At 36.6% G+C, this 72,089-nt stretch overlaps 2 protein-coding genes and 3 long non-coding RNA genes across 5 annotated transcripts; 2 read left to right on the top strand and 3 right to left on the bottom strand.

Moving 5' to 3' along the window:
* On the top strand, positions 7,692-13,572 carry LOC109847514. The gene is made up of 3 exons (XM_020416741.1): positions 7,692-7,703; positions 12,591-12,698; positions 12,806-13,572. The coding sequence occupies exons 1-3, from the start codon at positions 7,692-7,694 to the stop codon at positions 13,493-13,495; spliced, it is 810 nt and encodes a 269-aa protein (XP_020272330.1). The 3' UTR covers positions 13,496-13,572.
* LOC109849448 lies at positions 17,060-18,343 on the bottom strand. The gene is made up of 3 exons (XM_020419278.1): positions 17,453-18,343; positions 17,264-17,350; positions 17,060-17,193 (listed from the first exon to the last, which is right to left on the bottom strand). Exons 1-3 carry the CDS (start codon positions 17,736-17,738, stop codon positions 17,189-17,191), a joined length of 378 nt encoding a protein of 125 aa, XP_020274867.1. The 5' UTR covers positions 17,739-18,343; the 3' UTR covers positions 17,060-17,188.
* LOC109850237 lies at positions 18,642-24,185 on the bottom strand. The gene is made up of 2 exons (XR_002249386.1): positions 23,538-24,185; positions 18,642-18,956 (listed from the first exon to the last, which is right to left on the bottom strand). It is a non-coding gene; the product is annotated as an uncharacterized LOC109850237 (long non-coding RNA).
* LOC109850895 lies at positions 34,980-37,341 on the bottom strand. The gene is made up of 3 exons (XR_002249607.1): positions 37,056-37,341; positions 36,847-36,978; positions 34,980-35,424 (listed from the first exon to the last, which is right to left on the bottom strand). It is a non-coding gene; the product is annotated as an uncharacterized LOC109850895 (long non-coding RNA).
* LOC109850693 lies at positions 68,003-70,313 on the top strand. Its single transcript, XR_002249505.1, has 2 exons — positions 68,003-68,581; positions 68,852-70,313. It is a non-coding gene; the product is annotated as an uncharacterized LOC109850693 (long non-coding RNA).

Below are 72,089 nucleotides of genomic sequence, written 5' to 3'. Positions count from 1 at the left end.
CACAAAAGAGTGTTTTGGGTAGTTCCACCCCTCCCAAACTGTGTTGTACCAGGAAATTTGAGCAGAGCTATTGAACAGGTTATAGATAGAGGAGATTTTAAGCCTACCATTAAAACAGCAGCTATTGATGAAATTTGTGAGATTGCTGACAGATCCAAACTTGATCAACATCTTGTCTCTAGCTCTTAGGAGCTGTCTCCACACCCAGGAGTCCGAAGCTTTGTTTTGTACATGCCATATATCTGATTGGTGTATATAATTTTCGTGAACCCACTTGATCCAAAGCAGATCTTTTTTCATATGGATCATCCAGATGAGCTTAAGTGCAGCAGAATAGTTCCAGTCCCTTGCAGAGAAGAGCCCCAAGCCTCCATGTTTTTTGCTTTTGCAAACATCAGACCAGGAAACCTGATGAATATTGTTGTTCCATAGGAAGGATGAACATAGACTGTCTATTTTTTCAAGTACTTTCATAGGCAGGATAAAATTACTCGTCCAGAATGTTTGAACACCCAAGATGACAGATTTTATTAATTGCAATCTCCCTGCGTATGAGAGAAATCTCCTCTTTTTCCACTGAATAAATTGATCTGAAATCCTGTTGATGAGTGGTGAACAATCAATGAATGATAGCCTTTTAGACATAAGAGGTAACCCCAAATATCTAACTGGTAAAGTTCCCTCAGGAAAATTGAGCAGATTGCAAATCTGGATTTTTAAGCTGTCCTCAACACCACTGACATAAACTGAACATTTTGTAGGGTTGATTTCCATCCCAGATACCCTGCTGAACTTAAGACAGATGTGCAGTTTCATTATAGAATGGATATCAGCTCTTGCAAGGAGGAGAAGATCATCTGCAAAGGATAAGTGAGTAATCCCTAATCGACCACATTTAGGATGAAACTTGAATGATTTATCATTTTTGAGAGTACTCAGCTTCCTAGAGAGGTATTCCATCCCTATAAATGGATGTTGCTGAAGGAGGAGATGTAGGTGAAATGCATGATTTCCTTAATGAAACATTTGTGCAACCAAATATTGGTGAGAACGTAGGGTCATCGAGGCAACCTGTTTTTGATGGTCGAACACCCGAGGCAGAGCGATTTTTTAAGTTACTTGAACAAGCTGATAAGGAGTTGTATCCAGGATGCAAGAAGTATAAAAAATTGGATGCCGTCGTAAAATTATACCAGATCAAGTGTTTGGGAAATGTGACTAACAAGGCTTTTGATATGTTTTTAGAGCTTTTTAAAGATATGTTGCCTGAGGGAAATTGTTTGCCATGATCTATTTCACAAGCTAAAAAGATTATTGATAATTTGGGCCTTACTTATGAGAAGATTGATGCTTGCCCTAACGACTGCATGTTGTTTTGGAAAGAGACAGCAAACTTAACTGTGTGCTCTACATGTGGTGCGTCAAGATATCAAGTGAAAAAAATAACAAGAGTTGGGGATACTTCAACTGGGGATAATTCTAGCAAAAAAGTATCAGCTAAGATTCTTCGGTATTTTCCACTAACACCGAGGTTGAAAAGGTTGTATATGTCAAAACATACTGCAGAATATATGAGATGGCATGCGACCGAATGCCCTAAAGATGGATTTATGAGACACCCGTCAGATTCTCCAGCTTGGAAGCATTTAGATTCGTTGTACCCGAATTTTGCATTTGAAATTCGAAATGTAAGATTGGGTTTGGCAAGCGACGGGTTCAATCCTTTTGCACATATGAGTAGTGATCATAGCACTTGGCCCGTCGTAATTTCTGTTTATAATCTGCCTCCGTGGATGTGCATGAAGCAACCCTTCTTGTTTCTTTCTTTACTTATTCCGGGCCCTAATGCACCTGGAAATGATATTGACGTGTACTTGAAACCCTTAATGGATGAGCTAAAGGAGTTATGGGAGGTTGGTGCCAACACTTATGATGTGTTTTCCAATCAGTCATTCAACATGAAAGCTGCTGTGTTGTGGACAATAAATGACTTTCCTGCATATGCGAATCTTTCGGGATGGAGCACGAAGGGGAAGCTTGCATGTCCTCAGTGTCATCATCAAACAGTATCCAAACGCTTGCCTAATTGTAAAAAGCAATGTTATTTGGGTAATCGTAGATTTTTGCCCATAACGCATAGATTTCGAAATGATGGAGCTTCATTTGATGGCAAATGCGAGAGGGGTCAAGCACCAAAGATGTTGACCGGGGCCCAGTGTATAGCACAAATGTCTAATCTGATCTTTACCTTTGGGAAATCACCAACTTCAGAATCTGAAACTGATGATATTACACGAAAAAAGAAAAGGAAAAGAAATACTTTTGCCGCCTCCAAAGAACCAAGAAATGGTACTAATAATCCATGGAAAAAGAAAAGTATTTTTTTTTTCTTTACCATATTGGGAGCATCTTTTGATACGTCATAATCTAGATGTGATGCACATTGAGAAGAACGTATCAGAAAAAATTTTGTATACATTGTTGGGCACTTCTAAAAGGACAAAGGATGGACTTGAAGCTCGTGCTGACCTAGAACTTCTCAATATAAGGAAAGGTCTCCATCCAATTCGTGTGGGAGCTAGGACATACTTACCTCCTGCAATATTCTCTATGACTAATGAAGAAAAGACACTATTTTGTCTTGTGTTATCGAAGGTGCGAGTTCCTGATGGATACTCATCAAATGTTGCGAGGTCTGTTGATGTGAAGGATCAAAAAATACATGGTTTGAAGAGTCATGATCATCATGTTATAATGCACCAATTACTCCCGCTTGCGATACGAAGGGTTTTGCCTAGACCACTTACTCTTGTTTTGCTTGAGTTAAGTGCAATCTTTAGACGGTTGTGCAGTAAGAAAGAATCTGAAGCATCATTCAAGCATTTGGAATATAGAATTGCATTGACCGTATGTTATTTGGAGAAAATGCTCCCTCCTTCATTCTTTGATATAACGGTTCACTTACTAGTTCATCTCGCCCACGAGGCTGCTATTGCTGAACCAGTCCAATATCGATGGATGTATCCCATTGAAAGGTAAAACACAAAAAAAAATTATTGAACTTTTTGCTTCTAAATTTTACTTGCCTTCTATAACTCAGTTAATGCTTTTTTCCTCTCTAAAGGTATTTACAAACATTGAAACGATATGTTCGAAATAAAAATTATCCGGAAGGAAGCATTTGCATAGGATATCTTGCAGACGAGGCTTTGGCATTTTGCTCCATGTACTTATCAGACATTGAGACTCGTCGTACTCGTCGTGGTCGTAATGCCGATGTTTCTACCCCTCGTGAAGGCTTGTCAATCTTTGCATACTCAGGTCGTTGTGTGGGTAAAGCCACACAAGTAGATCTTGAAAGAAGTGTATGGGAGCAATGTCGCAAATATATTTTGTTCAATTGCACCGAAGTCTATCCATTTCTAGAGTGAGATATTTTATTAGATGTTTAGCTTTTTTTTTGGTATGTCTAGTTCATTAAGTGAATTTTAAGTTCGTACTTATCTGTTATGGTTAACTTTAATAGAAAAATGATGGCGGAGTTGCGCAAAATCCACCGACGAAAAACTGTTCGAGAAGTAGAGAATTTGAGAAATAAGGAATTTCCTACTTGGTTCCAGAACCATGTAAGCTACAACTTCGTAGTTATACAATTATCATTTTTTGTACCACACTTTTTTGTAATATATAATTGACTTTGTTAATTATTGCCTCAGGTGAATGATTTGCATGCAAAAGGCGATTCTTCCGCAACGGAAGATTTACGTCGACTTGCTAATGGTCCTAATATGACTGTGAAGCAATATAAAACATGCATTGTTAATGGTTGCAGATTCCGGATTAAATCAATTGATGACAACCATAAAAATCAAAATTGTGGAGTCTTTGTTTCTGCACAAACTTCAAGTTATTCTAGTGTGAGGGACAACAATCCGATTACCGGTAATGTTGACTACTATGGAGTTTTAAAGCAAGTTATTCTAGTGTGAGGGACAACAATCCGATTACCGGTAATGTTGACTACTATGGAGTTTTAAAGAATATTTACGAATGTGATTATGGTCCGGTAATGTTGACTACTATGGAGTTTTAAAGAATATTTACGAATGTGATTATGGTCTTCCTGGAGAGCCTGAAGGTCATGGATGTAAAGTGGTGTTATTTGATTGTGATTGGGTCAGCAACTCTGGGAAGAAGCTTGATAATTATGGTTTCACCTTAGTGAATTTTAAACACTTGGCACACAACAACGATACATTTATAATAGCTTCACAAGCTGTACAAGTGTTTTATGTTTGTGATCCAAAAGACATGGATTGGAATGTTGCTGTTAAATTAAGCCCGAGGGATTTCTTTGATGTCATGGAGAGTGATGATGGATCATCAAGTATGTCCAACCCATTAAATTCAGATGATTGTTATGCCGTACCAAATCTTGATGATCGGGCACTAGATGATGAAGAATTACAAGTTAGAACTGATATCCGTGGAACCTTTGTTAATAAGCAGTTACCACTACCAGTTGCTAATGATTCTGTAGGTAATGAGGAAGAGCTTGGGGATGATGATGAGGAAAACGAAGATGATGAAAGTGAGGACAGTGAAGAAGAATTGAATTAGTAGATTTTGTGATTGTATTATTAGTAGACTTGATTCTTTTGAAATTGCACTTGTTTCATTTGTTATTCATTGGATTTACTACTCATGCATTTTTTTTGAAAGTGTTTAGTTAATAAATTATTGAAAAACTTGTGAAGTTAGATTTGATAATTGATGTCATACTTTGTGTTTTGGATTTTTAACTATTTAGATGAGTAGAGTTGAGTATTCTGCTTCCAACGAAGAACACAATATAGAAGACAATACAGGAGAATTTGATGGCACTCATGATGATAATGGTACGTGTTTTCTTAAATTTTTCTCCTGAAGAAAACAGCTATGCATCTCTCTTTCAAATGGGATCCGTTTACGTTGCTTAACAAGAAAACACAAATAATTTTTGAACTTTTCTTTGCTAATGCCATTTCTCCCCATGCTATATTTTTTATGCTAGCAAATATCCGTTTGATGTTCCTCATCTTCTAACTTCATGTCATGTGTTATCTGGAAACCAAGTCTTCTTTCTGAGATTAGAATAGAAATGACAGGAGAAGCAGCTGCTACTGCTGCAGACAGCAGCTCAGAGAGCTGTCTGCAGAGCTGCTACTGCTGCAGACAGCAGCTCAGAGAGCTGTGTGAAAGGGAAGCACGCTCAATAAACTACTGTGTATCTCAGTTAATAGCTCCAAAATATCCATGTTCTCTTTATATATAACATATATGCAAGTCTAGGACAGAAAACAGTGGGGGCCAAAACTTTGGGGAAGTTAACCCATTATATACACCAGCCAGTCCTGGTGCAGTTCCATTAAGTAGTCTTATGGCCTGTTGCTCTGTTTTGTTGTAACTTAAATTTATGTATGTACCGAGAGTGTTTTTTGAATACATCTAATGCGTTCCTTCTGTTTTATTAGATGGCGCAGTTCCAAATCTGTTCACTCTGCAATTCTTCTTTTAGTTCTTGATTCATCTCAAAGATCCACTTAGTTTTCTCAGGCATGGCATTTGTATCAATACCTAAAGGCTACTATCTGATTCTCTGTGAAGTGCATGCCTTGTAAAGGTTCCCTTTGTTGACTTTCTAAGGCATGTGCCATTGCAACCGGCTATAGGTGAACAAAAATTGGTTCCTTGTGTGACATTGACGGTTTATTACAGCAAAGTATATGAATCCACTTTTTATCCAAATTATCAATGACATTTGTTCATTGTACTAGTGTGTGTGACTTCGAAATAGCCACATTCCTGCATTATATGTCAAATATGTAAATGTTCGCTTAATGTAGTCGTGTACCTATTAAACTACAGTACATATTTAATCGGAACTGTATCACAATATGATGACTACCACCACATTCATGATGAGGTAGTCAGCTGTTTTGGGATTAAGAATCAGAAATGACAGGATAGCACTGCTACTGCTGCAGACAGCAGCTCAAAAGAGCTGTTGCAGACAGCAGCTCAGAGAGCTGTCTGCAACAAGCAGCAGCTCTCTTTGAACTGCTGGACTGCAGTCGCTCTTTGAACTGCTGCTGGAGTCAGCAGTCTTTGAAATCTGCTGGCAGTCAGGCAGCTCAAAGCAAGCTGGCTGGCTTGGCAGCTGGCCTGCTGCCTGGCCAAAAGAGGGGAAAAGGGCAATTTGGGGACTACTTTTGGCTGCTTTCAAATGGTATAGTTGCAAATTTAAGGTACATCTTTGCTAATGGACAATTGAGCCCTTCAAAATATGTGCGTGAGCCCTCACAAGAATATATGTCGTATGACTCTTATATCACGCCAGTGAATTTATTTCACTGCAATATTGAGCGAAACACGGATGAGCTCAAAGATTTATCTGTATGCATGGTGGATTTTCTCTTGCGGCCCAGCAAAACTAAATGGTTAGAACAGACGAGAAGGCTAAAATATACAAGTCCATTTCTTAAACTTAATTGCTGCAGCAGCTCAAAGATGCTGCTGATGTTAGCAAGCAGGCCAGCAACTAGAGAGCTGTCTAACAGCATGCAGCTCTGAGCTGCTGCTGTGGGGCAGACAGCAGCAGCTCTGAGCTGCTGCTGCAGTCCTCTTGAGGCTGGCTGGCTGCAGTCAGCCAGCTGCAAAGAGCTACTGCTGCTTGCAAAAGGGGGAACAAAAAGGGAAAAGCCCCGGTCATCTGTCAATTAACGTACACCTACGCAATCAAGTCAATTACATAACATTCATATCCATTCTAAATGTATACATGTGTTTGGAAGGTCAATGACATCGTTTTGGATCTCGAACGAGAAATTTGCATAACATTGTCGACATATCAACCATAAATCCGGGTTTTACTATTTATTATCTATTTTATATGTTTATTAACTTTAGTGTATGCCAGGTCAAGCACGGCAAAAGAAAAGAAGCGGAGGTTATGAAATGCCAAAGTTGGGGAAAATCTGGCAAGAGTTATTGCATTCACAGAGGGATGGATTGTGCGTTGACCGCCAAGGATGCCCAGTTATCTAGGTACTTCTTAGGTAGCCTAAGGCAAAAAAATTCAAGTTCTTCCCTCAAGCTATTAGATTGGCGGTTGCATGAATGATACACCTGGATGCATGTGTGGAAAACAATATATGTATGATTTCTTGACACACTTTCAGCTTTAATAGTATGAAACATATAGTATAACACTTGTAAATGTATATAAACTTGTATCGAGTGCAGGATACCATAGACTTAGCGGCCTGAAGATGTCCCAATTAATTCCTAAAATCCGACTTAGTGAATGTGCAAAGATTGTCTGATAGGTGCAGACAACTATAAGGCAAGTTTAAAAGCTAAAGTATTACATACTCCTTATGGTTGGTTTGGGCACAGAACGATTCTTGTGTGGAGACTGATGCGTGTAAGATCGCGACGAATGGCGGGCATGGTTAAACTCATTGGACACTGATCCAAAAAATAATAGTAAGTACTACCCTTGCCCATAAATATACAACTTAATGATTTCAAATTAGGCATATATTTTTGTATTATGTTGTGCGCCTCTCAGTTAGATTTGAAAGAATATTGAAAAGCCGCATAGAGGCAAAAAATGAATCAGCACTGTGCACAAAGACTTCCACGACATCATGGCTGATTATGTAAGTTACCACAGCCCTTTTTTCTTTAGACTGTATGTGTTTCATAGAATTTGTCATGTTATTTTGTGTTTGGGGAGCATTGACATCAGATACTCAACTTATATATATTCCTTTTTAGTAGCAAACTCGATGTGGAAGTCAATAATCACATATCGTATCAATAAACAAAGTTCCTTTCTCTCACTCCCTTGCCTGGGATCCACTTAGTCAGTAATTAGTACCAAAACAAAGAATACACAGATAAAACTAGGCCTATGCCATTATATGAATGTCATTTAATACAAAAGCGTACAGAACATCCATCATAATAATTATGTAATATCTCACCAACATAGTACATAACCATCAGCCACCTGCACCCAGCCATAAAAAATGTGACATTTGTTCCTTGTGGGACCTGCGTAAAGCATTGTAGTGTGATAATAAGAAATTTACACACAATAATGATGCCCAAAAAAAGAGAGTACTCACAATTTTGGCTCTCTCCTGTCCATGCTATGATCATCAATTGCAAGGAATGAAACAGAAAACGAAAGTGCACCATTCAGCAGTGAAAGGGAAGCACGCTCAATAAACTACTGTGTATCTCAGTTAATAGCTCCAAAATATCCATGTTCTCTTTATATATAACATATATGCAAGTCTAGGACAGAAAACAGTGGGGGCCAAAACTTTGGGGAAGTTAACCCATTATATACACCAGCCAGTCCTGGTGCAGTTCCATTAAGTAGTCTTATGGCCTGTTGCTCTGTTTTGTTGTAACTTAAATTTATGTATGTACCGAGAGTGTTTTTTGAATACATCTAATGCGTTCCTTCTGTTTTATTAGATGGCGCAGTTCCAAATCTGTTCACTCTGCAATTCTTCTTTTAGTTCTTGATTCATCTCAAAGATCCACTTAGTTTTCTCAGGCATGGCATTTGTATCAATACCTAAAGGCTACTATCTGATTCTCTGTGAAGTGCATGCCTTGTAAAGGTTCCCTTTGTTGACTTTCTAAGGCATGTGCCATTGCAACCGGCTATAGGTGAACAAAAATTGGTTCCTTGTGTGACATTGACGGTTTATTACAGCAAAGTATATGAATCCACTTTTTATCCAAATTATCAATGACATTTGTTCATTGTACTAGTGTGTGTGACTTCGAAATAGCCACATTCCTGCATTATATGTCAAATATGTAAATGTTCGCTTAATGTAGTCGTGTACCTATTAAACTACAGTACATATTTAATCGGAACTGTATCACAATATGATGACTACCACCACATTCATGATGAGGTAGTCAGCTGTTTTGGGATTAAGAATCAGAAATGACAGGATAGCACTGCTACTGCTGCAGACAGCAGCTCAAAAGAGCTGTTGCAGACAGCAGCTCAGAGAGCTGTCTGCAACAAGCAGCAGCTCTCTTTGAACTGCTGGACTGCAGTCGCTCTTTGAACTGCTGCTGGAGTCAGCAGTCTTTGAAATCTGCTGGCAGTCAGGCAGCTCAAAGCAAGCTGGCTGGCTTGGCAGCTGGCCTGCTGCCTGGCCAAAAGAGGGGAAAAGGGCAATTTGGGGACTACTTTTGGCTGCTTTCAAATGGTATAGTTGCAAATTTAAGGTACATCTTTGCTAATGGACAATTGAGCCCTTCAAAATATGTGCGTGAGCCCTCACAAGAATATATGTCGTATGACTCTTATATCACGCCAGTGAATTTATTTCACTGCAATATTGAGCGAAACACGGATGAGCTCAAAGATTTATCTGTATGCATGGTGGATTTTCTCTTGCGGCCCAGCAAAACTAAATGGTTAGAACAGACGAGAAGGCTAAAATATACAAGTCCATTTCTTAAACTTAATTGCTGCAGCAGCTCAAAGATGCTGCTGATGTTAGCAAGCAGGCCAGCAACTAGAGAGCTGTCTAACAGCATGCAGCTCTGAGCTGCTGCTGTGGGGCAGACAGCAGCAGCTCTGAGCTGCTGCTGCAGTCCTCTTGAGGCTGGCTGGCTGCAGTCAGCCAGCTGCAAAGAGCTACTGCTGCTTGCAAAAGGGGGAACAAAAAGGGAAAAGCCCCGGTCATCTGTCAATTAACGTACACCTACGCAATCAAGTCAATTACATAACATTCATATCCATTCTAAATGTATACATGTGTTTGGAAGGTCAATGACATCGTTTTGGATCTCGAACGAGAAATTTGCATAACATTGTCGACATATCAACCATAAATCCGGGTTTTACTATTTATTATCTATTTTATATGTTTATTAACTTTAGTGTATGCCAGGTCAAGCACGGCAAAAGAAAAGAAGCGGAGGTTATGAAATGCCAAAGTTGGGGAAAATCTGGCAAGAGTTATTGCATTCACAGAGGGATGGATTGTGCGTTGACCGCCAAGGATGCCCAGTTATCTAGGTACTTCTTAGGTAGCCTAAGGCAAAAAAATTCAAGTTCTTCCCTCAAGCTATTAGATTGGCGGTTGCATGAATGATACACCTGGATGCATGTGTGGAAAACAATATATGTATGATTTCTTGACACACTTTCAGCTTTAATAGTATGAAACATATAGTATAACACTTGTAAATGTATATAAACTTGTATCGAGTGCAGGATACCATAGACTTAGCGGCCTGAAGATGTCCCAATTAATTCCTAAAATCCGACTTAGTGAATGTGCAAAGATTGTCTGATAGGTGCAGACAACTATAAGGCAAGTTTAAAAGCTAAAGTATTACATACTCCTTATGGTTGGTTTGGGCACAGAACGATTCTTGTGTGGAGACTGATGCGTGTAAGATCGCGACGAATGGCGGGCATGGTTAAACTCATTGGACACTGATCCAAAAAATAATAGTAAGTACTACCCTTGCCCATAAATATACAACTTAATGATTTCAAATTAGGCATATATTTTTGTATTATGTTGTGCGCCTCTCAGTTAGATTTGAAAGAATATTGAAAAGCCGCATAGAGGCAAAAAATGAATCAGCACTGTGCACAAAGACTTCCACGACATCATGGCTGATTATGTAAGTTACCACAGCCCTTTTTTCTTTAGACTGTATGTGTTTCATAGAATTTGTCATGTTATTTTGTGTTTGGGGAGCATTGACATCAGATACTCAACTTATATATATTCCTTTTTAGTAGCAAACTCGATGTGGAAGTCAATAATCACATATCGTATCAATAAACAAAGTTCCTTTCTCTCACTCCCTTGCCTGGGATCCACTTAGTCAGTAATTAGTACCAAAACAAAGAATACACAGATAAAACTAGGCCTATGCCATTATATGAATGTCATTTAATACAAAAGCGTACAGAACATCCATCATAATAATTATGTAATATCTCACCAACATAGTACATAACCATCAGCCACCTGCACCCAGCCATAAAAAATGTGACATTTGTTCCTTGTGGGACCTGCGTAAAGCATTGTAGTGTGATAATAAGAAATTTACACACAATAATGATGCCCAAAAAAAGAGAGTACTCACAATTTTGGCTCTCTCCTGTCCATGCTATGATCATCAATTGCAAGGAATGAAACAGAAAACGAAAGTGCACCATTCAGCAGAACCTGGAAAACACCGTATCAGTTATTCAATAAGGTACACAAATATACAACTGCTGTGTAAAACTTAAAGCTAAACAAGATCATTATTTGACAGCCTACCTGGTCACCAATTTTGAGAGGAACTATATCTTAGCTAGTTACATGAGGTCTTCCTGTCAACAGCAACTGACAAATTTAAATAATCTATAAATTATAGCATACCATCTATATTTAATTCTCTATTGTTCCTTTAAAAATGGGTGATTGCTTCAGTAGTCGGTGTTCATATTATATTAGTGGCAAATAAATTTTCTATTACTGGACAATAATTAATATGTTTGTTGAGAACTGAGTTTGTATAATGAATCAAACGAAAATTGGGGAATGTATATGTTAATAAATGAATCCATCATGCAGATTGGTATGTTTACATAACTAAACTTGCTTCTAAGCAAATTCTAGTTAATTATATGAATGTTTGATTTGTACTCCGCCACATGTATTTTGGGAGCTTTAAATTTACAATTGAAGGCCAAAGATCTAGAATTTTGATGTATAGCAACGTTATGGCTCCTATATCTCCTATTTATTAAGTTGGGAAAATTATTTGGTTCTTATAGACAACTGCTAAACATGTTTGCTTAAAGACGAAATATAAGGGTTTAAGAGAGTTACGATTTAAGGAAAAAACTTATCAACATCTAATAGAAACAGTTGTGGCGGCACAAACCTCAAGATGTATATTTTGTTTGAATTGCCTTTAAATCAAGAAGGTGAATTGCCTTTTTTGGATGATGTGATTTTGTTTTGATTATGCCTGGAGAACCATCCGGTACATTTTGTTCATGGAACTCATATTATGTTTATTTAAAGACGTGTTTATTCTGACATAGTTGATCTGCTCGGATACATCAAAAAATACGTGCGACTTGTCTGTGTCTAAAGACCCACACAATCACACATATCATTAGCAAAACATTATTCTGCTGCAATATTTCTGCTGGCCCCAGCTTTGTATGGGCATCTATGTCAGACATCCCTATGCCCTAGTTTCTCCCCTAGTTTCTGCATTTTTTGGTATATGTAGATTCTTGATGCATGGATACGAGACAACTACATGCCAATTGAGTCAAGATATTGACTGCTTTGTCCATGAAAGCCGATAACCATACCTCCTTCAATTGGTATTGTAAATGGAGTACCTTCTTCAATCCCATTATTCTATGTAGACCATTTAATGTCCATAACATTACATTTACTGTTGAAGTCTGCTTCTTTGAGATGTTGCTTCTTTAATTAAATAAAATTTATGATTGTTTTTCTGTGTTTTACAAATAGGAGAAAAAACATGGTCGCAAACCCGATCCTATTGAGATATTTTATATAGTGCACAAACGGCGAGATGAAAACAAAAGTTGGATAGATGATGCATCGGAGGAATTGGCGGTGAGTTTGAAATTTAATAATTTGTATTTAGCAAGTAATACATGTAAAAAAATTGTTTTACTTCATATTTTGTCCATTTTGGCTGTTGAAGTGAATTCTTTTTTCAGGTTAAGATCTCACGGGAATTAACGAGTTTGGTTGAAACCCATGGCGAGGAAACATCAGAACTAAGGCAACAAGCTTATGTAGCAGCAAGGGGTTTAGAGACTCGTGGTAGAGTTCGTGGTTATGGAAGAGGGGTGACGCCAGACATGATTCCTTGGGTGGCACAAACTCAGCCAACATCTTCATCACTTCGATCACGTACTGGGCGAGCATATGCTAATTTGCAATCTCAATATTCAGAACTTGAGGAAAAGTATGAGCGACAACAAAAGGAGTTGGATGAGTTGAAACTGATGATCACTTCAAGGAACGCACATCCGCATCAACAATCTTCCTCCCAACAACAGTCTAACTCCCAGCAGGGGTCTTCATCCCAACAACAGTCACATTACGAACAAATTCCGACATCTTGCCCATATCCACCATATCAGCATCGTCGTCCGCAATCTCCTTCCCAACAACACTCGCCTTCCCAGCACGCTCCGACATCGTACACATATCCTCCATATCAGCATCTTCCACCGTATCTGTATACATCATCTTCGCAGTTCTACTACCCCCATCCATACCAGCCACCTTTGTACCACCCAGTGCCACACCCACCTGGAGAGTTTACAGCAATGCTCAATGATTCAGATTTTATGCAGCAGATGATGCCACCAAATGATAGGAATGACAAGGATAAAAGTTAGATATTTTTACATTCATGTTGAAGGTCAATTTTGTTGGTTATTTAAGTTATTGTTAAGTACTATTTGTCACTCTTTTTAAGTAATTTTGGTACATTATTATGTAATCAAATTGGATTGACTTCTTATTAATCAAAATTATTCATGTTTCAATTATTTTATGTTTGTTTTTCAATTTAATTATATGAATTAAAAATTAATTATTTTTTCGGATTTATTAAAAAAATAAAATATTAATATCAAATTTAAGTTATTAGAGGCAATTATATTTGTACCTTAAATTAATACATTTATTTTAATTCTAACTATTTGGGGCAGTTACATCTGCATCTAATAAGTTATTAGAGGCAATTATATTTGTACCTTAAGTAAATATATTTATTATAATTCAAACTATTTGGGGCATTTATATCTGCATCTAATAAGTTATTAGAGGCAATTATATTTGCCTCTAATACTTTTTCAACTAAACCGGCTGACGTGGCGCATTGAGTATTTGGGGCGGAAGTTTGTGCAATATTGCCCCTAATAACTATTAGCAACACCACTTTTAGGTGCGGATACGAGTTTTGCCACTCATGTAATTAGAGGCATATAATTCCATTTATTTGCCTCTAATTGAATTAAAAGTGACGAAAATAATTGCCCCTAACTCTTCTTTTTTTTGTAGTGCACATTCAAACTCTTACAATCTACCCATATTTATAGCTTACAACAATAAATGAGAACCTTTGGATTTTTCTTGGAGAACAATAATTAAATCTCAGCTAGAAAAATATTTCTGGTGCGAACTAATCAGTTGACCAATTGGTTGACCTATAGGTTGACCAATCGGTTGGTCGACCGTTTGGTTTGCAACAGATTTGGTTTTTTGTTAATTTCTTAACCCGATTTCTTGGTGGATCCTTGAGTTTTCTTGAGCCTTCTTTTGTCTTCATATTTGGGCTTCAATTAATAGTAGAAAATTAGGGAAATAAATTTTTTTGGGCTTTTATTCACTAATTCTTTATTAACCTGTAAATTAAGATAAAATATGTTATTAGTGACATTTTTAAATAAAATAGACAATGATGGTATAAAAATATAATATAAATGTGATTATCAGTAGTGTAGATTATTATCTCTCTTTTCTTGCTTTTATAGTTTATATTTATTTTCTTTTTATACTTCATAGTTTAAATTTTAATTTCTTGCATTATAATTTCTAGTATGAGTAGCTAATCTCTTTAGGATTTCTAGGATTAGATGAAACTAGTTTAATGTTCTTTTAGTTTTTGAATTGCTCTTTGTTGTGCTTAAAATGGTCAGTTTAGGATAATCAGCTAGAGAACTACTTGGTAGAAAAAGAATCTGATATGCTATAGTTATCTTAAATGGTTTTATCGTTTATGTTTTCAATTCTATGGTTTTATCTAGTTATTTATTTCTTTTCACGAGTAGTAATATTTCTTGAAAATACTTTCATAGGTTATGCTTATTTTTAGTAATTTAATAGTCTATACTTAATAATTCTAAGTAATATGAGAATAAATAAAAAAAGTAATTCTTAAATCCAAATTAAAATTAACTAGTGGATTCAATCCAAAGATTACTAGTCTTCTCACTTGATTTCCTTCATTTTTTTGTTTGCTTCTTGTTTTGATTTAATTTTCTTTTATTTGTTCATCTATTTCTCTCATTCTTCCCTCTTGTTTTAGCCTTTTTTATTTGTGATAAATCCTCAACCCAGTCAACCTTTATACTATCATTCTTTCCAACGTTTCTATATACTATATATTGATTGTTTGGTACTTGTAATGTTTCATTTTTATTCACATCAACCTCCCCCAAATAATCATTTCATTGCCAAAACCTCCCTCTGGTTACTTATGAGAGCTAAACCCAATCAAATCTAATGAAAATATGTTTACTTCTTGTTATACCACTTTCTCATAAACATTAACATTTAAAATATTACCCACCCGGTTTATACTACGTTTATATTGATAATCCACAACTTGCAACCCATCAAACCCTTCTTATTCAATGGTAAATTCCCCCAAATCCAACCAAAGATGTTCTTTCAACCTTTTAGAGCCCCCAAAAAATTAGAGAAATAAACGGACTTTTCAGTTGGGGGGGGGGGGTGGGGGGGGGGGTGGGGGGGGGGGTAACCGTCCCTAGGGCAATTGGAGTAATTTCACAATTATATTAACGGCTTAACCCAACTGCGTAGTTAGAATTTGTAGACATAACACATTTGAGCAGAGGGATAAATTGACAATGAAATTGATGGTTTGGGGCAATGGTTTTTGCAAACACTGAGATTTGAGGCCGTTTTGACCCTTTAAAGATGATTAAGAGGCTTAAAATCGCAATTTCCCCAAAATGTTTGCGTTTTTTTTGATTGAGAACTAATTAATGATAGCAGTTTACACAGTAGTTAATTTAAAGTACATTGCAAAATTAAAATTGCTTACCCCTCACCCCACCGCCCCACCACCCCCCCACGCCCACCGCAGCACACACACCTCCGGCCGGCGCCATAAGAGCATCTCCAACAGCTTCCTCATTTCCCATTTTTGAAGAATTTAGTTAGGTTTTTGGTCCAACAGATTCCTCATCTCATTCCCCAAAATAGGGATGGAGTAGAAAAAATGGGGAAGCTTCCCCAAATCTGCAGCATTCTCCAAATTTTTGGAGGAAAAAATGGATTCTTCAAAATGGGGAAACTGTTAGAGTTGGTGTAAAAATAATTTGGAGAATATGACTTTTGCTTCTCCATTTTAGAGAAAATTTTAAAGAAGCTTTTGGAGATGCCCTAACATGTGGGTACCCCCGGCAAGGCGCCTAACAGGTGGGTATTGTGGCATAGGGATCAATCAGTATCTACGCCACTCTTGTCCTCAATATATCCTCGGGTATTGCGCTTCGTCTGTCCTACTCTGGTGGGGTCTCTAATACATTGATCTATCCAAGGTACTTTGTTTTGAAAAGGAATAATAATATTATTGTCCCACGAAAATATTCTAGTTTCTTCTAAGTTTTGTTTAGATGTTAACAATGCAAATGCCCAATATCATTCACTAGTCAATAATAACAAGAATGGCTTAGCATATTGTCATTTACAACTTTTTCACAATAATTAAATACACGAATCGCTAATTAGATGAGATGCTAAGTTCTTGAGTAACAAGAAAATACAATGAAGTAAACAAGAGACTGAGATTTGAGATATTCTAGTCCCAAGACTTAAAACTGGTGAAGTAGATAAGATATGCGACTGTTAGTCCCATCGGTGCCCAGCGCCCACATCATTCAAACGTCAGTGATAAAAAGAATGCACTAATTCGCATATTATCACATACAATCTCTTCACAATAAGTACGCACATGCATGAATAACAAATGTTCACTGATCGATCACGCCAGAAGCCAGAAGTTTTTGTGCCTCCTGGTTGTAATTAGATACCCACCACCACCTCTTCTGCTCTTCTTCCTCACCGCTAGAGTCATGCAGCTAGCATTCTTTATGCAGTACTCAGTCACTGCTCTTCTTGCTCTGTTCTTCCGACGGCGGGCCCACATCGTCATCATCAGCCGCCACGCCATCGACCGCTTCTTCTGCCCCAGGACCAAGAGGGACGCTGCTTGCCGTTTGGCCTCAGCCACGATCGCTGGACCTGGCTCTTCTCCTTTCACCAGACTAACCTCCACCTCAACCTGTGTAGTTTTAAATGAAATCAAGATTTGACACCAATTACGTACTAAAAGGGGGTTTAATAAAATTCACCTCTGGTCTCCTGGCTTGACAAAAAGTTTTCATGGCACACAAAGGCGCATAATTTCCTAGGATCTTTCTTCTTCTCAGATAGATCACCTGCAGCAAATTCATACTATTATAAGTAACAACAGACAGTAGCAAATTAAACACAAACTTGAACAAGGATTGACAGACAGAATGATTAAAAAAATATCTCACCATGAGCCTGCGTTGAAGTGGGTTTTATTACAGCAACAACGACAATCGTGTCGTGATTCTGTACAGTATGAGATAGTGTCCATTGGAGCGCAGTTTTGGATTCCCTGCTGGAATTCACAACCACCATGATCCTCCTCCCACCGGTCTCTGATCCAAGGCTCCAACTCTTATCGGAGCCTGACCCGACTGCAGCAGATATTGGTTTCGGATCCATCTTTCTCGGTGACCCAACCCGAAAACAGAGTGGAAACCTGTTCAAGCAGAAGCTTGTGTTGGGCCGGCCCATAATCCCACAAGAAGTTGAACCAGAAAAAGAAAGAGTACAGCTCTTTCAGCTCTCTTATCTATGGCTGGCTCCATATTTCTGTGTATTTATTGACTTCTTCCTTATATTCTGACAAGTAATTTTTGCTAGTAGACGTGGGTTCCATCCTCAACGTGCAGGACATGATCTATGTGCTGTTGCAATCATATTGAATTAATTAAGCCCATTGCCTATAATTTTATCTTAACCACCGTTGTTCTACCTACTTAATCACAATGCATACCACACCCCTTACATCACTACTACAAACAAGGCTAGCCCCAACAGTTAAAACCGCTGGTCCTAACTATGACCCCAATGATTGGCACCATCGGGGCCAAAAAATAAACCGTTAGGGCATAGCGCGTCAGTGCTGGCTCAGACCCAATAATTTAAATATCGGCCCTAATGGTTAAAACCGTGGAGACAAGTAAATAATGAAGTTAATTATTCGAAAAAGAAATGTTAGCCCCAATGTTTATAACCGTTGGGGCCGATTATTTACACCAACGAATACAACCGTTGGTACAAGTCAATTTTCCAAAATAGAAAAATATCAACCCCAACAGTGCTAATCGTTGGGGCTGATGTATGCATCAACCGTTGGGGCTGATGTATACATCAACGGTTGTAACCATTGGTGCAAGTGATCAGCCCCAACAGTTACAACCGTGGGGCCATTTTTTTAGTACACTTTCAGTTTGTTCTTCATACCTATATACATGTCATATTCACATACAAATATATAATCACCATGTTTACAAATTCATATTCCCACGCAATTATATTTCATAAAATTCACAATTTCCACGCAATTGTACAATCAACAACACAAATTTATAATAAAATGAATTCGTAATGTAAACTAAAACACAAGAGTCACGATAACCAAATTGCAATGAATAATGTTTAAACTAATTAGTCCCAAACATAAAGAAGAATATCCAAAATATACATGTTTCTAATATCTAAAAAATATACAACAGTCACTGCTACAAATAGATACCAAAATTCTAGGCAAAATTCTTGCGAATATCCTCCTTGGCGTAGTGTTGGAATAGACTAGGAAGAGGAACCTGTGCTGAAAGGAGAACATTGAACGGTAGAAGTTGAAGCCTGAGCATCCAGAGAAGGATGAGAAGCTAGTGAAGTAGTGGTAGCTGGTGCAATAGAAGGTGGATGAGCGTTCTATGAATCCATCTGTAAAATAGTACGTGCATGAGTGTGTGTATGTGTGCGTGCGTATGCGATAAAGTGTGAATGTATGAGCATGAGAGTGTTTGTATGAATTGGCATCCTACGCAACTCTCGCCAACAAACTTTTTGAAACACTATTTTAATTTAAGATACCAAACAATTAGAGGTACATTAGTAAGAATACTACTCAAAGAGTTAATTGTTCATGCGAACTATACTGAATTATGGCCAGCCATCAAATTGATTATGGTGTATTTATTTCTTTTTATATGTGAGCCTTGTTCACCTATTATGTTAATTTTATTATCAAAGTGTGAATGTATGAGCATGAGATTTATTTGACTCTTTATTCTAAGACATGATAGCCCAACTGAAATAGAATAAGAATATCTCTAAACTGTAATAATGTATCATGTCTTTGAATAAAGAGTCAAATAAATCTCATTAAGGCATTCAGCTTCTACAAAATAAAAATACAAGTCTAGAGTCTAGAAGAAATCCCATCAACATGCGACTCTCCGTGCATTAAACTCGCCGTCTGAAAAGAGGGGAAACAATGGGCGTCAAAGTGCTAGCGAGATCATCTCTACCGCCCCAAGGGGAAGGGATAGCAGTATATAAAAAAATATTAGTTAGTACATGTAAATATAAAGTTATCAATACTACGCTAAGCGGAAATTGTTATTTAGAGATTCATAATATTAGAATGGGTACGTCGAGCGAAATAATCCAAAAAATGAAACCCTCATGTATATACCCCGTATCCCAAATTATGAATCGCTAAATATCAATCTCAACTAAGAATAAAAATACAAGTGAAATTAGTAACTAGAAATCCACAACTCGAGACCGGTACATCGAGCAATATAATCCAAACAAGAAAACCCTCATGTATATACCATATATCTCGAGCTATGAATCACTAACTACTAACTTCAAACCCATATATGAACAATCATCACGAACAGAAATATTATAGCTTCTACCCTCAATCATAATAAAACAATTTGTCACAATCTCAGACTATCCTTAGGTAGTTGGCACCATCATAAGGAAATATTAGCCAGCTTAAACATTACAAAATATCATGCCGTGTATGTCATTTATCCAATGTATACCCTACTCATGCGTAAACTAATATATATATATATATGCCTCTCTTTTTGCAATAGCGATACTCTTGTAAGGTTCTTACTCAATCGCTTTGCAGTAATAGGTTTTATCTCGCTATTCCGGCTACATGAGATAACGATACTCTTGTAAGGTTCGCACAATAACATCTGGGTTCAACTTCCTTACTCAATCGTTCTACAGTAACATGTTTTATCTTCCTATTCCAGATATGCTTCCAGATGATCGTACAACGGTGAATAGGCACATCAGCTCAACCCGGAAAATACACCGATCACCTTCGAGTATTTGGTACAACTGAGGTCTCATTACGGGAAAAGTAACTAAATACTCCTAGTATGATACAACCGAGGTCTCATTACGGAATAGACAACCACATTGAGCATCCATAACTGATGAGCAATGCTTTATCCTATGTTAATTCACTTTTATCAACTCAACGTGTGTCAAGTATCTCGACAATGCATGTCAATACATCATAAACTAAGTGTACGTGCATATATCTTGGTGTGTGTGTGCTAATATCTAGTGTTCACCAACATCCAAGGTGTTAAACAACCCATAAGGTTCATAATACAACATAACAACATCGAGAAACATCTCTCGAAAATAGAAATAGTGAAGAAAAACATGCACAGACCAAATGTGTGATGGACAGTTGACCGAATATATGCGGCGGTCGACCGCGACGTATTTCAGAAGTTGCCTAGGCCTTTTCCTGGCACGCGGTTGATCGCTGCTTAGGCACGGTCGACCAGACCGAATTCCAGAGTTCTGTGCAGGTTTTAAAATAATTGTGTTCGTGTGTGTTTTTTTTTTATGATTCAAACTTGTATGATTCGTGCTAAATCACATGTAGAACATTGTAAACATCAAATCAACTTCTCTGGGAATTATCAAACATGTGAAATATAATTAATTGCATAATGACTCATAAATAAACTCTTAAACATGCACGGAACATCGTTACGAAGAAAAATCATTAAAATTCAATAAAACCACGTTATTAATTACTCTCAGATCTTAAAACACTTCTGTAATTTCGTTCTTAAACTTTTAAACATAAAAAGATCTGATCTTTATACATATAATACAAAAGATTTGTTGTTTATATCCAAACTAATTAATTAGGCCCAAGAAATCACATTAAAAACTCACTAAAACATCTAAAAACAGGGGAGAGAGATTAGCAGAGATTAAAATCGCCTGAGACTTGAAGAAAAATGTGAAAGATAGGATTCCAAAGTAGATCTCTAAGCCACAAACCGAAAATCCTGCCTTAGAGCCCTTAATCTCTCTAAAAATTAAATTAAGATTTTTAGGAGAGTTTGGTGGCTGCTAAGATTTTTAGATTACTGAAAAATATGTAAAAACTCGTGAACAATATGTATATATATAAGGAAAAACAAATATGGGCCTCAAATACTCGAAACCAAGCCAAAACAGGAAAAATAGTTTTCAGGTTTCGCGGTCGACCGTGTTAGTCGACCGGACCGCGGCGATCGACCGGACTGGAATTTTCCAGATTCTCAGAATTTGGCCATTGTGCATGTTTTCGACTCGATTCTTTCTCATAAATGAACTTGTTTATACTCAAAACACTCGTTAGTGTACTCATACTCTATTTAATGATTTTTTCATAATAAATACCCACTTATTAATCACACATAAATTCAATTTATCAATTGTTAACTCAAATTTTCCAGGGTTTTACATACCTCTAGATCTCTTTGCTTCATTAACTATAATATAATTATTTTTCCTAACCGGTGCACTAAGAGGTCTACGTTGTACATTGTCATACCACCTTAATCTATTCTTTCTCATTTTATCCTCAATAGGAGCAATCTCTAATTTACTACGAATGTATTCATTTCTTATCCTATCTTTTAGAGTATACCCACAAAATCATCTCAACATTCTCATTTCTGCTGCACTCATTTTTTTGCACATGTTATATTTTAATTTCCCAACATTCTAGTTTGTAAAGCATTGTTGAGAGTAATGTAGGTAATATGCAAAATTAACTTTGTCGTATCGAAGTTAAATGATGCTTACATGAACTGTTAGTAATATGCAAAATTAACCTTGTGGTATTGAAGTTAAATTTCACACAAGTTTTAGAATTTTTGAAATAAAATTTTTTGAGATATCAAAGTTCAAAATAAGGTAAATTTTGGGATACTTAAGTATAAATAACCCTAATAAAAAGTAAATTTAAAATCATAAAAATACAATAAACAAATTCAATAACATCATAGAACTTGCACGATAAAAACCTAGGTTATAATAAACAAATTCAATAACATCATAGAACTTGCACGATAAAAACCTAGGTTATACTTTATTATAATTATGATTTGTATTCAAATTAAAGCTGCAATGAAATACAATAATATTTTAATATGTTTGATATACTTATTATAAGTTTTCAATAGTTGATTTATGAGAAGTGTGATCCATGAATTCAAAATATATTTCCTTGCATGTTGTACGATCTTGATATTTTTTATCCTTGGGTGATTAGTTTGTTATTTCTTCAAACATAGAAAAGTAACAATGAAAAGTAACTATATTCATATTACTAAAAATTATTTTTCAAATAATTTCATAATTTTCATATTCATAGAAAATTTCAAAGTATAAAATAAGTATGTCCACATGCATGTGCACTATACTAGTTAATTATAAATAAGATTATTCTAGGTTGATTTGAACACTACACTAGTTACCATTGAAAATCCTTCTACCCCGTTAAAAAAGTATAGTAGTGCATGCAGCTAACTTTTTTCACTTCTAGAAAATTTCGGCAACACCTCCCTATTATTCTCTCTGTACATTGTGTGGATGTTATTATGCATATTGACAATGGACTGAAACGCAAAACAACATGCATTTATTATACATGGAGAATAATGAGAAAGTGCTACCAAAAGTTTTTAGAAATGAAAACACACAAAGTATACAAAGTTAGATGACGCAATATTATATTCCTAACTTGTTTGAGAAGGGACCTCCTTCCCAAACAGATCCAATAATTATGATTTTGAATGCCAATTCTTTTTTACTTTTAATATAAAGTACATGATACTTTTTGGTTGGATACCCAATCTGAGTCATGTATCCTATATATATTAAAAGTATAAAGAGTTAAAAGTAATTTTTGGACAGGAGTCTAGGGCTAATGTTTACTTTTTTCATCTAAATTAGATTTATAAGACACTATTGTGTTATGTATCACATTAAGGGTAATTATGATTGTGTAATTAGAGTTCAAGTTAGCACTATGATGGTATTAATGTGAATTATGGTAACTAGATTAAGAGTGACTACAACTACATCAATACCATAATACATAACATCACAAATTGTACTAATTTCACAAATAACTACAAAATATAGCAAATACCAATTTTCAGAAATTACCCTAATCTAGATGCGAAAGAAACTTACAAATTATTAGTCGCCTCGCTGGAGGCAGCAACAGGTGGCCTCGCTGGAGGCGTGAAGGAGTAACAGATCAAGATTTTTTGAGTGTAGACAACCTAATAATTTTAGAAAAACCAAAAATATTAGCTAACTACACTATAATTTTAAAAATTACCCTAATTAAGGTTAGGGTTTTGATGGAATAGAGAGGACTTATAGCTATGAAGATTAGGAGAAGCAGCGGCCAAGCATAAGAGGCGGTGACGGAGGGTGCGGTGTAGGCGGCAGTGTAGCTTATAGTACAGGTGATGGGGGAGCTTCTGGTGGTGACGTTGGAAAGAGTTGATGATGGTTGGAGTTGAGGATAAACAATAGCGAGGGTTTGAGGGAAGAGGAGGAGGAATTAGGGTTAGGGTTGAGAGGGGAGAGAGGAAGAGGGCAAATCAGGACCGATTAGGTTTTGGAGGGGAGAGAGAAGGTAGCACAATTTGTAGTGAGATGAGGACACGGCAATGGCGTCTCCGATAACGAATGCATTAGGGTTTTGGGTGATTTCAAAGAAGAGAAAAGAGAGAGACAAGCATGGTTTTAGGAATTTTGAGAAGAAGGAGGCAACAAGGAATCTCAGGCGGGGTTGACATTGGTGATGGTTTCGATTGGTGATTTCGGAACGGAAATTCCCTAAAAAAAATTTTGCTATAAATTGTTAGGCACCAAAGATTAGAACCATTGGGCCTAAAAAAACTTTGCACAACAGTTCCAGCTACCCATTAGGGCTGCCCAACATTGAAGACACGTGACTCACTTTATTAGGCTTGGTTTGGAAGGGGTTTGAGGAGTGAAGGTTGTTAGCCCTTATGTTTTGATGATGTTTTACAACCACCATTATCGGTATTAATGGCTTATTGAGTACAAATGTAATAAATTCATATATCAAGCTTGTTAGTGCCACAAATGGAGGATTGGATGGAATATGCACTACAACGATGATATCCAAAGGAGGAGGAGGCATAGTGGTGAAGCAACGTTATTTCAAGAACAACAAATTCAAATAGAAGCTTCATCCAACTCAAACTATATTAAGACTCAAGAATTACATTCTATATGAGGATATTAGCTAGTTTTTTATTTTTCTCTCTAGTGCTAGAATGTAGGCAAAGAGTTATTGATTTTACTTGAAGCCATTGGGATATCACACACACGTTTTCATACTTATGTTTTTTTAAGTGTTTTTCATAAAATACTTTTTTTCACAAGTATGAGGACCTATCTACAAAATTCTTTTTTCAAACAGTTTGTTTTTAGTATTAAAAACACTTTACAAAGTTTCGTAATTTTTAGAGATCAAATAAATATTTTACAAATATTTTAAAGTGAGTCAAAAATAGTTTTTTGGAATGTATCAGAATGCGGTCGACCGCACCTGTGTTCATTCGTCAGTGGGCAGCAGAGAGTTTGTCGGTCGACCGGTGTGGTCGACCGAGAGTTCGAAATTTCCATCGGTCGACCGCACCGGTCGACCGAAGAAGTCTATGCCCAATTCTCAGTTTCGGATCTGGATCGCGGTCGACCGCAAGTTTTTTCGGTCGACCGCCAAGTTTTTCAAACGGTAATTTTTGTACTTTTACGGTGCCGCTCAATACAGATTTCAGCGACGTTTGTTTCCAGATTTTGGGGGATTAAGGGTATGGGTTTAAACAGCTGGTTTCTCCTATTTAAACTCAACCTCTTCTTCTTCCTCAGTGTCCCAGCTTTTGCAAAAACCAGAGACCTTGTTTTTACTGAGCAAAATTTTCAAACCTGTTTTTTCTGTGTTTTTTGTGTGTTCACTTCTCAGCTTCAGTGTGCTCTTTCTCTTTGCCATAGGAACGTTTTAAAGAGAGAGTCTTACACCATTTCTACTATCTTGAGAGTGTGATCTTGTATAGATCAATTGTGTGGGAGTGATCTAGTGAGATCAACTGTGTAGTGTGAGATCGTGAGGGGATCGCTGTGTAGACGAAGTTCCGGCTTCCAAACCGGGTTGTGTAGTGAATTTCTCCTCGAGAGTGGGGAGCGGGGACGTAGGTCAGCGGACCGAACCTCGTTAACACATCGCGCGTCACAGGATAATGATTCCTAACCCTTTCTCCTCTATTTTGATTGCATTAGAATATTGTGATTTGTTTGTCTTAATTTTATTGCATAATTATAGCCTCTTGACCCTAATCACTCCCCCCCTCTAGGGTCCAACAATTGGTTTCAGAGCTTGGTCTCTATATTAGTTTTTGGTTTAATCACCTTAGAGAAAAGATCTTATGGAGGCTTCAATGAATGTGCATATGTTAGAAGGACAATCCACCACTAGACCACCTCTCTTCACCGGTAGTAATTTTACTTATTGGAAGGCTAGGATGAGAATTTACCTTCGTTGCATTGATCTTGACATCCTAGAGCTCATAGAAAAGAAGTATGTAGAGAAGTCCAAAGTCGGGAACATGACCGATGGAGAAAGGCACCAAGTCAATCTCAATGCTAAGGCTATGAATGCCTTAATTTATGGTCTTTCCCCCAACGAGTATAATAGGGTTTCCACGTGTGCAACCGCATACGAAATATGGGTGAAATTGTGCATTACACACGAAGGAACCCCCCAAGTTCAATGAATTACATGGTCTTGATAAGCAATTGTCCATTCAAGAGATGAACTACAAGATAGTTTGCTCCTTGACTCCGGTATGGGAGCCCAAAGCTACGGCCATTGAGGAAGCTCATGACCTCACTACCTTAGCTCTTGATAGCCTCATCGGAAAGCTCAAGGTCCATGAGAAGAAGCTCAAGGGAAAGGAGAAGGAGGAAGTGCCCTCACGAGAAGTTGATGAGCCATCACCAAAATTGAAGACCATAGCTCTCAAAGGAGCTAGTGATTACTCCTCTCCGTCATCGGATAGTGAAGTGGATTTTTCTAGAGAAATGGCTCATCTCTCTAGAAGAATCTCTAGACTCATAAAAATGAATAAGAAATTTAACCCCTGATCTAATAACAAATTCTCTTCACGTATAGGAAAATGTTTCGAATGCAATGAACCGGGCCACATCGCTAAGGATTGCCCCAAGCTCAAGGAGAAGTACATGAAGTACAAGAAGAAGAAGGCTATGTATGCCGGTTGGGAAGAATCTGAACCAAGTGATTCGGATAGTAATGAAGAAGGAGCCAAACTTGCTCTTCATGACCCCCAACATTTGTTTTATGGCCCATGAACAAGAGGTAATATCCGAGACCGAAAGTGAATCTTTCTACATGCAATGTGACATAGCTACGGCTCTAGAAGAATTAAACTTTGAATTTAAGAGAATGTCAAAAGAATACTCTTCTTTTAAAAAATTACATGCTTCCTGTGATATTAAGCTAGAACAATTAACAACCTCTCTTGCACTAAAAGATGAATTGCTAGGAGATCTCGATTTCGAGAATAAGCAATTAAGATCAAAGATTGAAATACTAGAAATTAAGAGTGGTAGGACTAGACCCACTCATGCTTATGATAATTATAATCATCATGGTAGAAATAGATTTCATAGATCTCATGCTCATACACACAAGAGAAATTTTGTGTGCACATATTTGTATGAAACATGGACACATTTCTACTCATTGTAGGATTAAAGACAACCATGATTTTTATGGAATGATATGGGTACCCAAAGGTACCAAGACTACTAACCACCAAGGACTCAAGACTTGGGTACCTAAAATTACTACATCTTCATCTTCATCTCTTGTGGGGAACATCATGGCAACGACGTAAGGAGATGTGGTACTTTGATAGTGGTTGTTCACATCATATGACGGGCAACAAAGAGTTATTTGCAACCCTATCAAGGATTGAAGGAGGTAGCATCTCCTTCGGCGGTGGTGAGAAAGGTAAAATCATTGGTGTTGGTTCTATTGGTAAGAAACCCTCACCCGTTATAGAAGATATTTATTTGGTAAATGGTTTGAATCATAATCTTCTTAGCATTAGCCAATTAAGTGATAAAGGTTTTGATATTTTCTTTAAACCGGATAAATGCATCATTAGTATGAATGGAAAAATTGTTTTTATTGCTAATCGCAAATCTAACGTATACATTTTTGAGATGAATGAACTAGTGAATCAAGATGTGAAGTGTCTTGCGGCAATTGATGAAACCCTTGGATTTGGCACAAGAGATTTGGACATGTAAATATGGAATTGATATCAAAATTGTCTAAGAGAAATCTTGTAAAAAGGTTACCTAGCTTGCACTTCATCAAAGATACTACATGTGAGGATTGTGCCAAAGGTAAACAAACAAAATCTTCCTTCAAATCCATCAATGAGGTATCGACTTCTAAACCTTTGCAATTACTTCATCTTGATTTGTTTGGTCCTATGCGTGTTACATTTCTTGGAGGCAAACACTATGTTTTTATGATTATTGATGATTTCTCTCGTTTTACATGGACAATATTTCTTGCAAATAAAAATGATTGCTTTGAATAATTTTCTAATCATGTCAAACGAATTAAAAATAAAAAAGATTTAAAAGTTGTGAAAATTAGAAGTGATCATGGAGGTGAATTTCAAAATAATTTTTTCTATGAATTTTGTGCTCATCATGGTATAACTCACATGTTTTCCGCTCCTAGAACACCACAACAAAATGGTGTTGTTGAACGAAAAAATCGCACCATACAAGAGATGGCACGCACTATGATAAATTCTTTTGATTTGCCAAAATATTTTTGGGCGGAAGCCATCAATACGGCTTGCCATGTTTTTAAATCGTGTTTTGATTAGACCAAAGCTTAAGAAAACTCCTTATGAACTTTTTTACGGAAAAACTCCTTTTATTGGTTACTTTCGTATCTTTGGTTGCAAATGTTTTATTTTAAATACAAAAGATCACCATGATAAATTTGATTCCAAAATTGATGTTGGTATTTTCTTGGGTTATGCACCTCGAAGTAAGGCTTATAGGGTCTTCAATAAACGAAGTCTCGTTGTTGAAGAATCTATAAACGTTACTTTTGATGAGACTAATGTTGGTTCTCAAGTTGTTTTACCTAGGAAAGATGATGATGATGATGTTGAGGGAGGATTGGACTATTTACAAATGAATGATACTCCTTCTATAGAAGCACAAAAGGATGTGGATAGCTCCAATGCTCATGATCAAGTTGAACTTTCTAAAGCTTGGAAATTCGCATCAAACCATCCAAAGGAACAAATAATTGGGAGCCCTTCACAAGGAGTTATTACTCGCTTAAAAGCTTTGAGTGAGTGTGGTAATGTTGCCTTCTTATCTCAACTAGAACCTAAAAAGATTAATGATGCTTTAAATGATGAATTTTGGGTTTTGGCTATGCATGAAGAACTAAATAATTTTCAAAGAAATAATGTTTGGAAATTAGTTCCTAGACCTAACAATGCTAGTGTTATTGGTACTAAATGGGTTTTTAGAAACAAACTTGATGAACATGGCATTGTTACTAGAAATAAAGCTCGTTTGGTTGCCCAAGGATACAATCAAGAGGAGGGCATAGACTATGATGAAACCTTTGCACCGGTTGCAAGGTTGGAATCTATTAGGATGTTTTTGGCATTTGCTAGTTTCAAAAATTTTAAACTCTTTCAAATGGATGTTAAAAGTGCCTTCTTAAATGGTTTTATAGAAGAGGAAGTGTATGTTGAGCAACCCCCCGGGTTCATAGATCATGTTTTTCCTAATCATGTTTTCCGGGTTTAAAAAGCTTTATATGGGTTGAAACAAGCTCCTAGAGCTTGGTATGCTCGCCTCTCTAGTTTTCTTGTTGAAAATGGTTTTTCAAAAGGAACAATTGATAATACTATTTTTGTGAGAAAAAGGAAAAATGATTTTATTTTAGTTCAAATATATGTTGATGATATCATTTTCAGTGCTACTAATGAATCTTTGTGCAAGAAATTTTCTAAGGTTATGCAAGATCAATTTGAGATGAGCATGATGGGAGAGCTTACTTTCTTTCTCGGGCTCCAAGTCAAGCAAACTAAGGATGAGATATTCATTTCTCAAAGCAAGTATGCTAAGGAATTGGTGAAGAAATTCAATTTGGAAAATTCTAAGCATGCGCCTACTCCCATGAGTACAAGTGTTAAGCTTGATGCGGATGAAAGTGGTGAAGACTAGATAGTCTTCTTTATCTCATCGCTAGTAGACCCGACATCATGTTTAGTATGTGTGCATGTGCACGTTTTCAAGCATCACCTAAAGCATCTCATTTAATTGCGGTTAAAAGGATCATTAAGTATGTTAATGGAACTTTTAATCTTGGTTTGTTTTATCCAAAAAGCACCTCTTTTGATTTATATGGTTTTTGTGATGCCGATTTTGCCGGATGTAAGGTAGATTGCAAGAGTATGAGTGGAACATGCCAATTCTTAGAAAATTCACTCGTTTCTTGGGCATCCTAGAAATAAAATTGTGTTGCATTGTCCACTACGGAAGCGGAATACATTGCCGCCGGCTTATGTTGTGCTCAAGTTTTATGGATGAAACAAAGCTTAGTTGACTATGATTTGAATTTTCAAAATATAAAAATCTTTTGTGATAACACTAGTGCTATAAATATTTCCAAAAATTCAGTTTTGCATTCTAGACCAAGCATATTGATGTGCATCATCATTTCTTACACGATCATGTAGAGAGACAAGATGTATCCCTAGTATTTGTTGACACAAAATCTCAATTAGCGGATATATTTACTAAGCCTCTTGGTGAGGATGATTTTTGTCGTATAAGAAATGGTTTGGGCTTGTGTAATATGTGAAAGTTCTATTTGCTTGCTTGTTTAGTTGCATTTTTGTATGCTTTTCTCTTTACCCTATTTTTTTTACGGTGACAAAGCGGGAGAGAAATCTCCTCATTTGTTGCACATACTTAGGGGGAGCTCATAGATAGGGGGAGCACCTATCTATAAGCTATATTTATTTTTGCTCTTATATAATGGTTGGTTGTCATCATCAAAAAGGGAGAGATTGTTAGCCCTTATGTTTTGATGATGTTTTACAACCACCATTATCGGTACTAATGGCTTATTGAGTACAAATGTAGTGAATTCATATATCAAGCTTGTTAGTGCCACAAATGGAGGATTGGATGGAATATGCACTACAACGATGATATCCAAAGGAGGAGGAGGCATAGTGGTGAAGCAACGTTATTTCAAGAACAACAAATTCAAATAGAAGCTTCAGCCAACTCAAGCTATATCAAGACTCAAGAATTGCTTTCTATATGAGGATATTAGCTAGTTTTTTATTTTTCTCTCTAGTGCTAGAATGTAGGCAAAGAGTTATTGATTTCACTTGAAGCCATTGGGATATCACACACACGTTTTCATACTTATGTTTTTTTTAAGTGTTTTTCATAAAATACTATTTTTCACAAGTATGAGGACCTATCTGCAAAATTCTTTTTCTAAACAGTTTATTTTTAGTATTAAAAACATTTTACAAAGTTTCGTAATTTTCAGAGGTCAAATAAATATTTTACAAATATTTTAAAGTGAGTCAAAAACAGTTTTTTGGAATGTATCAGAATGCGGTCGACCGCACCGGTCCGCACCGGTCGACCGCACCTATGTTCATTCGTCAGTGGGCAGCAGAGAGTTTGTCGGTCGACCGGTGTGGTCGACCGAGAGCTCGAAATTTCCATCGGTCGACCGCACCGGTCGACCGAAGAAGTCTCTGCTCGATTCTTAGTTTCGGATCTGGATCGCGGTCGACCGCAAGTTTTTTCGATCGACCTCCAAGTTTTTCAAACGGTAATTTTTGTACTTTTACGGTGCCGCTCAGTACAGATTTCAGCGACGTTTGTTTCTAGATTTTGGGGGATTAAGGGTATGGGTTTAAACAGCTGGTTTCTCCTATTTAAACTCAACCTCTTCTTCTTCCTCAGTGTCCAGCTTTTGCAAAAACCAGAGACCTTGTTTTTACTGAGCAAAATTTTCAAACCTGTTCTTTCTGTGTTTTTTGTGTGTTCACTTCCCAGCTTCAATGTGCTTTTTCTCTTTGCCATAGGGACGTTGTAAAGAGAGAGTCTTACACCATTTATACTATCTTGAGAGTGTGATCTTGTGTAGATCAATTGTGTGGGAGTGATCTAGTGAGATCAACTGTGTAGTGTGAGATCGTGAGGGGATCGCTGTGTAGACAAAGTTCCAGCTTCCAAACTAGGTTGTGTAGTGGATTTCTCCTCGAGAGTGGGGAGCGGGGACGTAGGTCAGCGGACCGAACCTCGTTAACACATCGCGCGTCACAGGATAACGATTCCTAACCCTTTCTCCTCTATTTTGATTGCATTAGAATACTGTGGTTTGCTTATCTTAATTTTATTGCATAATTATAGCCTCAAATCTAGTTTTTTTCCCTCCTCATCCATTCCCTTCCCCCTACCAAATCAAGCTTTAATGTTTAGGTCTAACTAGGATACAAGTCACATACTTTAAACATACACTTTTTAAAGTTATTTTTTATTTTTTAGTGAAGATTTGGCTAGAGTGTGGTTGATTGGAACAAAAATGTATTTTTAAAGATGGTTTACATATAAACTAAAAATAGAAGACAATGTCTGTATAATGATCCAATTTTAAGGTGGTTTCTAAGGGGAAAAAACATAATGAAATAGTAATATATAAGATATAAGGAATGAGTTGATGTTTTTCATAAGGCAGATGACATGAAATCTATCCATCTTACTATTAGGATCATTACGGATATTTATTGTCTTTGTGATTTCTATCACAACAATAAGGTTTTTTTTCTAGATCCACCTTAAAATAGAATAATTATACGGAAACAGCTTTCATCTTTAATTTATACATAAACCACTTTTAAAGTTAGTTTTTTTTTTTTTTGCAATCAAACATCTCCTAGCCTAAAAATCCAAAATTACCCTTATCAAACTCACATTCCAGGTACGTGACTGATTGTTTTAGTATTTTGGACTTGTTAAGATACAACACACATATCTTGAACTAGAATTTTAAGCTTATTTTTTATTTTTAGTAAAATATTGCAAAAAAATCAACTTTAAAAGTGGTTTATTTAAAAATTAAAAATAAAAGATGATTTTCATATAATCATCCTATTTTTAAGATGATTTCTAGGGAGGAAAAATAACTTGTTGAATCATCCGGTTTTATATTTGCATAGGAATTTCCCAACCATGTGCGTACAATTGAAATAATGGAAAACAGAAAAGTACGTTTGTATCCCTAAATATTCCAAAGAGACGCCATATCCCTAAATTTGCTCTCTCCCATGTTTGTTTGCACGTAAGTAATTATAAAGTAGCTGAAGTAAAAGAAGTAGATGTTACTTCTGCTACTTTCAAACAAAAAAATGTGTTTGGTTCTCTAAAAAACTTACTTTTAATACTTTCTTAAACTCTTATGTGGTGCCTACATATCATCCTTACTTCCAAAAAAAATTCAATCCTCAATACTCAAAAGTAGCTCGGAAGTAGTTGAAATGCATATTATTAGGAAATAAATAATTTTTTATTAATATTTTTTTATTAGTTACTTCTAACAATTTTTCATTGATAAAATTACTCTTAATTTTAACATTATTTTGTAATAATTTGTGATGGTCATCGGCCAACTTTTCTTTGTGTTGAAGAGAATAGTTTGTCTATTAATACCATGTTGATGTTACGATCAAATGAGCGAGGGAGGAGGGAAATTGGAGATTCATAGGAATTTATGGTCACTCGGAGTCTCATCATAGGCGAGAGGTAAACAATTATTTGAAGCTATGTGGTTGAAGGATTCTTCTTTCTCTCAAGTGGTGAGGGGTCATAGCGACATGAAACTGGTTGTAACGTGCTAGATCAAATTAAAGAGTGTGACATGTGTTTGAAATTGTAAAAGCAACATGCGTTAATTACTTCCTAATAATATTTCCAAATGTTATCCAAACCAAAAAAGTAAATGAAGAGGAAGAAGTTCTACTTCCATTACTTCTAAGAATATATGAAACAAACAACAAAAATACTATTTTCACTACTTCCTACTTCATAGTTTTAAAAATTACTTCTATAACCTACTTTTTGTTTTCAATATTTCCATTATCCAAACAGACCCTAAATTGGCTTTGCACATCCAAACCTAAGACTGGCTAAGGTAGCTTTCAAAACTTGCAAACTATATACATTTTTTTTAATCTCATCCAACACTTGTCTCTCGCGGACACGCCCAGACGTACGGATCCTGATTTCCTTACATAAACGCATTGTTAAATTGGATGCAAATACACTGTATGATATCTAGCTACTAATGTACGTAGTTGGCTTATAGAAACTGTGTTTTGGACTTAGGGGCTGTTTTGTTTCTTTCCATCACATTCTAAACACAATTTTTCTTCACTTTTTAGTGTTTCCTTCACTTTCTTAAAAAATTATTTTTTGTATTTGTTTCGTCAAAAAACATGGAGAATAATTACTTTCCACCACTTTCATTAGTTTGGTTCAATTTGAAAAGAGAGGAAATTAATTGATGTGTGAATAATTCCCTTATTTTCTAGTATTTGGTACAAACTAAAAAAAACATGGTTGTGATCACCATGGTGTGCTTACCATCCAAATAGGAAAACATTATCCTCCAAACATAAGTAGGGTGAGAATACCCATCATTTAAGGGGCTAATTCCAAAATATAAACATTTGAGAGAGGAATTTTAAAATGTTTGACAAAGTAATTTTTAAAATTTTAAAGTATTTGAGGGAATAACTACAAGTATTTATTAATTAACTGACTAATATCAATATTTGAGAGGTTGATGAACTTTTATGAAAACTATTTATCAAATTAGCATACCAATGTTTGGAATAAAGCCAAAAAATACTGCTAGTCCCGTTTATTTGCTGGACGTGCACAAAAACGTGCACGCACAGGAAACGCACAGGAAACGAGACTATTAGTCCTGTGGATTTTGTAAAAATAAAATCCACGAGACTGGTATTCCCGTAGATTTCCTGGAAATGAAATATTACAAACTGCGAACTAATACCTACTATTAAGCAAATTTCTAGAGAGAACCTGCCATCTCAAATATTACAAAGCGCCAATCTAATAATTGTAATTGTGATTCTAATATATTCCAGCTTACCCAGGTAGAACCAGAAAACTTATAGTTTTACAATCTTCATCAAACACCAATATCACAAACAAATTAATTAAACATAAGCACCAATAGTAAATCATAAAATAGATGGATACAACCTAAATTTAGCTAATTTTCTTTAAGGTTTCACATTAGTGTGTTATATTCTACAAATTGAAGCATAATAACAAGTAACATCTCTTAAGCTCCAAAAAGACTGCAACTTTTCACAAAATTCAACATTACAGGCAAAGGCAATAGCTAACTAGATAAGAAATTTAGTGAAATTTGCAGTGATTTTAACAAATAATACCAGTAAAAGACATGTAAACTAAAAAACTCCAAGCAAATAAAGTTACAACCTGTACAAACATAAGCATAGGATACAATCAAGATTCTTAAAAACAAAATTTTTATCCAAAAGGATACTATCAAACCTTTGGTCCTTGTAACACATAGCCATCAACCTCTATAAACTAGGCCTCTATAAACTATGTGCTGTGATCAAAGCATAGGATCAACATACAAACAAGTATGCCAGTGCCTGATAGCCTACATCAATCACAAAACGCATCGAAGATGGAGGGGAAAAAGGTTAATCCGCACTCAATACTTTGTGTTCGAGCTGCTAATCCTTGGTGAAAAAAACAGGCCAACAATCTTTGCATTATCGAGAACTGGCGATAATGCGATTACAAGAGAACATTTTACATGTTGGAGAGTTACTTGTCATGGTGTTGCACCTAGAGCGAGCGCTGTCTCAACCTTTTGGAACAAAAGAAAAAAAAAGATCAAATTAATTTGCGATAAATTTATGAGTCTAATAACTAAATTAATTGTTGTATGTGAATCATTATCCCTGTTAAATGTTCTCCTAGAGTTCCTTCCATGCATGTTAATGTGCATGCACTAGGATCAGAACCTCATTGCTTTGATATCATCTTAAAGTCACTTTCACTACCAAAACTCCAGATTTATGGTGAGAGGGCCGAGAGAAATCATTAATACTCTTTAACATATCCAACTATGCTAATGAATGCATGTTTCAATGTATGAAGTTCAATTACAAGGAAGTGTGGGAAAGGATAAGAAACTATTAACAAGAAACAAATGCATGTTCTTTCATTTACGACACTTCAAGGTTCTTTAAGAAACCTTTAGCTGCAATTTTCTCCTACTGTAGAGTCTCCACACAAAATGATGCATACAAAACATCTGTCACCATGATGGAGCTTATTTTGTTATCTTTATAATAATGAAAGTATACTCAAGCTTCTGTAGAATATATGTAACTGCTCACCATCAACTATCAACTAAGTAAAGCATTGGCTATATAGAGATCATATCTTTCCAATCAGAGGCCAGCTTAAAAAATGGCTTTTGATGAACCCAAAAGTAGTCTAACTATTGCTAATGAGCTTACTATATAAGAGGCTTCATGGCCTTGATAAGGGAGAGACATGGTGAATATAATCTAAAATAGATACTTCGACAAGTAAAATCCTAAGTTAACAACATAATCGTAATAGTTCGAAATTTATGTCTCGATGAGACCTTTACCATCAAAACGTTAGTTTCAACCATATGAACATATTCTATATCACAAGTTTGTTGTCAATGCTTGGAATGCCTTTAGCAACTATATTTTTGACGGTTTACTTTTGCGCATAGTATCTTCAGTTGACAGATTTACCATCCAAGTTCCCGTATTAACAGAGTTAGGATATCGGCCTCAATCGAAAAGGATAACATGTAGATTAGATGTTTCTGGATGAAGATTCTATCTTGCAATTCGAGAAAATTTCTGAGCTGACTGATTTCATTTGGCAAAAAATATATAAGCACCGTCTTATATTTGACAGAAACAACCCAGATCATTGGGTGTTTTTGTCTGAAGCTTTATGCTAATAAAAAAACAAAACCCCGCATGGGTTATCTTAGATTTGACCAGAAAAAATACAAATACAAATGAATTAGAAATAAGAAATTAGAAGAAAAAAAAGAATTATTTTTGGGATTTTCATGCTTGACCAGCATTCAGAAGCTACAAGAGACCGAAGAATGGCCTAATGAGGAGTTCATTGCAAGATTTTTGTCCAGTGCGTTGTAGACCCAAATGTACTTATTCGTCAAAAACTCTCTTTCTAGCTAATTAAGCTGAATCCAAGAAGAAGATAAAGGATTTACCATGGACAAATAAGCAAGAGCGATTCAGCCACCATTTTTCTGAGTGAAGATGAACTCGAGCACGAACCCAATCACCGACAGCTGAAGAAGAGCTATGGCGATCGAATAAATCATCTCCCCTTCCAATTTCAGCTTCTCGAGAGGACGACCGCCATTAAAACCACCTTCAAAACTTAGAAAAAAAAACAAATTTAAAGGAGATTTCTCACCTCCAAGCAATTCTCCAATGCGGATGGGTAGATGTTTGTCAGCTATGCGAAGCAGGAGGGGGAAGTGAAAGAGGGATTAGAAATGAGGAGGCGCGAGATCTGAAGGAAACGCTAAACTTTCCCCGCTTTTCTCTTCGCTGCTATACGGAGATCCATTTCCGCGTAATTTTTTTTTCCGGCGAAATCAGGACTCTGGCAGCGGAAGACGGAGCCTCCTACAAATCCATCGTGGCGGCCATTTTTCCCCCTTCTGTTCTTTTTCATTTTCCGAATCAAACATCAGTTTTTGGGGCAAAACATACAACTTTCCAGTTTCCATGTGTCAGTTATTTTTACGACTCACTTTCTTTACTTTTTGGCCCGACCAAACAGCCCTTTATACGAGAGCATCTCCAACCCAAAATAGAATAGTTTTTACACTAAATTGATATAATTTTTACATCAAATCAATATTTCATCACCAATTCATTACATCAAATTTTACACCAAAAAAAATATTCCTTTTATAATTCTTATCTTCTAAAATTTTTTTCTATTTAAAATATTTAACAAATTATATAATATATAATTATATAATACATTACATATATTAAAATATAATAATATATTTTATAAATAAAATACAATATAAAAATAATACTTAATCAAATTAAAATATTACTTTATATTGTATTATTATTTATTACTAGTTAGATTGCACGTGCAATGCACGTGGTATTTTTTTTATAAATTTATAATTTTATTTAGAGAAATTTTTTTATTAAATTATTGAATGTAAGCAATGAATCAAACATATAGACATAAGCTAAAAATTCAATATTTGAACAATGAAATTACATTTAGTGATTGATTAGATGATAGTACCGTGATTGCATCTATAACGTGATCGAATATCATGTGCATTTAAAATAGAATAAAAATATCTTTGTTTATTAGTAGATCACGTGGTCGAATATCATGGTTATTTAAATTAATAAAAATAGAATAAAAATAAAAGAGAAAATAAAGTTTTTTTACGGAATTAATTATACACACAATAATCTCTCTTTCAAATAAAATATTATCATTATTTCCTTCAATCCAGACTGTCGCCACGTGATCTACTATTTGGGAGTTATAAACACATTGATCTAGTACAATATCTTTGTTTATTAGAATCTTGAAGTCTTTAAAAGATGTGTGATCATTCAATTCGCAAAGGAATTTTTCATATGAATTTATTTGCAATATGTCCATTAAATCTTTAGTTGTCGTTTGACTCATATTCATATTAACTTTTAGTTGTGGTTTTACTCATATTTATGTTATCTAACATTCTCATTCAATTTTATAGCTCATTCTCCGTACCATAGAAGTAAAACTGAAAGTATGAATAATTATTTTCTTGCAAAATTAGAGCAGGGAGATTATGATATATTTTGCTATGTACTTTAAATATAAAAAATATCTTTGATGCAATGTCCCTATCAAATCTTACCTCAAACAATATAAATGGAGAATGCTATTATAACTTACTTACCTGGAGCAATTATATTGTATATAGGACATATATAGTAGTATCATGTATTTTCTGGTTCTGACTGCAAAATACGCAAGAGTGGTAGTCCCATGTATTTTCTGTCTTTAATTACTTTTGTGATTAATGTTCTCTAATTACACGGGACTATTAGTCTCGTGTATTTTAAAAATGATTTTTATACAAAATTGACCTCTTTTGCCAGTCTTGATGGTGTGGCAAAAAATAGGTCAATTTTGTTAATTATTATGTAAAACAGTCGATTTTGCTAATATTTTTAAAAAGTGATCTTTTTAAAAATTCTCCTAAAATAAACTGTTAATTCAAAATATGAAATGGGCGGAAGACCTAACCGGTCTGGTGATTAATTGACCCATAAATAGGAAAAAAATAACAATTGAAATAAAATAATATTTAAATTGAATCTAACAAGAGACTCCACAGAATGAAGCATGAAATGGATCCAATAAATTATTAAAAGAGAATTAAAGAAACTAATTAAAAAAATATGAGATCGAGAGATAGAGGGAGAGAAGACCTCGCCGACATAAATTCTATTTCTCTTCGAGCGTGACATCAAAATTGGTGGATAATAAGCGAGGAGAAAAGTGAACAGAATAGGTAACAAAGTGGGTGTGCTTATATAAATAGGTTATTAAGATATTCGTCCTGAAATCTTAAATACATACATGTTAGTCTCTAACATCTTTGTAATTTCTCATTACAATTGTGACGCCCCTGTTTTCACACTTGGCTGCAGTCCAAGGTGAACCCAGAGATGTCAAACCCACCATGCACCTTCACTGTGCAATAACATATTTCACCAATTACAGTAATATCCTTTAGTGGAATCAAGTAGAAGTGAAGGTACAAAACAGGCAAATAAGGGAAATAAAAATACAATAGACATGACGTAGAAAGAAATATCTCATAATGATATCATGTCTCAACTATAATAAACTGAAATACAACTGATATACATCTAGAGTCTGAAATAACATGACATGTCTCAACATGGATCAACTAGAAATCATACTAAGGCGACATGCCTTAACAATATGAGTACAAACTCAAATGACTGAATGGAAACATAAGACTATTGTGGAGTCCATACTAGTAAAAATACGTGACGACGACTATGCAAGAACTCCGTCACCCTGCGACTCTCCGATGCTCTGAGCTGCTGAAAGTTTAAAATAAAATAAAAGGAAAAAAAACAACAATAAGAGCGTCAGAGCGCTACAGTAAGAACATCTCCGTCCGCCCCCAGGGGAAGGGTTACTACAAATGACGGAGGCTCTACCTATAAGCATAGTCTACCTAGATTATTTACCCCGTATCTAAGTAGAATTAATATTTAGAAACTTATAACTTGAGACGTGGTACGTCGAGCGAAATAATCCAAACAAGGAAACCCTCATGTATATACCGTATGTCTCAGGTAGTAAATAACTAAATATTAACTCTGAACTAAGTAATCAAAATATAATTGGAAATTAAAGCATCATAATAGACATCAGCATATGTATCTCGTGTACTCGTATAGCAAAGTATCTCAACAATGAGTAGAAACATTTTTGGCATCCGCCAAATACTCAGGTAAATAGTTTATAATATTATCATTCTGAACTTCTTCCAACTCATCGCATCACCGTGCGGATCGAAAAAAAATGAGTATCATCACATCATCGCGCGGATCGACAAATAGGTATCATCGCATCATAATGCGGATCGACAAGTAGATATCATCGCATCATAGTACGGATCGACAAATAGGTATCATCGCATCATAGTGCGGATCGACAAATAGGTATCATCGCATCACCGTGCGGATCGACAAATAGGTATCATCGCAGTCTCATTTGCGGTGTACTAACTCACAAGTAAATAGATCTCAATTCGTCATAATCCCCGTGGGATACTCAAATGCATATTTTGTCATATTCATTACTGTAAGTATAACATCGAGCGGCTCAAACTCCACGATCGCGTCACAAATGGCGCAAACAAACTCTAGAAAATAAAACTGGGCCAAACTGTCCAGTAAATTAATGATCAGGGTTACCAACTCCGACTATCTGCTGTATTAACTAATTGTGAATAGTAGCAGTACTTACTAATAGCAACAGTACTTTACGACTAGTATCCGTACTCATGAATAGTAACAGTACGTATGAATAGTACCGTATGCATGAATAGTAACAATATGTATAAATAGTACCCATACGTATGAATAGTGTCAGTACTTATGAATAGTGTCGTATGTATGAATAATAACCGTACGTATGAATAGTACCGTACATATGAATACTACCGTACATATGAATAGTAACAGTATGTATAAATAGTAACCATACGTATGAATAGTGTCAGTACTTATGAATAGTGTCGTATGTATGAACAGTCCGGTATTTATGAATAGTACCATACATATGAATAGTAATAGTATTTATGAATAGTACCGTACATATGAATAGTACCGTACGTATGAATAGTACCATACGTATAAAATAGTAACAGTATTTCCAGCGGTAGACATGTACGTATAGTTCTAGCTAGCAATATCATGTCTTTAGGAATTTGGTCTTATATTCTATTCATCAATTTTCATCAATATCAAGTTTTTTCTTCAATATCATGTATATTCATCAATTTTTATCAATATCATGTCTTTTCATCAATATCATGTATATTCATCAAGATCGAAATTTACTGGGGATGGGTTCGGAAAGAGATGAACTTGCCTTTCTTGATCTCTGAAATTGGAATCCCTATCTGTTCCTGCTTTTCGAATTGCCAAAATCTCCTTCTTCTTTCCCTTTCTTTTCTTCCTCTCTCTCTTTCTTTCTCTCTCTTTCTCTCTCATTCTCTTTCTTTTCTTGCTCTGTGTTCTTAAGCTCTCCTCCCCCCTCCTTATATAACCCTCTAAATTAATAAAAAAATTAATTTGGTTGTTAGCACAGTAGAAATTAGGCAGGGGTAGGTGAAATAGGAAAAAGAGAAAATATATATATATATATATATATAATATTTTATATTATTTTAAAAATAGGATTTCAGACTTCGTTCTCGGAAAGCAATGAAAATTTACCCATAGTACCATCTCATCATTATAAGATCAATGGTGTAAACCTCATATACATATGATCAATATAAAAATTATTAAAAATACAAATACAATGGATGTCAATAGACGTGATACCGTCTCAAAATATTGTTTCAGTCTCCGTCATCAGAACTCAATGAAACTTTACCCACAACACGTTCTTGACATTCTAAGATCAATGACGTAAATCTCGTACCCATCTGATCAATAGAAAATTTTCTAAAAATAAAATAGTATCAGTTTTCAGTAGACTCGCGATACCGAGGCTGAAACTTCAAATCGATCTCAAATCGATCTCAAATCGATTCCAATCTGTTCCATTCATCCCAAAATGATCACCAATCATAATAAAACTCATTTATTATCATTTATAATAATATTTTCAAAATTTTTGGGGTTTTACATTCTTCCCCCCTTAAAAGAATTTCGTCCTCGAAATTCCGCAATCGTATCTTAGAGATTAATAATATGAGAAAAGCACATTGAGGGAATAATCCAGACAAGGAAACCCTCACATACACATCTCGTATCATTAATCTCTAGATATGAAACAAAAAAAATATCTACACTTAACAATCTAGAATACAAATACTCTCACTTAACCCCTAATTAAGCGAAACTAGTACGTCGGGTGAAAAATCCAAACAAGGAACCCCCCATATATATACCATATGTTTCGAATGATTAGGAGCTAAGTGTTAATACCCTCATTCTAGCATTAAATATAAATATGACCATATAAATACTCATAAACACAAACAAGTCATAATCAATCAATTTTACCTGCTCAAACAGGTGTGGGTAGTCGCGATGCATATCCTCTTCGCACTCCCAAGAAGCCTCCTCAGCTCCTTTCCAGTTCCATTGAACTTTAACTAAAGGAATCACCTTATTTCTTAGTCTCTTGTCCTCTCTAGCAAGGATGTAAACTGGCACCTCAATGGTGGAAAAATCTGTCTGAATCTCGATCTCAGATGTATCGATCACCCTCTGCTGCTCCTCGTCGCGTAGGTACTTCCAGATGTATCGATCACCCTCTGCTGCTCCTCGTCGCGTAGGTACTTCTTAAGCATCGACACATGAAATATATCGTGCACACTTGACATCGATGCTGGAAGATCTAGTCTATATGAAACCGCTCCAACACGCTCGGTAATCCGGAATGGTCCAACATATCTCGGGGCAAGTTTTCCTCATCTGCCGAATCGTTGAACGCTTTTCATTGGTGATACTTTTAACATAACAAAATCTCCAACATGAAACTCCAAAGGTCGTCGTCTTTGATCTGCGTAGTTCTTCTGCCGACTCTGAGCGGCAAGTATACGCTCCCTAATCAATGCTACCTTCTCAGTAGTCTGTCTCACTAGCTCTGGCCCAAGTAATAAGCTATCCTCCGGCTCTGCCCAACAAATCGGGGATCTACAGGGTCTTCCGTACAATGCCTCATACGGAGCCATACCAATCGTCGCTTGATAACTGTTGTTATAAGCAAACTCGATCAAAGGTATGTGGTCCTCCTAGCTGCCTTGGAAGTCTAAAATGCAAGCCCGCAACATGTCCTCCAAGACTTGGTTTACTCTCTCCGTCTGCCCATCTGTTTGCGGGTGAAATACACTGCTGTATGATAATTTGCTGCCGAGCGAATCCTGAAAGCTCCTCCAAAAATACAAAGTGAAAACTGAGCCTCGATCCGACACGATCATCTCTGGAACTCCGTGTAGTCGAACTATCTCCCGAATGAAGATCCTCGCATAAGTCTCGGCGGTGTAGGTAGTCCTCACTCCGTGTAGTCGAACTATCTCCCGAATGAAGATCCTCGCATAAGTCTCGGCGGTGTAGGTAGTCCTCATTGGTATAAAATGCGCTGATTTCGTCAACCGATCAACTATCACCCAAATGGAATCGTTCCCTTTCTTTGACCTTGGTAATCCCACAATGAAATCCATAGAGATACTTGTCCATTTCCATTCTAGAATGGATAAAGGCTGTAGGGTTCCTACTGGTCTCTGATGTTCTGCCTTCACCTGCTGACAGGTAAAGCATCTAGCAACATATTCTGCTATCTCCTTACGCATACCGCTCCACCAAAAGTGTCTCTTCAAGTCCTTGTACATCTTTGTTGTGCCTGGATGCACTGTGTACTTAGAACGATGACCAAAAGTGTCTCTTCAAGTCCTTGTACATCTTTGTTGTGCCTGGATGCACTGTGTACTTAGAACGATGCGCCTCATCAAGCAACTCCTTCTTCAGCTCTGCACTACCTGGCATAACTAATCTGCCTTTCATTCGAAGGCCTCCGTCAATTGCAATGGTCCAATCATCTTTGAGCTCCTTGGAAATCTCCTCCTTCTGGGTTTGAATCCAAGAGTCCACTAGCTGGGCTTCGACCACTCTATTGCTCCAAGATAATTGTACTGACATAACTCACAAAAATGCGTTGCTCCCACCGATCTCTGGCCTGAAATCAAATTGGGTAAGAGTGTAAAGATCTCGGTATAACGAACACCTCAAAGCCATAACCCGATGTTGACGCTTCCTGCTCAAAGCGTCAGCCACGATGTTTGTCTTCCCCGGATGGTACTGAATCGCAAACTCGTAATCCTTGATGAACTCGACCCATCGCCGCTGCCTCTGGTTGAGTTCCTTCTGAGAAAATAGGTATTTCAGGCTCTGGTGGTCTGTGAATAACTCGAACTGCACCCTGTACATGTAATGTCTCCATGTCTTCAGTGCGAAGACCACAGCTGCTAACTCCAAGTCGTGCGTGGGATAGTTCTACTCATGTGTCCTTAACTGTCAAGAGGCATAAGCTACTACTCTCTGGGTCTGTATTAAAATGCCTCCTAGGCCCGCTAGTGATGCATCTGTGTAGATAACAAATGTCCTGTCACTGCTCAGAATAGTCAAAACCGGTGCTGTAGTTAACTTGGTCTTCAAGGTCTCAAAGGACTTCTGGCACTCCATGCCCCAAATAAATTGTACACCCTTCTTTGTAAGGCGTGTAAGTGGTGTGACAATCTTTGAGAAGTCCTGAAGGAACTTCTTGTAATAGCCGGCTAAGCCCAAGAAACTACGGATCTCTGTGATAGTTTTTGGCGGCTCCCATTCTAGTACTGCCTTAACCTTCACTGGATCTACTGCAATGCCCTCTCTGCTGATGACGTGACCTAAAAATCTAATCTCTGATAGCCAAAATTCGTACTTGCTGAACTTGGCATATAGCTGATGCTCCTGCAAAGTCTGCAATACTAATCGTAGATGCTGCTCGTGCTCTACCTCCGATCTCGAATAGATAAGGATATCGTCGATAAATACAATCACGAACTGGTCCAAGTATGGACGAAAAATTCGAATACTGCGGGTGCATTGGTCAGCCCAAGTGGCATGACGAGAAATTCGAAGGACCCATATCGAGTTAGAAAGGTGGTCTTGGGAATATCCATCTCCCGGACCCGCAACTGATGATAACCAGAACGAAGATCAATCTTTGAGAAATATTACGCTCCCTATAGCTGGTCAAACAAGTCATCAATCCTCGGTAATGAGTACCTATTCCGGATGGTGACCTTGTTCAACTCACGATAATCGATACATAATCGCATACTACTGTCCTTCTTCTTCACGAAAAGGACCGGTGCTCCCCACGGTGAATGACTCCGACGAATAAAGCCTTGAGATAACAACTCATCCAACTGGGTCTGTAGCTCCCTCATCTCAGCAGGTGCCATACGATAGGGTGCTTGGGATATCGGTGCTGTGCCCGGCTGCAACTCGATGCAGAACTCAACCTCTCTCATAGGAGGTAATCTAGGTATGTCCTGGAATACATCCTGATAATCCGAGACAACTCTAGTCTCACACAAATCAGCACTCTGGTCCCTCAGCATCACCTCCTCAACGTATGCCAGAAGAGACTCCGCAAACTGGTTACCCTGTGAAGTCGCTACGATCAACTCAGACCCATCGGACGCTCGCAAGTTGACTGTCTTAGCGAAACAGTCGATACTGACATGGTAGGATGAAAGCCAATCCATACCGAGAATGACGTCAAAATCCAACATCCGCAACACGATCAGATCTATGAGAAATTCGGACTCATCTAAACTAATGACACAACTCCTACAGATACTCTCTAATAGGGATACCTCCCCCAAAGGACTAGAGACTGATAACAGTACGTCTAACGGATGTGCAACTAACTAAAGTCTATCCATGAAGGTAGGAGAAATAAAAGAATGCGAAGCTCCAGAATCGAATAAGATCCGAGCTGGGAAGGAATTCACAAGAAAGATACCTTCCACTATGGCTCCGCTCGCACCTTGATCATGTGGTACGACCGCATAAATCCTGCCGGTGGCTGGTAACTGTTGAACTGCTGGTGGTGGAGCATACGGGGCCATTTGTGCCTCAGGAATCTCCTGGATAGCACACATTTGGCCTGTTGGCCCCTCAATCCTCGGAATGACAGGTGGTGCCTCGATCCTCTGCTGCTGCTGACCGTATGCGCGGCCCTGCTGCTGCTGCTGGCCCTGACCATGATTCTGCTGCTGACCGTGTCCTCGACCTTGCTGCTGGCCTCCTCTTGGTGCGCTACGGCACTGTGCTGCTCTGTGCCCAAATTTCTGACAGTTGTGCCATGTCCCCTGAAATTTGTGCTGCTGCTGCCTCTGCCTTTGCACTAAATTTACACCAAGTAAGTCTAGTATGTTACTCACATCCTCCTTCCATTTATGAGCTACAAGTGAATCTGATCAACCCTGAAACTCCGGTGCCCTCATCTTCTGATACCGCTCTACTAAACGGAGCCAAGCCTCCTGCTCTGCTGCTCGCCCTATAGCTGGTGGTGGTGTAATCCCTGGTGTGATCTCTGGGGTCTCCTCCGAGATGGGAATGACTGGAATCACCCGTGGTGGTGTAACTGGCTGGACATGATTCGTCATCTACTCCTTGAGTGCTGCTAACATGGCTACTATAGGTGCCATGAGGTCTACAAGGTACTGCGGAGCCTGCTGTGGCTCTGGCGGGGCCTGTTGTGGCTCGGGTGGAGCCTGCTGTGGCTCTGACTCCGCTTGCTCAGCTCTCCTGGTACGAGGCCTACCACGTCCGCGTCCTTGTTACGCCATCTTAAGTTCAGGAAGATGGTTTATAAGACACAGTATTGAGACTCAGGCAAAAACATATTTAATAATAAATTATTCATGAAAATACTTTTAAATCAAAGTATGGTAGTCAAAAAAAAAATTCTAAAATTTTGAGATATACGCATATATCGTCCTCACTCATTCTAAGAAATTCTTATCGGACTCTATATATGAATCCTAAGAAACTCTATTCTAGCTCCACGACTCGACACATGATGATCCTAAGGATACTGGAACTAGAGCTCTGATACCAACTGTGACGCCCCTGTTTTCACACTTGGCTGCAGTCCAAGGTGAACCCAGAGATGTCAAACCCGCCATGCACCTTCACTGTGCAATAACATGTTTCACCAATTACAGTAATATCCTCTAGTGGAATCAAGTAGAAGTGAAGGTACAAAACAGGCAAATAAGGGAAATAAAAATACAATAGACATGATGTAGAAAGAAATATCTCATAATGATATCATGTCTCAACTATAATAAACTGAAATACAACTGATATACATCTGGAGTCTGAAATAACATGACATGTCTCAACATGGATCAACTAGAAATCATACTAAGGCGACATGCCTTAACAATATGAGTACAAACTCAAATGACTGAATGGAAACATAAGACTATTGTGGAGTCCATACTAGTAAAAATACGTGACGACGACTATGCAAGAACTCTGTCACCCTGCGACTCTCCGATGCTCTGAGCCGCTGAAAGTTTAAAATAAAATAAAAGGAAAAAAAACAACAACAAGAGCGTCAGAGCGCTACAGCAAGAACATCTCCGTCCGCCCCCAGGGGAAGGGCTACAACAAATGACGGAGGCTCTACCTATAAGCATAGTCTACCTAGATTATTTGCCCCGTATCTAAGTGGAATTAATATTTAGAAACTTATAACTTGAGACGTGGTACGTCGAGCGAAATAATCCAAACAAGAAAACCCTCATGTATATATCGTATGTCTCAGGTAGTAAATAACTAAATTTTAACCCTGAACTAAGTAATCAAAATATAATTGGAAATTAAAGCATCATAATAGACATCAGCATATGTATCTCGTGTACTCGTATAACAAAGTATCTCAACAATGAGTAGAAACATTTTTGGCATCCGCCAAATACTCAGGTAAATAGTTTATAATATTATCATTCTGAACTTCTTCCAACTCATCGCATCACCGTGCGGATCGAAAAAAATGGGTATCATTGCATCATCGCGCGGTTCGACAAATAGGTATCATCGCATCAAAGTGCGAATCGACAAATAGATATCATTGCATCATAGTACGGATCGACAAATAGGTATCATCGCATCATAGTGCGGATCGACAAATAGGTATCATCGCATCACCGTGCGGATCGACAAATAGGTATCATCACAGTCTCATTTGTGGTGTACTAACTTACAAGTAAATAGATCTCAATTCGTCATAATCCCCGTGGGATACTCAAATGCATATTTCGTCATATTCATGACTGTAAGTATAACATCGAGCGGCTCAAACTCCACGATCGCGTCACAAATGGCGCAAACAAACTCCAAAAAATAAAACTGGGCCAAACTATCCAGTAAATGATCAGGGTTACCAACTCCGACTATCTGCTGTATTAACTAATTGTGAATAGTAGCAGTACTTACTAATAGCAACAATACTTTACGACTAGTATCCGTACTCATGAATAATAACAGTACGTATGAATAGTACCGTATGTATGAATAGTAATAGTATGTATAAATAGTACCCATACGTATGAATAGTGTCAGTACTTATGAATAATAACAGTACGTATGAATAGTACCATACATATGAATAGTAATAGTATGTATAAATAGTACCCATATGTATGTATAGTGTCAGTACTTATGAATAGTGTCGTATGTATGAACAGTCTGGTATTTATGAATAGTACCGTACATATGAATAGTAATAGTATTTATGAATAGTACCGTATGTATGAATAGTACCATACGTATGAATAGTACCGTATGTATGAATAGTACCATACGTATAAAATAGTAACAATATTTCCAACGGTAGACATGTACGTATAGTTCTAGCTAGCAATATCATGTCTTTAGAAATTTGGTCTTATATTCTATTCATCAATTTTCATCAATATCAAGTCTTTTCTTCAATATCATGTATATTCATCAATTTTTATCAATATCATTATCAAGTCTTTTCTTCAATATCATGTATATTCATCAATTTTTATCAATATCATGTCTTTTCATCAATATTATGTCTTTTCATCAATATCATATATATTCATCAAGATCAAATTTTACTAGGGATGGGTTTGGAAAGAGATGAACTTGCCTTTCTTGATCTCTGAAATTGGAATACCTATCTGTTCCTGCTTTTCGAATTGCCAAAATCCCCTTCTTCTTTCCCTTTCTTTTCTTCCTCTCTCTCTTTCTTTCTCTCTCCTTCTCTTTCTTTTCTTGCTCTGTGTTCATGAGCTCTCCTCCCCCCTCCTTATATAACCCTCTAAATTAATAAAAAAAATTAATTTGGTTGTTAGCACAGTAGAAATTAGGCAGGGATAGGTGAAATAGGAAAAAGAGAATATATATATATGTATATATATATATATATATACATAGCACCGTCTCATCATTCTAAGATCAATGGTGTAAACCTCATATATATATGATCAATATAAAAATTATTAAAAATACAAATGTAATGGATGTCGGTAGACGTGATACCGTCTCAAAATACTGTTTCAGTCTCCGTCGTCAGAACTCAATGAAACTTTACCCACAACACGTTCTTGACATTCTAAGATCAATGGTGTAAATCTCGTACCCATCTGATCAATAGAAAATTTTCTAAAAATAAAATAGTATCAGTTTTAAGTAGACTCACGATACCGAGGCTGAAACTGCGAATCGATCTCAAATCGATTCCAATCTGATCCATTCATCCCAAAATGATCACCAATCATAATAAAACTCATTTATTATCATTTATAATAATATTTTCAAAATTTTCGGGGTTTTACAACAATGATATTACTATTTAGTATTAAATCGATTTTATTATATAAGATTATATACCCTTTTTAATAAATTATAAAGTATATATGGAAACCTCAATGCTTTTAGCCAGTAGTTAGGCTCCACAAAATAGGTTAACTTTACATTATAGTTTGCTATTGATAATACAATTATAGCAATGCCATTACTTTTCCTATTTATCTTATTATTCACATTTATCTGATGTAAGTCCTCTTTTGCTAGTCACTCGATTGACTTAATTTTATTTTTATAATATCAGAGGTTAGAATATTCTTTTTTATTTAAAAAATATAGACATGATTTTCTTAAAAAAATATATATACACATAGTAACAATAGTATATACTTTAGTTCAACTCAAACATTGGCTTGAAGCCATTTAGAATGAGGTCCTGTCTATGCTAGAATAGTGACATAGTGATTATATAATCCAAAAGTCAAAGAAGAAATTTCTACAAAGAAAAAATAATATAATATGTCAAATTAATAACTAATTGATAAAATATACATGGACAGTGCAAAAAGCTATAGAGAGTAAAGTATATATCTCCATAAAAATTTCACAGTGAGTGACCAACTATAATCATTCTAATTTAAGCATAAACAATTATTTTTTAGTTCCTAATTTGATATACGAAACTATAAAATAAATCTCAAGCAAAAAATAGGAATTGAAATTGTATTATCTTGTGGATAAATAAATAAATATAATTTAAAAGTAATAATTTAAACTATTAAGTGCCAAATATTAGTTCATGCGAGAAAGTAAAGTAATTTATGATATATATATCAATTGATTAAACGTATTAAAATTATAATGACCACAACTAAAATTATATGGTGGGTTCACATTAAAAATAATTTATAAAAAATAGTACATTAAAGTCAAAAACCTTTTAACCACTGTATAGATTGTTTGAAATTTTTTACATGTATAAACTATACTGTCTAGTAATAGTGATGTGCATACTTAACTATAGCCTAATACATCTTAAGAACGACTTACTCTTCAATATCATCATTAATTGATGTATCTATGCATTACACTAAAAACACAATAAAAATTTTTAATTGATGTATCTATGCATTACACTAAAAACACAATAAAAATTTAAAAAACTATAAAAGAAATACCCTGAAAAGTTTTTAAAATTGTAAAAAAACACCCTTTTATAATTTACAAATATACTAAACTATTAAAAATTATATTAAAATCAAGAAACTATAATAAATCATTAAAAATTTTAAACTTTAGAGGGGTAATTTGCAATGTACTAAACTTTAAGTTTGTTTTTTTTTGTAAATTTCAAATCTGATAGATTTTAAAATAGTTATGGTCTTTTTAAAAAAGATACTTTTAAAGGGAGTATGATATTTTTTATAAATTTTTTATTTTTTAGGGGTTGCTAGTAATTTTGTATATTCATTTTAGTGTCTATAGGTTAGAAATTCTAATGATGTTTTTTGTAAATTATGAATATTAGGGTTTTTTTGGAATTTTTTTAAACGTATAGGTCTTTTCTATAGATTGTAAATCGTTTATAGACTATTTATAATTCCTATATTTTTAATTTACTAATGAGTTTGAAATTCTCAGAGTGTGTTTGTGAAATTTGAATTTTAAGTGTTTGTTTATAGTTTTTAAACTTTAAGGGTGTTTTCTATAAATTATAAATTATATAGGGGATATTTGTAACTCATATATTTCCAATGTACTGTTAGAAATTATAAATTATATAGGGGATATTTGTAACTCATATATTTCCAATGTACTGTTAGGTTGGAAATTATCGAGATTTTTATAAATTTTACGATCTTGATGGTTTTATATTTCAATTTGTAAAATGTTTAGAGTGTTTATTACAAATTCCATAAATATTTGGGGGTTGTTTGTGTTATTTATAGGTTTTTTGTGTGTTTATAGGTTTAAAATTTTCAAGGTATTTTTTACAAATTTTGAATTTTAGGAGTGTTTTTTTTAAACTTACAAGATACTTCTCTAATGTCAAAAACTTTCATTTTTAGTTAGCATATATTTTTTAGATTTCTCATTGAATTAAAATAAGTAAAATTTATAATTTTTAAATAAAATTTTGAATTTATAGGGGGTATTTTTGCAATTTTAAAACTTAGAGGGTATTTTTTACAAGGTCTAAAAACTTTTAGGTGTTGGCTAACATATTTTTAGAATTTTCTGCAAACTAAAATAAGTTAAAGATTTAAATTATATCAAACATATCACCTTTATCCAATAACATGTTAAGTCTTATTATGAATAGGATAAATCATTTAATTATAAATTCAAAGAATATAAAAAATTAGAATAAAATAAGATAACAATATAATATTTTAAAAAAGTTAAGGGTAATACTAACCATGGAAAGATTTTCCCCAACTCGTACTTTTTAAAGGGAGAACTCTCGATCTATATATATATATATAATATATATATATAAATATTATATATATATATTATATATATATATATAAATATATATATATATATATATATATATATATATATATATATATATATATATATATAATAGATAGTTAACTAATCTCACCCAATCACTCCTTTATTTAAAAATTCTCTCATTAAATCTCAAACCTAACCCCACATTCATAGTCTTTCATCCTAAAATTCATTGCAAGAATAATGAAATCGCAGTTCTAGGGTTTCAAGTGCTGCTTCAAGCTATTGTATGGTGGAACGAGAAATCGTGCACGCCCCTGGTTTCACACAAGGCTGCAGTCCGAGGTGAAACCAAGGATGTCAAACCTGCCATGCACTACACCGTGCAATAACATGTTTCACCATCATAATTTTTATCACTCTAGTGGGTCAATAATAGGTGTAGGTACAAAAGCAAGTAAAAGATACTACAAGAGATAACTGATGAAACGATAGAGATCAAATAGTATTCCATCATCCAACATACAGGAATATAAAGTCAATGTCTGAAAGGAACAAACTGGAGTTCTTAATACATCTCAAATACAACAAGTCTGAATGAAGGAAATAAGGCACACAGCCTTTACAACATCTAGAATAAAGTCCCAAAATGTATAAACAAAGTCTATAGTGAAGCTCCAAAATAAAACATAGCTAGAATAGATAGTCGAACACTAAAGTGTGTCGCCATCAACCTGCGACTCTCCGGGCTCCTGGCTCGTGACCTGAAAGGGGGAGGGACAACGAGCGTCAAAGCGCTAGCGAGCAACATCACAACCAACCCCAAGGGAGAGGGCTCATTGTATAAGAAAAATACAGTTATCACAAAGTATATATACACATATAAACAATTACCCTAACAATAAACAATGGGTCTTAGTACTTATGAAGTTTCAACATGGGCATAGGTACGTCGAGCGAAATAATCCAAACAAGGAAACCCTCATGTATATACCTTGTATCCCAAATTGAAAATCCTTAAGTACCAAACCCGGAGTCTAATATGTAAACAGAAAATAAGCAAGAAGAAATTACAACATGTCTCCGAACATATATGTATTGTATTATGTGACGTCCCACATAATTTCCATGTCGTATTTGACATGAGTGTCATATCATACTCTCAATATATGTGGTGTCATATTCTTCATAAGTGTCATGTCATAACTTATGTGAAATATCGCATGCATGGTTAATAAAGATGTCCAGTACATGAATTAGATATAGAGATTTCCCAACACATGAGATAAATGGATAATTGCCCAACACGAGGCCCACTCCGGTCGACCGCTCGCAGGCCCGAGAACTACTGGGCTCAGAAGCTGAGCGGCGGTCGACCGCAGAGGTCATGCCGGTCGACCGCCCAAAGCGCAGAAACGATTCTGCAGGCAGGAACGCGCGACGGTCGACCGCTGAGTCCTATGCGGTCGACCGCTGGGCGGACAGAACCTCATTCTGGGTTCTGTCAGCTACCGAACTCATACAAAATCTTGGGGATTTCTATACCCATTATACTATAACCTTTTAATAGAGAACTATGGCAATAAACAACAAGTTTAAATGGTTAAAACCTCATTATCAAAAAAATCCCAAACCTTAAACAACATGATTTTAAAAGTTCTTAAATAGTAAAAATGTGTTTGACTCTCCAAAAAAACATTTCAGATCAAAATCTCATTCATTAAACATCATTAGTGAACCTTTTAAGACTGAAATATATGATTCTTACATCCCATGCCATAAGATCTACTTATCTACACAAAAATACGATTTTGGGCTCAATAAAAACCGAATAAAACTCAAATCCAAGCATAGAACTGAAAAGGGATGAAGTTGGGCGAGATGTCACTCGCCTATGATGAAAACGAGCCCTAGATCTGAAGGGAGATGATCCCCCACGCTGAATCCACCAAGAGTTCGCTGGAAAGCCCTCCAAAGCTCCTCCAAATCACCAAGGAGTGAGAAACTAGGGTTTGAGGGGGAGAGAGGGGGCTAGGGTTCTGATTTTAGATGAGAAATGGGGCTCTTTAGGGTATGATAGTATATATACTAACCCCACAACCCGACCCGAACCCGACCCGAAACCCATTAAGACCCAACACAGAAAAACTCTCTGCCTGCTGTGCGGTCGACCGCCGCGCCTTGCGCGGTCGACCGCACAGCAGGAGAAAAGTCTCCTGTGTGCCCGACTGCTGTGCGGTCGACCGCCGCGCACATCGCGGTCGACCGCACAGCAGAACAACTGCCTGCTATGCCTTCTATCACATGCTGATCAATCCCCTTGATTTCTCTAACATAGAAATTCTTGCTAGGCTCCCAAACACTATTTATCACATTTATTTAACATATATATATGGTTATTTATCTCAAAAGAAATGTTTACCACTAATAACTCAATATATTCATTAATAAATTTACGGGGTTCTACAAGAAAGGGAGAGAGTGTTTACTATTTCAAGGTGATTTCAAACGTATCTATTTTATCCAATAATATGTTAAGTCTCATTATGAATAGGATAAATTATTTAATTACCACTTCAAAGAAGATATGATAATTAGAATGGATTAAGATAATAATGTAATATTCAAAAAAAGTTAAGGTTAATATTGACCATAGAAATTTTTTTCTCAAACTCATACTTTTAAAGGGAGTATGATTAGATAGATTAGATAGATTAACTAATCCCACCAATTTCTCCTCTATTTAAAATTTCTCTCATTAAATCTCAAACCTAAACCACAAATTCACAGTCTTTCATCCTAAATTCATTGCAAGAATTATGAAATCGAGTTCTAGGGTTTCAAGTGCTACTTCAAGCTATGATATGGTGGAAGAGAAAGAGACGAGGGTTTACTATTGCAAGGCGATTTCAAACATGAAAATAACATGGATAATAGAGAACTACATGAGACTTTTTTTTTGTTGTCCAAACTATCGAGCAAATATCAAAGTGTAGAGTTTTGTGTGGAAACATGAGCTCTTCCATCTCCAAGCTCAAATGGTGATTATTAAATTGTTATGTGAAAAAGATGTGTTCAAGGAAGGGTTGGACAATATCGGCAGAGAGAAATTGATAAGTTTGAAAAAGAAATTAAGAGAGAAGAAGAAGAAATTAATTGACGGGGAGAGAGAATAAATTACTTGATAACGAGAGTAATATTAGAGAGAGAGAAAGAGTAATTTTGAAATTAGAAACTCATTTGAGAGAGATGGATGAAGACTTAAGGGGGGAAAATTACAGTGAGTGATATTCTTTCCCTCATGTCCAAAAACTAACACAATCGGCACTTTTCTAACAGTGAAAAACCTAAAGTATTTTTTTGATACAAAATACAATGTATGGTATTTAAGTATCAGAACCAAGAAACTTTATGGTATTTAAGTCACATGTCCTCAAAAAATACAATGTATGGTATTTAAGTATCAGAACCAAGAAACTTTATGGTATTTAAGTCACATGTCCTCAAAAAAATTCATGTACAACCAAACAAAATTTTGTTGAATTTTTATCTCTCATGTAAATACTATTCAAAATACTTGTTGTAAACAAATTAGATTTTGAACACGGATTGGTAAAAGTGTGACGGTACTCAAAACAATCTAAAAACTTCAAGCTTAATAATCTAGGCATATATTAACCATATTTAGATCATACAAAATCATGATTATAAGAGAGGGAGAAGGCATTAACTTGCATCACGAACAAAGTTAAATTATGATTGCAATAGAAACTCAGATTGGTGTTGTCGATAGTCAAAAATGCTGCAAAGGTATATCTTATGTTTTAGGGTTTCTATGCAATTTCAATCATTGTAGGATTTGTTTAATTTCTTATGTTTTAGGGGTTTTTGTAATTTTCTTATCCTTTAGGGGATTATTTATAATTTTTGATTTCTTGAGGATTGTTTTGTAATATTTAGATTTCTTTATGTTCATAATTTCACATGTGTGTAATTTTTCATACATGATTTTATGGAGATAAAATCTATATGATTTTTTTGTTAATTTCTATACCACCATATGTGATTGTTAGACTTTTCTTCATGGATAGTTATAATGTAATATGCATACCAAATATTTTATTATTAGAATTTTAATTAAGAATATATTTAATTTGATGATAATTCCAAGGTGAAATGAAGATTAGATGTTAACACGTCATCTTCTGATAGTATAGGAAGACACGTGGTTATTTATGATATAACACATGTCAATTGTTTTTATATTTGAGAATAGTACATGTTAGTTGTTTTATGGCTTTAAGGGTACTACCAATTTCTTATTATATATAAAAGAGGAATATCTAATCTACAGATTGTAACCTAATTTGGTTTAGTTTTCTAAATTAATTTATAATGTACATAAAACTCCTCAATTAAAAGTAAAATAACCGAAACTTCTCATTAGAGAGAAATGGCTAATCACATCCTATTGATTTTTTTAGAACATTCTAACCTATGAGATATGTAAATACCATGAGAAAGCAAATCAATTTCTTATGTGCAAACGCATGATATATGTAGCAACACCAGCCCACACATAAGATTTTACGTAGCCTAATATTTTTATCATTTCTAAATTAGCCCTTGCCAAGGAATGTCACAAGTTTCAAAGACCTAGGTTGTTGACCCCCATAATTCTCATTTTAATTTCAACTATTCTCTACACAATAACTAAATTAGCAAATATCATAGACAAATTTTAACAGCCAAATAAGGAAAATATATATAAACAAAGTTAACTATAATGCCAGAGTGTACACCTTTGCCGGAATTATCTCTTCCTAGTTCAGAAGCTCGTCCAATATGAAGTTTTGCTTGTCCAATATGGAATGAATCTGAAAAAATTACATTGCCAATCATGAATAACATGATAGGAATGATTATTGAATACATCTAATATGAATAGGATAATAACATAATCTAGCTTTACTCGTTGCCCTCGATATCTTCCTCGCCTCCTTGATCGATATCAAACAATCATCATGATATAGCAGCGTAATTAAAAGAGAGTACTACTCGTTTCGGTACCAGCAAAACGGACACAAATCGTAGAAGATCCTAGTAATAGATTTAAAACAATAATAATCAATCTAAATAGTTCACAAATTTGTTTCCCTTGTATAGGGTATAACACAAAACAAAAGTACTAAAATGATTTTTCTTAAAGTAATTAGACTTCCTAAAAATAAAAAAACTAAATTGGATCAAAACTCTTCGACGTATAGTTTGAGCTTGAAGTCGATTTTTTTTCACCCCAAAATCTGATTGGAACTGCTAAGCTATGCGACTTGTAGAGTACTTCCCGGTCTTTCTAAAAAAATATAATAATAGTGATTCTATGGAGGGAATCAAAAGCTATGCTCCGTTGAAGTTGCACGCCAAAATCTGGCTGAAAATCATCCTCTTTTGTTGGATCGCCCGAGCTTCGCACGATCCGAATTTTTCCTAAAAGGCATCAACGGCGCATCACATCATTCTTCAGAGGCAGTGGAAGGTATTGACTCCAAAGCCCAGTCATTCCTGTGGGTAGTAGAACTGGTGGAACCTTTCGTAGTTTTCCTCGTTAATGATGAAAGGATATGATGACTTGTGGTGTGAGAAGAGGAGAAGCCAGGTATGACCATAGAGAAGAGGAACTCTGCTATGGTTTTCTATGGGAGGTCATAGGAGCCTCTTTGCTTGCTTTGGCTCACTTCCATTCAACGGAATGAAATCTTCCATGACGAGGGGCGTTTTGTTAGCTTGAGATTGTGAACTTTTATATAGTAGTGTAATAGTGGGAGAAAGGAGTTATAATGGCGTGGAAGTTAGAAGGATGAGAGGTTCAATTAAATGTCATTAAATTGAGGTAATAGTGTAATTAAAGATTAATGAGGAATGGAGAAGTAGAAAATCGTTATGAGCAAGTGAAGACCAAGAGGTTAGTGAGGTGATCATAAGTTTGGTGACTTATCATAATACCATCATCATGTTTTTTGCATATTCAATTATGTTATACAATTTAAATGAGAATTAAATATAATCATGATGAATTAAAATTTGGTATTAATATTGGGTAGATGAGGACAACTTTGTTATATTTACAATAGTTGAAGGGTAACTTAGGGTATGAAAAGTTTTTTTAGTACTCCCTCTTTTAAAGGGTAGATGATTATAGAAAATAATAGTACAACATAAATTATTGTGTAATAAAAGGGATATTTTATGAATTATGTGCTAAGTTACGTTGTATTATTATTTTTAACTAAATAATTTTTAAAATTAAAAGGCTAAAAATGAAAAGCAAAAAAAAATTCTGCGTCAAAGCTACATTGCTGCGTCAAATCTGACGCAACACTGTAGAACCTACCCAAAATAGCGTCGGAAATAGCGCATGGTCGTAGGGTGAAATAGCATTGAGTTTAGGTCATCTTGGGGATTTAGCGTTGGGTTGGAGAAGCTTTGAGAAACTAGTATTCCACCCATCCAATGCACCGAGAAAATTTTCTCAAGGATCCAAAATATGAGACCAATAGGGGGGGACAAGTGAGGTGTCCCCCTCCTATTGGATAACGAGTTGGCCATCATTAATGATGACCAACTCATTATCCAATAGGAGGGGGACACCTCACCTGTCCTCCTTATTGGTCCCATATTTTGGGTCCCTATAGCAAAGCTCATGCACCGGTGATTATTAATTTGTACTTCTTTCCTTATCTGCCAATTGCGGCACGCCACATTATTTGTGTTGTTCTCCCTGAAGTATATGTAACAACTACCAAACGATTTAATTATCATACTACTTCCCAATATATAATAAAATGTCTAGATTATACTATTTAATGATCATTATCCTATTATATATTTATCGCATTTTATGTTAAACGATATATAGGAAATTTTATAGATGTAATTAACATTTAAAGTATTTTTAAATGTGATAGTTTAATATTGTGATAGTTTAAAATCAAAGTTCTCTTTTGATGAATGAAAACACAGGTTAGAGTTATCCTCTTTTATGAATTTTCAAGCACATAGTAACATTGTATATCGTTATTATTTTAATAATCAGGGTTTTTTTAAATTAATTGATTTAAATATTAACCATGGATAACATCAACGTCATGGTGCCACAAACTTGTGTAGAAAATATAACAGATATCTACTAAGCCAAAAAAAAAGATAAATTACAAGCACGTTAGGTGTCAATTCCTTGGCCAGTCTTTTTCCGTTGGCCTACCTCCTTGCCTTCTCCAAACACACTCCTGTAGCTTCCCAAGACCTATTTTACGGGATGGGGTGGTCTTGGAGACTCATCATTAGAAGGCCTTCTCAAGAGAATGTCAGAAGGCAAGTCCTTGCCCTTAACCACCTCCTGATAGACAACAACCTATCCCCTCCTCTTCAGTTGACAAGCCTTCCTGATCTCTCTCGGCATCCAAGAGCTTCTTAGTTAAATCCTTATACTCATTCTTGGCTGATGGAGGTACCCGTTACCCTTTCTCTTCCATAGTTTGGAACAAATTATTGCCTAGCAAAGTTCAGTTCTTCTCGTGGTTACTGAGTTTGAACAGATTGAAGACTAAGGACAGATTAGCTTCCCAAGGTTGGTTACATGACACTTCATGTGTTTTTTGCAATGCAAAAGAATCCCATAACCATCTGTTCCTTTCTTATATCCTTGCCAGCCAAGTCTGGCCCCAGCTCTTGTCGAGGATTGGTATCAGTGCAATTCCTCCTGATATCCCTCAGTGCTTTGCATTATGTTCCGACAGCTCAGTCCATGCCTCTGTGCGTCTTCTCTGGGGCATCTGTTTTCCTACAGTCTGTTGGATCCAATGGACAGCTCGCAATGATCACATCTTCTCTAACTCAATCACCTCTTCTCATCAAATCATCTCCAAGGCAGTTTACTTTATTCTTTTCTGGGCAGGTACTTTTTCTTCTAAGAAGGCAATCAAGCTGAAGAACATCATTCGTACCTCTTGGCTGGCGGATATTATCGAATCTAGTGAGGACAACAGCGGCATCCCTTGAGCTGCGGTTATAGCTCTTTTGATAATTTTGGTTTTTTTCATTATGTCAGTAGTTGTATTTATTATATAGAAATCTACTAGTGATTGGTATTTTACTCTACCTCAGAGTTGTTGCTCCAATCACCAATAGATATCTACTTTTGTAATCCTCTTTTGCACTTATATTATTATCAATGATAGGGCTCATTGCCCTATTTTACATTCAAAAAAACTTATTTAATAGACTCGAATTGGTAAGTTATATAGTCACTCATATCTTGATAAGTAACTTTAACTATAAAGATGGTTTTCAAATAGGGAAAAATGCTTCCAGCCCCCAAAACTAATAAAAACGTGCTTCCCATCCCCAAGACTTTTTCAACGGGTGCTTTGCCCCCAAAAGTAATTTTTTGTTCTCTGAGCCCCCAAAACACAAAACCCAATGAATTTTACACAGGTAAAGACTATAATACACATTCTCTCTCTCTCTAACCCTGCAATCCCTCTGCTCTCCCTCCTCCCTCCCCCACCTCTCCACCCGCCGCCGCCGCCCTCCTCCTGCCATCCTCGCCTTCTCCGCCACCGTTGCTCTGGCCATCCACAGCATCCTTAAGATCCACAACATGGAGAAAATCCCGGCGCGGTTCGAGGAGTACAGAGAGATTGTCCGCTCTAGGGCCGAGCGAAACTCCGGTGACGAGCGCTGCATAGCCGACGGGAACGAGCGGCTGGGGTTTTACCTTCATGATTCTCTGCGCGCTGGGTTTCATGGGAGCATGGGAGCGTGCGGGAGGACCTGTTCATGGGAGCGTGGGAGCGTGCGGGAGGACTCGCCCAACCCAAGAACAATAACAAGAAGAAGAAGGACAAGATTGATAGTAATTACAACCATGCCCCTGACCTTGGCTGCTCCTGCTTTGGATGCTACAAGAGCTTCTGGGCTCGTTGGGATGCCTCACCCAACTACCACGTCATCCACCTCATCCTTGTTGCCTTTGAAGAGACCCTTGAATCGAAGGAGGCCAACAGCAAGAAGAAGAGGGGGTTGAAGAGTAAAAAGATTGATTTTGATGAGTGGTTGTTAAGAATACGCGTTGGTTGTTAAGGTTACGGGTTACTTGTTAAGGTTACGGATTAGTGTTAACGTTATACGGGTTGATTGTTAAGGTTACGGGTTGCTTGTTTAACAACCAACTCGTAACCTTAACAACCAATCCGTAATCTTAACATCCAACCCGTAACCTTAACAACAAACGCGTAATCTTAACAACAAACGCGTAACTTTAACAAGCAACCCGTAACCTTAACAAACAACATGTGTAACCTTAACAACCAACCCGTAACATTAACAACAAACATATAACCTTCATATTAACGGATCTTGAGGATCTCTCTGTCGGATTATTAGGCTCTGAAAAACACGCTAATTGAAGAAAAATGTAAACTTGGACCTAACAAACAAGGTGAAATCTCGACATCACAATAACAGCAGAACAAGGACCAGTGACGCAAACAAAATGCACCAAAACATCAAATCCAAGCTCGGTGGGGGGAAAATGCGTTGATTCCGACGGAGAGATCCTGAGTGTTTTAGAGTAACTTTTAGACGATATAGGAAGTCTAGATGCACTATTTTTATGCATGTTGGCCCGCCCATCCCTGTTAATGTCTTTAATAGGTAACCAAAATAAATTTATATATTTTTCAAGGACACTCGCTTTTTTGTAATAACTCTTAATATGGCAACATCTTTTAATTAATATGCATCGAGATTTCACCTTGTTTGTTAGGTCCAAGTTTACATTTTTCTTCAATTAGCGTGTTTTTCAGAGCCTAATAATCGGTCAGAGAGATCCTCAAGATCCGTTAATATGAAGGTTACATGTTTGTTGTTAATGTTACGGGTTGGTTGTTAAGGTTATACATGTTGTTTGTTAAGGTTACGGGTTGCTTGTTAAAGTTACGCGTTTGTTGTTAAGATTACGCGTTTGTTGTTAAGGTTACGGGTTGGATGTTAAGATTACGGATTGGTTGTTAAGGTTACGAGTTGGTTGTTAAACAAGCAAAAACTCGTAACCTTAACAATCAACCCGTATAACGTTAACACCAATCCGTAACCTTAACAAGCCTGTAACCTTAACAACCAACGCATATTCTTAACAACCAACCCGTAACCTTAACAAGCAACCTGTATAACCTTAACAACCAATACGTAACCTTAACAACAAACGCGTAACATTAACAACCAACATATAACCTTAACAACCAATGTAGGACATTCTAATGGGGGAGTAATTTTAACAAGCAACCGGTATATTTTTATTTGGGTTATTTTAAAGTTTTTTTGGTGGTAATAGTTTTAGCGTTGGTAATTAGTAACATGCCCGTACCCATCATCATGGCCATCATCATCAACTTTCTCCTCATGGGTACTCATCTCTTTCGCCAAAAACTCATCAAAATCAATCTTTTTACTCTTCAACCCCCTCTTCTTCTTGCTGTTGGCCTCCTTCGATTCAAGGGTGTAAAACCCTGGAAATTTCTATAATAAATATATGTGAATTATTAATAGTAAATAATTCCCTTGTGATGAATAACCATATAAATATAAGATATATATGTTTATCAGTGTTTGGGAACCCAGCAGGTGTTTACAAGTGAGAGAAATCGAGTGGTATATGGCCAGCAGGTGAAATGCCTACAGAAGGCATTTTTGTGCTGAGCGGGACCGTGGCGGTCGACCGGTGCGGTCGACCGATCAGCGTACAGAGAGTTTCAGGTTTTGTTTTCTTTGCGGTTCTGTTTCGGGTCTTTTGGGTTTCGGGTCGGGTTGTGAGTGGGTATATATGCTACTGTTCACGAGAGAGCCTCTTTGAGTTCTGAAATCAAAACCCTAGCCCCCTCTCTCTTCCCTTAAACCCTAATCCTCTCTTTTGGTGATCTGGGAGCAGTTTAGAGGATTGTCAGCAGGTCTGTGGGATTTCAGCGAAGAGGATCAACCTCCTGCAGTTCTAGGACTTTCGTCAACACCCAAAGGCGAGTATCATCTCGCCAAATCCCTCACCCCTGTTCTCTATGGTTTTCTCTTGGATTTTTGTGAGTTTTATTGAGCCAAAATCGTATTTTCTTGAAAAGCTAATAGATCATCTTTGCGTACAGTACGAGATTCAGGTATTTCTAAATTTTTAAAGCTCACCAACGATTCTGTTAAAGAGATCCAGATCTGAATATGTTTAAAAAGGAGAAAAACCCTGTCTTTGTTGATTAACTATACATAGATCATGTTTAACTATGTTTGGGATCTTGATAATGATTCCTCAATGTATAAGTTTTCTTTATTTACCTGTTTAATGACAAATTTCAATCTGCTATATTGCATTTTATCTTAGGTCAGATCTAGACAGAAACCCAAACCTGGGTTCTGTCTGTCTCGCGGTCGACCGCATCGGTCGACCGCAGGGCGCGCAGCGAGGGCAGAACAGAGTCTGCCCTCTGCGCGGTCGACCGCGGCGGTCGACCGCGACGTCCTTTCGGTCGATCGAATTTCCTGGTGGTCGACCGCGGCGTCCTTCCGGTCGACCGAATTTCCCGACGGTCGACCGCCAGGCTCGTAGCAGAGTTCGGTCGACTGAGTCGGTCGACCGACGCACTGTCTGTAAAATTTTTCCTGTTCTGGGTATTTTGAACATTTCACTCATGTTTGAGAGCTTGATTGGACTATCTGACATTGGTATTTAGTCTTACTATGTACCCAGGCACGATAGATGACCTGAGGGTACCAATTATGGATATATACACTGATTTGACTGTGAATTTATATAGGTAGAGATCTCACTATGTATCCCAGTGATATTTTCACCAGTTCACAGTCCTCGTGTTGGACTATAATCCATAGAAGTCCTCGTGTTGGACTATAAATTCATTCCAGTCCTCGTGTTGGACATTTGCCACTAATCTATGAGTTTGGAAAAACTACGACATAAATAGTTCCTGATTTGGACATAGTTTTTTAACCCTGCATATGACTTCTTCACAGAAGTTCACGACATGATGTTGACATGACACTTATGTAAGTAATAACATGACATTCATGTTAGCTATGGTATGGCACTGTAATTTGTTCTGAGATTAGCTGTATTTCTTGATTTATTGTTTCTGTACTAGAACCTTATTGTTTTCGGTACTAGAACCTCGGGTCTGGCGTTTAGAGATTTACAATTTGGGATACAAGGTATATACATGAGGGTTTCCTTGTTTGGATTATTTCGCTCGACGTACCTATGCTCGTGTTGTAAATTTCTAAATACTAAAACCCTCTTTAGTAGGATCAATGATTTTAGATCTATTATATATATTATCTGTATTTTCTTATACAACGAGCCCTTTTCCCTTGGGGTTAGTTGTGATGTTACTCGCTAGTGCTTTGACGCTCGTTGTCCCTCCAGGGAGCTACATCCCATTCAGCGGGATAAGGCCTCACAACTCCTTCTTGGAGCTCGCTCCTGTTGGCTATAGCATTAAGGTGGGCTTCTAATTCTTCTATTTTAGCTGATTAGGGATTCTGCTCATTTTCAGCTTCTTTTTCTTCTTCAGAGGAAGAGGCTATGTGATGAGCTTCTTGGTCAGAGGTCTCATTCACTTTTTATTTCCCCTTTGATATAGATGATCCTCCTTTTCGAGAGGATTCCTGCCAAGGTTGTGACACAATTTTCTGATAATTGGCCCTATCTGCAACGATCTGAGCCATTAAATCTCGAAGTTGATTGATTGTTTCATGTTGTGCTTGGAGCATGACTTGCTGCTCATCAAGCCTCTTTGAGAGATCTTCAGGATTTCCTACCATATAGACAGAGCTCTCATATTCTACAAAAGAACTTGAAGATTGAGATTCTGCAATGGTTGTGAGTTCATTATTAGAATCCACTCCTCTAACCAATCTTCGATAATTGACAGGAGGAATGGCTCCCGTCCGAGTTTGAGTGTGCCGGTATATTCCTTCGAACTCATCCTAAATTTTCCTAACGCTTGGAGAACGATCCATCTCTGATTCATTAGAGCTAGGGACTGACGACTTTCCTCTATCGATCATATTGATAGTGACTTTAGGATACTCAGCCTCTGAAGATTTCTTCTTGTAATGACGTCAACGCTTGCTTGGTCGAGCAACACTCGTCAATCAATCGAACACTGATCGCCTAGGCACATAAGCACAACATTGGCATTCTGAGAGGACCACAGAAATAAGTCGCTCATATTGACATGAATGAGTGGATTGTTACACCAGTCTTTCTCTCGATAAAAGCTCCCTTAAATTGGAGACCTGAGCAGAATCTCTCACTAATCGTGAGGTTGAAGCTGGAACCCCATGTTCATCAATAGATAAGATTGGTTCTTAGTGAACATAAATCTTAAGCCCATGTTGATCTTTTTGTACATGACGTACCATATCACGTTTTGAAGAAGGGATGCGAGAGTCGCGTTCAGTGTTTGGAATGCAAGAACTACATTTGAGAATGGAAACGCAAGTGTCAAATTTTGTTTGAGCAACACATGCCTAGGGTGTGCGTTTTGTTGGTGAAACACGCCTTTGGAGCTTGTATTCTAATTGAGTAACACGTCCCTCGGGGCTGCGTTCTGTTTGAATAACGTGCTTCTGAGAGCTGTGCTTTGGAGAATCAATGATTTCCCGAGGTCTGCGTTTTGTTTGAACAACGCACCACTGAGGGCGTTCAACTTGGCTTTCATGGAACTCATGCTTGGGCTCATGAACACGAGGCTCGCATTTTGTAGAAACGCCAAGCTCAGGGTCATGTTTTGGCTCACAAACATGAAGCTCACGTTGATCAAAAGATCGGCTTTCTCGGAGTTGTGCTCGTCGAATGGATCTTCTTCTTCATTGAGCGGTATTCTTCTTAGTCTATCTTATGACTTTTGAAGTAGCATCACCATCAGTACTGATCAAGTTTGCCACTGCAATAGGCCTTTTATGATCCGATACTCGTTGTGTTAGCACGGGCATATAATCGTCAACTTGACTGACGAGTTTGGTTGAAGCTGAGTCTACTCCTGCAGAGGAGAGGCTATTCGAGCAATCTATGCTAAAGGAAAGGCCTTCCTTTGGTAATTCAACTACAATTGGAGCTTTAGTCTCCTTAGAGACTTTGCGGACCTTGCGCATAGCCTTGGGACTAAAGGATTCGGAGGAAAGTGCCTCTTCGTACTTGGTTTGATCAAACTCTACAACAAGAGTTTCGATCGTAGTTCTAGTGAGGTTGACGTCAGATTGTACCACCACTTCTTCATCAGTGAATCTAGTCCCCAGCGGAGTCGTCATCTTTTGTTTGTGAAAAAATTGAAGAAGAAATGAGAATAAAATTCTGTATTAATCTCTCAACTGACTTAGGAAAAGAATAAATATAATCTCTCATAATAATCTCTCTCTAACTGACTTAGAAGAAGAAATTATAATTTCTCTTATCGGTTTCTCGATTTATAAAAGAGAGAAAGATCGACGGAGATCTTTCCCTTTGTTTAAAACTGGGATCTTTTTGGTGTCGATGGAAGCTTAATTCTTATATCCCGTTGATGATCCGAACGCTTTGCCTCATGGAACTTAGTTGATTCTTCTTGATGGGAAGAACTTGCAATGCAAGTTTAAAAACTCTCACGAGTTTAAGAACTCTGATTGAGTTTGAGAACTCGGTACGAGTTTAGAACTCTAAACGAGTTAAGGAACTCAGAATGAGTTTAGAACTCTATAAAAGACTTGATTTAATCCAACTAAAATTCAGTTTACAAGCCAAGAATGAAGAAAAGCTCCGGAAGATGCTCCAAGGTTTCTGTTGCCGATGTCTAGATCCAAAAATGCTCAAAGATCCCCTAAAAAAGATCTGAACCTAGTTGAGTTTTTTGCTATTTATAGGGGTTTTAGGGGTGTAACTAACCCCTAAAATCGCTCTTTAGTGGGGTTGTGATCCCTTCAAATCGTGAGAAATGGTTTTAGAACCGTTCAACTCGTGTTTGAATGAGTCAAACACAGAACTTGCGTTCTGTGCACAAACTTTGCGTTCTGGACCTGAGACACAGAGTTAGGTTCTACATTTGAGGTTGAAAAACACAATGGTGAGCCATGCATTTTGAGGCTGAAAAACATAGTGGTAAGCAATGTGTTTTGAGTCTGAAATGCAGAGATGAGCCATACGTTTTGAGTCTGGAACGTAAAGATGAGCCCTGCGTTTTGAGTCTGGAACGTAGAGATGAGCTTTGTGTTTTGGGTTTAAGAGACTGTTGATTTGTAGTCTCTCTAGTTAGAGAGTTGTAAAGATCATGATCTTCATCTCTGCTCCTTAGAATGTGAGAGTCGTCAGTTGTATCTCCTATTGATAATTGTGAAGGTCGTTGAATCAGAACTTCCATCAGTTGTTGTGAAGGTCTTTGAATTGTAACCTTCATTGATTGTCGTGAAAGTCTCCAAATTGTAGCTTTATGGAAGTCGTTGAATTATAACTTCCATTATTAGTGCTTGCTAAGAATCAACTAACTGTAATAATTTTTAGACAGCCTACAATAGTTAAAAAGGAAACTGTCCATCTCCCATGAAGACCCAAACCCGAAGTAGGTAGAGTTCAACTGTTTTAAAACACAAATCTTGCGTTTAAATATGATACCTACGAAAGTAGGCAAAGCGGTGGGTTCGTCAGAGGGACTAGCGGCTTTCTTACCCTTACCCTTATCGTCGGCAGTTTTTGGAAGCTATGAGTTCGAAGTTTTGAAGAAGACAAGTAGAAAATCAAAGATGATTTGTGTAGATAAAATGACTAGGGTTCAAAAGTCTAGAGAAGACAAAATGATTTTGTCGAAGGCAAAGCGGTGGGTTCGTCAGAGGGTGAGTTATCTTCGGATGCGAAAAAAATTTCGCACAGCAACAGTGCGAAACGATTGTAAGCCGTTGGATTTAACAAACGACAGATGAACAATGAACACATTCCGAAGATAACTCACCCTCTCTCATAACCCTCAACATATTCCCACTGTACTCCACAAACTCTCTGCCCCCAAATCCTCCTCCCTCTCCCTCTCTTCCTCGTCACCCTAAGCTTCACCGCCGACCATCTGCTGTTGGCGACCTCCTCCTCCGCCATTAAGCCCCGTCACCACCAACTCTGGATCCGACCCCGACCTCAACCCAACGACCACTCCGCCACGACACGAGACCCAAACTCCGGATCCAACCCCAACCCCAACTCCAGCGACCACTCCGCAACGACAAGAGAGAGTCTTGAATCAGGTGCGTTTTCATTTCTTGATTGATTTAGGGATTTTTTTGATGTGGGTTGTTGATGTTTTAGGGCTTTTTGATTTCTTGCTTGATTTAGGGCTTTTTATTGATTATTGTTGGCTTTTTGATAAATTTTGTATATATGGGGCAGAGATGGATGTTATTGAGTGAGCGACATGTTATGAACTGTTTTTTTTGGATATATGAGGGAGAGATGGATTATTGTTGGCTGATCTTAAAACATATGAAGATCCTTTTTTTTCTTCACTTTGTATTTAGTTTTTCCCTCTCTCTCGCCGGCGTCGAAGACCCCATCAAAGACCCCCACCCTAGGACCGTCGGAGACCCCCCCACCCCGTCGAAGACGATCCCTCCCCCTCTCTCGCCGACGCAGGTAATAACCAACCCCTATTTTTTTCTTTACAATGCTGAAATTATTAAGCCAAGATCGTTACCTGTTTGATCAAATGCCACAGTCCTAAGGATATTTTTTATTTTAAATTGGGTGCTCAAATTATACAGCAAATGGATGTTGGGTGCTCAAATTATTAAGCCAGGATCGTTACCTGTTTGATCAAATGCCACAAAGACGTTTGGCAGCTAATTACATTCATTTGTTGTTGAAATTACACCTATCTGTTGTTGAAATTACATTCATTTGCGGAACACATTGCATATTACATTCTTTTAATTGTTATGTTGGGATGTTTCAGTACAACACTTGGAGCGTGTGAAGTGGTACGGTCCACACGTTCGCCATATTGTAGCTGATGTTAGATGTCAAAAAGTCTAAATCAAACAATTACTATATGCAAGTATTGTTTCTTATCCGAGAGAATCAGAGAAACAAAGTGAAGAGTGAGATTATACAACAATGTATCATTGACAGAATTTATGAGCGATCATGTATTACTTTTAAAGATTTTTAAGCTAATATTTACCTGAACATGAAGTGTGTTATACGGTGCATAAGCTTTCATGTTTTCAGATGTCTGCTTGTCATCAAAGCTGTGGAGAACTTTAGTTTCTTAGGTTGTGTAGTTGTAGAGAACTTTAAAGAGAGGTTATTTAAGTATAATATAAAGGTGCCAGAAGCTTGAATTTGATTGGTTGTTGGATTTCAATTGTTATGTTGGTCATTTTGCTTGAATTTGGTTACATGAATGCAGATTTGGTTGATAAATTTAGACCACAAATCAAATATACATTTGCATTGTAGTTAGGTTCAAACTATTTCAATTTGCCTTACTGATCATGACTAAATTTGGTTTCAAGATAAAGTTGTATATTTTGGTACATAGAGTCATATTCAAGCACTCGTCATAGATTGATGTGTCATTGTGGAAGGAGGGCTATACTCTCCAGATCTGGAACAACGACGAACCCTGGTCGATTGTTTTTGGGATGCGCTAATTGGAAAATGAATAATTGTGGATTCTTTAAATGGGTGTCTGATGAAGAGGAGTTTGAAGGTTCAAAGGTAGGGCTTGTTCAGACGAAGCAGTCGAGCGTGATCCCGCAAGTTTCAAGTGCCGTGTCAATTGGAGAAGTTCGGGAAAAGAGAAAGATTGAAATTGATATTATGGAATTGTTAAAGCTTTTTGTATTTGTTCTTTTATTCGGTATTTTTCTTGGATTTGTATTTGGTATTTTTATTGGATTTGTGCTAAGTAGGGTGTAAGAATGGATTATTGGATGAGTAAGATTTGTATTTGATATGATAAATTTGGTTTTGCTTCCACAGGATTAACCTCAGCTGTGTTTTTTCAAGTTGTGTTGTCTAGGTTTTGCTAGAATGTGGTCTTTTAAGCACATTTGTGATCCATCTTGTCAACTTGTATCAGTTGAATTAACTCGTGTTTCTGCTCCTATTTCTGCTCCTATTTCTTTTAATCTAAATAAAAGTTAGTTTAGACCTAGATTTTTTTAATGTTTGTGATTAGTCTTGGGTTTCTTATAGTATTAATTTGTTGCAAGTCTTGATTAGTGCATGTCTTCTTCAAGGTATATATCACCTAGTTGTCATTTGCCAAGCACTGAGACGTATCATTCATAAACACTCAGTTGTGATTAGTCTTGATTAGTGCATGTTTGTGATGTTTTTGAAGCGATAATAAACACTGAGTATATATCACTCAGTTGTCATTTGCCGAGCATGATTTGTCCATCTTGAAGATATTTGTGGGGCTACTTCATAAACCTGTTGCATCAGCCACACCACCCTTTAAAAAATGAATTCAAGTCTACTGAGAGTCACAGAATTAACAGATAAACTGATAAACATAAAAAGAATTAACAGAAATACAAATTCAAACTTCTTTGAATGTCCAGTGCAGGCATATTCAGTCCAGTGCAGGCATATTCAGTCCAAATTCACAGAATTAACAGAAATACAAAAAAAGAACAAAGTATGAACTTGGCTCCAAACAAAATATGACCATGAAATCCAAACAAAATATGACCATCAAAGTTCTCAAAGCTTAGTATCAGGCTCAAAGTTCTCAAAGCTTCACGCAAACTAAGTGAGAACTTGATCAAACTTCTTTCCGCCAATCTTCTTTCTGCCAACCTTGATCAAACTTCACGCAATAGTGAGAACTTCATCTGTATTGAAAAACATTAAAAAACTAAGTGCTTCATCACATTAAAAAATCATATTATATTAAAAAATGGTAATATACAAGTTATTCTGTATGTATTAACCATTACATTCCTCAAAGGAATCTTCTAAATCATCAGTGGCTTCATCAATATTATCTCGTTCCATTGAATCACTAAAAAAAGAGATGATAGCAAAACATATTAAATGATCATTGTACCAACTTAAAAAAGTTTAGAAAAATAAATGATACACTACCTTGATAACTTTAGAGGGCAATTTCTGCTATCATGATTTTGTCCTCGCTTTCCACACAATTTGCATTTCCTAGGCTTGCATTTGCGGATCTCTCTCGAAGGCTTTAACCTCTTCCCTTTAGGCCTTCCTTTTGTTCTTGCTTGACTTGGTTCATGAACTATATCTTGAGAACACTCTGCATTCATATAATGTCCTTCCACATCTTGTCCAATTTCTTCATCATTGACGAGTTTCAAACGTTGCACCTTATTAATAGCATCCATCATCATTTCACGCATTAATTCATATGCATCATTAGAAGATAGCCCCTCTTCGATCATTTCATTAGCTAAGCAATTTAGTTCACTAAAACGAGAAGCAAAATTAATTGTGGCATTATCTCCAATAATATTACCATCTCTAAGAACAACCCTTTTTTTGATATTTCGGCACCATCTTCTTAGAATATATTGTTCCGGTAACTCACTATGATTGGTAAGTTTAAGATATGCCAAGATATGTCAGCATGGAATGCCCTTGAATTCAAACATGAGACACGAACAACGGACCATTTTAGTTGTTTTGCAATATGTTATATGTCTCAATCTTTCATCCTGACCACAAAAATTCAAATTGAAAGTACTTTCTCTTTCATTTTCTTTTACCAGCTCAATGTTATAC

The sequence above is a fragment of the Asparagus officinalis genome, chromosome 7 (assembly GCF_001876935.1).
Source record: "Asparagus officinalis chromosome 7, Aspof.V1, whole genome shotgun sequence".
NCBI lineage: Eukaryota > Viridiplantae > Streptophyta > Magnoliopsida > Asparagales > Asparagaceae > Asparagus > Asparagus officinalis.
Note: the sequence above shows the minus strand (reverse complement) of the source record. Positions and strands in the feature narration are given on the sequence as shown.

Excerpts from the sequence above, each read along its gene's own strand:
- LOC109847514 (XM_020416741.1), top strand. Across the intron at positions 12,699-12,805 it reads ATGCATCGGAGGAATTGGCG|GTTAAGATCTCACGGGAATT; the intron begins GTGAGTTTGAAA and ends TTCTTTTTTCAG.
- LOC109849448 (XM_020419278.1), bottom strand. The coding sequence starts at position 17,738 with ATGGGCCGGCCCAACACAAGCTTCTGCTTGAACAGGTTTCCACTCTGT. Across the intron at positions 17,351-17,452 it reads CACTTCAACGCAGGCTCATG|GTGATCTATCTGAGAAGAAG; the intron begins GTGAGATATTTT and ends AATTTGCTGCAG.